The 50588-nt window shown below is 45.6% G+C and overlaps 4 protein-coding genes across 6 annotated transcripts in view; 3 read left to right on the top strand and 1 right to left on the bottom strand.

Moving 5' to 3' along the window:
* Positions 1-15695: 15695 nt before the first annotated feature.
* cidea (cell death inducing DFFA like effector a) lies at positions 15696-22784 on the bottom strand. The gene is made up of 5 exons (XM_040039494.1): positions 22538-22784; positions 22063-22201; positions 18560-18712; positions 18097-18269; positions 15696-16901 (listed from the first exon to the last, which is right to left on the bottom strand). Exons 1-5 carry the CDS (start codon positions 22603-22605, stop codon positions 16799-16801), a joined length of 636 nt encoding a protein of 211 aa, XP_039895428.1. The 5' UTR covers positions 22606-22784; the 3' UTR covers positions 15696-16798.
* Positions 22785-29695: 6911 nt separating this feature from the next.
* Positions 29696-33615, top strand: hus1 (HUS1 checkpoint clamp component). The gene is made up of 8 exons (XM_040039493.1): positions 29696-29995; positions 30606-30733; positions 30843-31019; positions 31443-31550; positions 31630-31704; positions 32680-32779; positions 33000-33134; positions 33229-33615. Exons 1-8 carry the CDS (start codon positions 29944-29946, stop codon positions 33360-33362), a joined length of 909 nt encoding a protein of 302 aa, XP_039895427.1. The 5' UTR covers positions 29696-29943; the 3' UTR covers positions 33363-33615.
* A 1046-nt stretch (positions 33616-34661) lies between these two features.
* On the top strand, positions 34662-40565 carry tubb6 (tubulin, beta 6 class V). Of its 2 annotated transcripts, XM_040039492.1 has the most exons (7): positions 34662-35427; positions 35508-35681; positions 37865-37973; positions 38079-38189; positions 38672-38787; positions 39405-39533; positions 39653-40565. In XM_040039492.1, the coding sequence occupies exons 2-7, from the start codon at positions 35625-35627 to the stop codon at positions 40469-40471; spliced, it is 1341 nt and encodes a 446-aa protein (XP_039895426.1). In that variant the 5' UTR covers positions 34662-35427; positions 35508-35624; the 3' UTR covers positions 40472-40565. The 2 variants fall into 2 exon arrangements, with proteins under 2 accessions (XP_039895426.1, XP_039895425.1); XM_040039491.1 differs by having other exon boundaries at positions 34662-35681.
* Positions 40566-48090: 7525 nt separating this feature from the next.
* dipk1c (divergent protein kinase domain 1C) overlaps positions 48091-50588 on the top strand; it is a 42576-nt gene continuing 40078 nt past the window's right edge. Inside the window, exon 1 of one of the 2 annotated variants that reach the window (XM_040039488.1) lies at positions 48091-48910. The gene's annotated coding sequence lies outside the window, so the exon portion shown is untranslated. The remainder of the gene's footprint in view (positions 48911-50588) is intronic. The other variant, XM_040039489.1, reaches the window with a different exon arrangement.

Here is a 50588-nt window from a genome sequence, read left to right on the forward strand (position 1 = left end):
TAAAAACCAGCAACAAACAACTTAAACATAAACAATTACAAAGAAAGAACAACAGTATCCACATCTGAACCAAAGAGTAAAACAGTGAAATGTGGATTATTAAATATTAGGTCTCTCTCCTCCAAGTCTCTGTTAGTACATGACTTAATAATTGATCAACAAATCGATTTACTCTGCCTTACAGAAACCTGGTTGCAGCAGGATGATTATGTTAGTTTAAATGAATCAACACTCCCGAGTCATTCTAACTACCAGAAACCTCGAAGCACAGGCCGAGGGGGAGGTGTGGCAGCAATTTTTCACACCAGCCTATTAATCAACCAAAGACCCAGACAGACTTTTAATTCATTTGAAATCCTGATGCTTAACATTGTCCACCCCAGCTGTAAACTCAGAAACCAGTCTTACTTGTTATCATCTATCGTCCACCTGGGCCTTACACAGAGTTTCTGTCTGATTTCTCAGACTTTTTATCTGATTTAGTTCTGAGCTCAGATAAAATAATTATTGTGGGTGATTTTAACATCCATGTAGATGCTAAAAATGACAGCCTCAACATGGCATTTAATCTGTTATTAGACTCAATCGACTTCTCTCAAACTGTAAAAGAACCCACCCACCACTTTAATCACACTCTAGATCTTGTTTTAACATATGGCATAGAAACTGAACATTTAACAGTGTTTCCTGAAAACCCTCTCCTGTCTGATCATTTCCTGATAACATTTACATTTACAATAATTGATTACACAGCAGTGGAGAGTAGACTTTATCACAGTAGATGTCTTTCTGAAAGCGCTGTAACTAAGTTTAAGAATATAATCCACCCACTGTTATCATCTTCAATGCCCTGTACCAACACAGAACAGAGCAGCTATCTGAACGCTACCCCAACAGAGGTCGATCATCTTGTTAATAATTTCACCTCCTCACTACGTACGACTCTGGATACTGTAGCTCCTGTGAAAACTAAGGTCTCTAATCAGAAGTACCTGACTCCGTGGTATAATTCTCAAACACGTAGCCTAAAGCAGATGACTCGTAAGCTGGAGAGGAAATGGCGTGTCACAAATTTAGAAGTTCATCATTTAGCCGGGAGAAATAGTGTCATGGTCGGACGGTCCTTCCCGGGCGACCTGCCTGTGTGTCTGTCTCTCTCTCTCCTCCTCCCCACCCTTGTTGTCTCTGTGGTGTAATTGCATTGTACAGTAGATGTTAATGCAGCCGGTCAGTGTAGTTAGGCTGATGGCAGCTAGAGGGCGAGACCGGTGTGTTTTTGTATAGAATGTTATGTTATGTGGGGGCAGAGCAAGAACAAGAAAATAAAGTGTGGTTATCAATCGTACAGTGGACCCGCGTATAATTGAATAACACAACATGGTGTCAGAAGTCCTGTACTGATCCATATAACCTCGACTGAACGAACCTGTGTCTGGCGGAGCTCGCGGAAAAACGAGGGGAGAATATGGCGGATGAGACGGCACAGAGAGCACCGGCGGGGCCGAGCGCGACATTCAGCATCCAGCCACCGGAATCCTTCAACTTTTCAAAACCGCAGGAGTGGTCCAAATGGATACGGAGGTTCAAGAGATTCCGTCTCGCCAGTAATTTGAACAGCAGCTCGGAGGAAAAGCAAGTCAACACGTTGATTTACTGCATGGGAGACGAGGCGGACGATGTGCTTCGTGGTCTGAGTTTAACAGCGGAGCAAAGGACAACGTATGAAGGGGTACGTGATGGTTTCCAGGCTTTTTTCATTGTGAAGAAAAATGTGATCTATGAGCACGCCAAATTCAATATGCGCCGACAGGGAGAAAATGAGACAGTGGATGCTTTTGTGACAGCACTGTATGCGCTAGCAGAACATTGCAACTATGGAGTACTACATGATGAGCTGATACGTGATAGGCTCGTTGTCGGTCTCACGGACAAACGGCTGTCAGAACGCATGCAGCTTGACCCAGATTTGACTTTGCAGAGGGCTATTAACATGGCGAGGCAAAGTGAAGAGGTAAAGCGACAACAATCCTCCTTGCGAGGTGACTCTAGAGCTGAGGCTAGCGATGCTAAGTCAGTAGATAGAGTGCATAAAATCAGTCGTAAGCCTGTTAGAACCAAACTGCTCCAGACTGATAGTTGTCAAGTTAAAACACGTGGATTCCGAGAAGACGGCAAAAAAGGGCCAACCTGTCAGAAATGTGGTGGCGCTCCATCTCATTCAAAGCAGGATTGTCCAGCGAATGAAGTGAAATGCCATGCATGTGGGAAAAAAGGACATTACAGGCATGTATGCAGGGCACCAAAAACAGTGCATGAGGTTGAAGAGGATGAACATGGTTTGTTCCTGGGCAGTGTTAAGTGTGAGGGTGAGCCGTGGACTGTCAACTTAAGCATAAACAACAAAAACGTGTCATTTAAAATTGATACAGGTGCCGATGTGACAGTCCTACCCCTTAAGGTGTTTAAGGAGCTCTACAGACACAACCACCCCCCCAGTCTCCACAAACCAACCAAGGCTCTGCTGGGTCCCGGGAGGAGTCGTTTGGATGTCGTTGGTGTCAGTGAGCTTGCACTGAGGAAGGGAGACAAAGAAATACGTGAGGATGTCTTTGTCATCAGACACCTACACACTGCTTTGCTGGGGAGACCTGCCATTAGCAAGCTGGAGCTTGTGGCTCGTCTGGAGAGCATAACTATAGAGACGCTTAAAAAGTGCTACCCAAAGCTGTGCAGTGGTCTCGGTGAAGTACGTCAGCCGTACGACATCAAACTGAAACCTGGAGCTCAACCTTTTTCCTTGAAGACGCCACGGAGAATCCCGTTGCCTCTGATGGACAAAGTTAAGCAGGAGCTGGCCCGTATGGAAGAACTAGGGGTGATCAGCAGGATTGAGGAGCCAACTGATTGGTGCTCAGGCATGGTGGTGGTACCGAAGAAGACAGAAGATGTACGCATATGTGTCGACCTTACACACCTCAATGAGTCTGTGTGTCGAGAGAAGTATATACTGCCATCGGTGGAGGAAACATTGGGCAGATTGGCTGGTGCCAGCATATTCAGCAAGCTGGATGCTAACATGGGGTTTTGGCAGATACCTCTAACGGAAAACTCAGCCAAATACACCACTTTCATCACACCGTTTGGGCGTTATTATTTCAAGAGACTGCCCTTCGGGATTGCTTCAGCACCGGAGCATTTCCAGAACAGGATGGTCACAGAGGTCACAGATGGTATGGAAGGGGTGGTTTGCCACATGGACGACGTGCTGGTCTGGGGCAGAACGCAGGAGGAGCATGACTCTTGCCTACACGCTGTGCTGGGCAGGATACAAAAAGCTGGCATCACCCTAAACATTAACAAGTGCGACATCGCGAAACAGCAGGTGACGTTTTTAGGGCATGTTCTCTCAGCCAGCGGTATCAGCCCTGACCCAAGCAAGACCCAGGCTGTGAGGGAGATGAAGGAGCCACAAAGTGTGAGTGAGTTAAGGAGCTTTCTGGGAATGGTTAACCAGCTTGGAAAGTTTATTCCACAGCTCGCAGAGAAGGACAAACCTCTAAGAGACTTACTGTCTAAGAAAAACTGCTGGAGATGGGACATTGACCAGGCTAGAGCATTTCAGAACTTGAAAGATGCACTCACATCACCGCCAGTGTTGGCCATGTATGACCCAAGCCGTGACTGCAAGGTGTCAGCGGACGCATCATCGTATGGCTTAGGGGGTGTGTTGCTTCAAAGATGGGATGAGGAGTGGAGACCCGTTGCCTACGCGTCACGCTCCCTCACTGCAACAGAACAGAGATACGCTCAGGTTGAAAAGGAGGCTTTAGGTCTGACCTGGGCTTGTGAGCGGTTCCGCAACTTTCTTATTGGCAAACACTTTCAAATGGAGACAGACCATAAGCCGCTGCTAAGTCTGCTGGGGGCACAAACTCTGGATGCGCTCCCTCCCAGAATTCAACGCTTTAGGATGCGCCTCATGAGATATTCCTACTCGATTTCGCATGTACCAGGCAAACACCTGTGGACAGCTGACACGCTCTCACGATCTCCAGTGAAAGCAAAAGAAACACTTCATGACAAGGAGTTGTTGGAGAGCACAAATATTTACATGGACATGTTGATGGACAATCTGCCAGCTAGCAACAATTTCTTGGAGCAGCTGAGAGAAGAGCTGAAGAGGGACAGCGTATGTGCTCGCGTGATGCAGCTGTGTGAGGAAGGATGGCCCACACATTTCAACAGCGAACCAGCGCTAAGACTGTACTGGGCAGAACGGGCATTCCTCACCGTACATGATGGTCTGCTAATCAAAGGGGACAGGTTGGTTATACCTGCAACTATGAGAAATGATGTGCTCACCAGACTACACGAAGGTCACCAGGGAGTGGTTAAGTGCAGACAGCAAGCACGACAGTCGGTTTGGTGGCCAGGGCTAAGCCAGCAGATAAATGAGCTTGTCCTTAACTGTCGGACATGTTGCCAAGTGAGAGAAAACCACACAGAACCGCTGATGCCATCACAGTATCTGGGGCGGCCGTAGCAAAAGCTAGGAGCCGATCTGTTTATGCTGAGAGGGAAAACCTACCTTCTTGTCGTGGATTATGCCTCAAGATTTGTTGAGATTGCCCCTCTCACACCTTTAAGGTCAGAGGACGCGATCCATCATCTCAAAGGGATTTTTGCACGACATGGGATCCCCGAGCAGCTGGTAACAGATAATGGGCCACAGTTTTCGGGGGCAGCTTTTGAGACATTTGCAAAAGTGTATGGCTTCCGTCACATCACAAGCAGCCCGAAATATCCCCAAAGCAACGGCGAAGCCGAACGAGCAGTTAAGACTGTCAAGAATCTATTGCGGAAAGCTGTTGATCCACACTTGGCTCTGCTCGCTTACAGAGCCACCCCACTGCAGAATGGCTATAGTCCAGCCCAACTCTTGATGGGGAGACGGCTTCGCACCACAGTGCCAATACTGCCATCTCTGCTTGACCCCGCACTTCCTGATAGTGTGGTTGTCGCCGGGAGGGAAAAGGAGAGGAGGACTAAAGAGGCACAGTCATATAACCTTCGTCATCGCGCACGCAGCCTCGATAGGCTCACTCCAGGTCAAGAAGTGTGGATAACAGACCAGAGAGCCAGCGGCACCGTTATTGGCAGCCACTCCACACCACGATCACATCATTAGCAACAGGGATGAGACAGACTACAGAAGTGAGGTGAGACGCCTGGCCACGTGGTGTGCTGACAACAATCTCTCTCTGAATGTGGAGAAGACGAAGGAGATTGTTGTGGACTTCAGGAGAGTGCACACCCAACATGCTCCTCTGACCATTGACGGAGCGTCTGTGGAGAGAGTGAGCAGCACCAAGTTCTTGGGTGTGCACATCACAGAGGATCTCTCCTGGACGTACAACACCACAGCACTGGCCAAGAAATCACAGCAGCGTCTCTTCTTTCTCCGCAAACTAAGAAGAGCAGGAGCACCAGCCCCCATCATGTACACTTTCTACAGAGGCACCATCGAGAGCATCCTGTCGAGCTGCATCACTGTGTGGTTTGGAGCCTGCAATGCGTCCTGTCATAGAACCCTCCAACGCATAGTGAGAGCTGCAGAGAGGATCATTGGTGTCTCTCTCCCCTCCCTCCAGGACATTTACAGCACCCGTCTCACTAAAAAAGCCCTTTGCATAGCGGCTGATCCCACGCACCCAATGCAAAGCTTCTTCAAGCTGCTGCCGTCGGGGAGGAGACTGCGGAGTCTCCAGGCCAGGACCAGCAGACTGAAGGACAGCTTCATCCATCAGGCTGTCAGGAAGCTTAACTCCCTCCCGATTCTGCCCCCTCTCCCCTCTTCTCCTCCATGGTCTCACTGAACTCTGTCACACACACACACACACACACACACACACACACACACACACACACACACACACACACACACACACACTCTCTGACTCACTCACTGGCCTGCACCAGTTACCAGTCACTTTGTGGAGCATTGGACTGCCATTACCTCATAAGACTTTGTTGTTACACTATCTCTTACCGTACATCACTAAATCTCCATTTGCACTATTTGCCTATTTGCACTATGCCTGGTTTACACCCAATGTCATTTACCCATTATATTGTATATTGTATATTGTATAGCTTTCTTGTTATATGTAAAATTGTATTGTATTTATTTATTTAAATTTTTACTTTTTAATTATTTTACCTGCATTTTTTAATCACTCTTATATTTAAATGTTCATTTGCTTTTTTTTATCTAGGGATTGAGAGTAACGTAGTTTCTATTCTCTGTATGTCCTGTACATGTGGCAGAATTGACAATAAAGTTGACTTGACTTGACTTGACTTGACATCTCGTGGAGGGACCTCGTGGGACAATTAGGCGGTATCGTCGGCATCTTGTTCCCATGAAACACTCTCCAGACCAGACTGAGAGCAATAATGGGGAGCCAGAATCTGCAGAAGCCAGAGAGCAGTGCTCCATGGACATGCCAGAGCCAGTTTCTACACCCAGAACCAGATCCGGAAGAGTGGTTGTGAGACCAACCAGATTGGACTTGTGACGGATAAGATGGAAAGGACAGTTTTACACAAGAATACCCCTCTTTCGTAGTATTGTTTGCACAATATGGGTAAAAGTGTAAAAGCTAAAAGGTTGTCATTTTCAAATATGCATGTTCAGAAGTTGGGAAATGCAAGGGGTGTGACGTGTTAGCATGTAAGAATTTGTGTTACTTAACGGGTTAATTAGAGTTAAGATTTTTGTTATATAGTATTCCTTACAGGTAAGCGCAGGACTAGACCTTCCAGCCACAGAGGCAGAATAACCCTCTAAGGTCTGGTGAGTCAATGGTAGTCTACCCATTGATTCTAGAAAGGGGAGATGTGGTGTAATTGCATTGTACAGTAGATGTTAATGCAGCCGGTCAGTGTAGTTAGGCTGATGGCAGCTAGAGGGCGAGACCGGTGTGTTTTTGTATAGAATGTTATGTTAGGTGGGGCAGAGCAAGAACAAGAAAATAAAGTGTGGTTATCAATCGTACAGTGGACCCGCGTATAATTGAATAACATGACAGTCTCCACCCAGCGGCTGACACACCTGCACCTAATTTGCCACCCAGCTCTCACTAATCATCCTTCGTCGTGGGCTGAGGCATTTAACTGTGTGTCCAGACGGCAGTTGACGCTGGATTGTACTTGAAGCTCGGTAGTTAAAAGTGTTTGTTACTTGCAACTTAGCTTTAGCCGGCTAGCCTTCTCACCTGTTGTTGTCGCTCGTTTATACAGGGAGTCCAGAATTATTAGGCAAATGAGTATTTTGTCCACATCATCCTCTTCATGCATGTTTTCTTACTCCAAGCTGTATAGGCTCGAAAGCCTACTACCAATTAAGCATATTAGGTGATGTGCATCTCTGTAATGAGAAGGGGTGTGGTCTAATGACATCAACACCCTATATCAGCTGTGCATAATTATTAGGCAACGTCCTTTCCTTTGGCAAAATGGGTCAAAAGAAGGACTTGACAGGCTCAGAAAAGTCAAAAGTAGTGAGATATCTTGCAGAGGGATGCAGCAGTCTCAAAATTGCAAAGCTTCTGAAGCGTGATCATCGAACAATCAAGCGTTTCATTCAAAATAGTCAACAGGGTCGCAAGAAGCGTGTGGAAAAACCAAGGCGCCAAATAACTGCCCATGAACTGAGAAAAGTCAAGCATGCAGCTGCCAAGATGCCACTTGCCACCAGTTTGGCCATATTTCAGAGCTGCAACATCACTGGAGTGCCCAAAAGCACAAGGTGTGCAATACTCAGAGACATGGCCAAGGTAAGAAAGGCTGAAAGACGACCACCACTGAACAAGACACACAAGCTGAAACGTCAAGACTGGGCCAAGAAATATCTCAAGACTGGTTTTTCTAAGGTTTTATGGACTGATGAAATGAGAGTGAGTCTTGATGGGCCAGATGGATGGGCCCGTGGCTGGATTGGTAAAGGGCAGAGAGCTCCAGTCCCACTCAGACGCCAGCAAGGTGGAGGTGGAGTACTGGTTTGGGCTGGTATCATCAAAGATGAGCTTGTGGGGCCTTTCCGGGTTGAGGATGGAGTCAAGCTCAACTCCCAGTCCTACTGCCAGTTTCTGGAAGAAACCTTCTTCAAGCAGTGGTACAGGAAGAAGTCTGCATCCTTCAAGAAAAACATGATTTTCATGCAGGACAATGCTCCATCACACGCGTCCAAGTACTCCACAGCGTGGCTGGCAAGAAAGGGTATAAAAGAAGAAAAACTAATGACATGGCCACCTTGTTCACCTGATCTGAACCCCATTGAGAACCTGTGGTCCATCATCAAATGTGAGATTTACAAGGAGGGAAAACAGTACACCTCTCTGAACAGTGTCTGGGAGGCTGTGGTTGCTGCTGCACGCAATGTTGATGGTGAACAGATCAAAACACTGACAGAATCCATGGATGGCAGGCTTTTGAGTGTCCTTGCAAAGAAAGGTGGCTATATTGGTCGCTGATTTGTTTTTGTTTTGTTTTTGAATGTCAGAAATGTATATTTGTGAATGTGGAGATGTTATATTGGTTTCACTGGTAAAAATAAATAATTGAAATGGGTATATATTTGTTTTTTGTTAAGTTGCCTAATAATTATGCACAGTAATAGTCACCTGCACACACAGATATCCCCCTAAAATAGCTACAACTAAAAACAAACTAAAAACTACCGTATTTTCACGACCATAAGGCGCACTTAAAAGTCTTAGATTTTCTTCAAAAAGTGTGGCGCGCCCTATAGCGCGGTGCGCCCTGTGTGTTGTAAGGAGGACGTAGTAGAGAACACCATGAGAACGTTAAAGGGTGAAGTGTGGGCGTTGATCGTATATACCGGGACAATCGCACATACCTGTATAAAAGAACAGGTATGTGCATTATGTGGAACATCGTTGTTTTAACAACCCTGAAAATGGCAAAGAGACACGCTTACGAAGCACAGTTTAAACTGAAGGCCATCAGCTACGCGGAGGAACATGGAAATCGAGCAGCGGCGAGAGAATTTAAGATTAACGAATCGATGGTTCGCAAATGGAGGAAGCTGGAAAACAAGCTCCGACAGGTCAAGAAAACGCAGCTGAGTTTCCGCGGACATAAGGCGAGGTGGCCCGAGTTGGAGGAAAGACTCGAGCGGTGGATCATCGAGCAAAGAGCGAGCGGGAGAAGCGTTTCGACGGTCACCATTCGGCTAAAAGCAGTTTAACTAGCTGAAGAGATGAACATTGAACATTTCCAAGGAGGTCCGTCTTGGTGCTTTCGTTTTATGAAACGGTGCCATTTTTCCATCCGGACCAGGACTACGGTAGCGCAGCAACTTCCAGCGGATTATAAGGAAAAGCTGGCCATCTTCCGCTCCTACTGCAGCAAACACATCGGCGACAAAAACATCCAGCCCAGCCACATCACTAACATGGACGAGGTCCCGCTCACTTTTGACATCCCGGTGAGTCACACTGTGGAGAAGAAGGGGACCAACATGGTAGCGATACGCACAACGGGGTATGAAAAGTCTTCTTTTACTGTTGTGCTTGGCTGCCATGCTAATGGACAGAAACTGCCGCCTATGGTGACTTTTAAGCGAAAGACTTTGCCTAAAGAGAAGTTTCCAGCAGGAATCATCATTAAGGCAAATGAAAAGGGCTGGATGGATGAGGAAATGATGAAAGACTGGCTGAGGGAGGTGTATGTAAGGAGACCAGGTGGTTTTTTCCACGCATCACCATCGCTGTTGATCTGTGACTCTATGCGTGCCCACCTCACAGCCGATGTGAAAAAACAAGTGAAACGAATGAACTGTGAGCTTGCTGTCATTCCGGGAGGCCTGACAAAGGAACTCCAACCGCTGGACATCGGTGTGAACCGCCCGTTCAAAGTAAGGCTGCGAGCGGCCTGGGAGCGATGGATGACCGATGGAGACCACAGTTTCACTAAGAGTGGAAGGCAGCGCCGGGCGAGTTACGCCACAATTTGCCAATGGATTGTAGATGCTTGGGCTAACATGTCTGCTGGCACTGTTGTTCGAGCTTTCGCAAAAGCCGGCATCGTTTCCGAGGAGCCGCACGGCACGGAAAGTGACTCTGACGGTGAAGACGGTGAACCTGGCATGTTTGATGGAGATTTAGCGCAGCTGTTCAATTCAGACACAGAGGATGAGGACTTCGATGGGTTTGATTGATGATAAAAATGTGAGTACCAAACTTTGTTTTGCTCCTGCTTTATTTTTAAATATGCACACTTGTATGCTTGTGTGTTGTTGATGATGACGATTACCGGCAATAGAAATGTGAGTAAGGTACCGAATTCAGGTTTGCTCCCGCTTTATTTTTAAATACGCATACGGTACTTGTATGCGCCCTATGGTCCAGTGCGCCTTATGTGTGTGTTAAATACAGTAAGGGCACACATAACTGAGACTGCGCCTTTTAGCACAGTGCGCCTTATGGTCGTGAAAATACGGTACTTCCAAAAACATTCAGCTTTGATATTAATGAGTTTTTTGGGTTCATTGAGAACATGGTTGTTGTTCAATAATAAAATTATTCCTCAAAAATACAACTTGCCTAATAATTCTGCACTCCCTGTAGGAGGAAGAGACACGGAGCAGGAGGTTGGAGAGGAGGAGCCCGCGGAATTAAGCTCTCGGAGGAGGACACGCACTCGGATAATCACTTCGGAAACTCACCTGTGCACCACTGGAAGTTTGGAGAGGATCACTGTTGGATTTTGCACTTCACTTTGTGTTTTGAGACTGTTTTTGGGCACTGTAAATAAACGCACTGTATTTTCCCATTACCCGTGACAGAACAATCTAGCCAGCAATGGACTCAGCGGACTCAACTCCCGTCCAGCACGAGCTCGCGCTTCAAGCTGTACGGTTGGAACAACATGAAAAGATGCTGCAGCATGTTGCCGAGGAGCAGTCCACGCTACTACAGGTGGTATCTGAACTGAAACGTATGTTGCTTGCTACACCTAGAGCACCCGTTCAACCACCAGAGCCCCCTACACAACCACAACCACCAGTAGAGCTTCTAAATGTAGGTACACACATTACCTGTACCTGAAAAATTCAGTGGAGATTTGGACAAAAGCCGGGGATTTTTGACTCAATGCTCTCTGATTTTTAGGCCACAGACTCGAGCTTATGCCTCTGATATTGCCAAAATCACCGGTTGAGCTCATGACTGGACGAGCTCTGCTGTGGGCTCAAGGAGTCCTGAGCGCCCAGCCCTCCATCTCATATAGTGATTTTTTTGAGCAAATTTCGGTGTGTGTTTGACAAAGGATCTAACCCTGACAGCGCTGCTCATCGCATGTTTACTTTAAAGCAGGGCCGGCGGAGCGTGGCAGACTTCTCTGTGGACTTTTTGGGCGACCGTGGCTCAAGGGGTTGGGAAGCGTATCTGTAACCGGAAGGTCGCTGGTTCGATCCCTGGGCTCTCTGTACTGGTCGTTGTGTCCTTGGGCAAGACACTTCACCGCCTACTGGTGTTGGCCTGAGGGGCCGATGGCGCGATATGGCAGCCTTGCTTCTGTCAGTCTGCCCCAGGGCAGCTGTGGCTACAACCGTAGCTGCCTCCACCAGTGTGTGAATGTGAGAGTGAATGAATAGTGGCATTGTAAAGCGCTTTGGGTGCCTTGAAAAGTGCTATATAAATCCAATCCATTATTATTACTTTTGGATCTTGGCCGAGGAGACTGGCTGGGAGGAGAGGGCGCTCCGAGGAGCATTCCTAAACAGCTTAAATGAGAATGTCAAACGTGAGTTGGCCACTAAAGAGCTTCCTAAATTGTTAAGCGCCCTGGTTAACATGTGTATCAGTCTAGATATGACCATATGCGGGAGTTTGGCAGGCGGACTGGAGATGGGCAATAGTCAGTAGGGGGCGTAGGAGTTCTGACTGGACTCCCGTCCCTCGAGTGGAGAGAGGAGGAACCGGACTCACCTGCTGACGAGGAGCAACCCATGCAGCTGGGACGGACTAAATTCACCCGGAGCAGAAGACAACTGGTGGGTGAGTGTTTTGCGTGCGGGAAGAAGGGGCATTTCGCGGACGCCTGTCCCTCACAGCTAAAAGACTCAGCCCGTCAGTAAAGGTGGGGATACTGACGGGTGCGCCGCTTAATACATTCCTCCACCTCAGCTGCCCCGCTAAATTACGGTTTCTTTCCCGCACCTGTTCTTGTGATGCACTAATAGACTCAGGAGCTGAACAAAGTTTTTTGGATGAGGCTTTGCCCACAAAATGGGTTTGCCTGTTGTTCCCCTCCCTGAAGCGCTCCAAGTGTCAGCACTTAATGGCAGACCTTAGCTGCTGTAACTCACCGCACTCAAGAAATCACACTCACTCTCTCCGGCAATCACACTGAGCAGATGTTCCTGTTTCTCTTCAAGGCACCTGACACACCCTTAGTTTTGGGATTCCCCTGGCTCCAGCGACACAATCCACAGATTGATTGGGCCAAGGGATGTATCGTGGGGTGGAGCACCCATTGCCATGAGCAGTGTTTACGCTCTGCAGTGCCGGGTTGCATGTCAGACAATCCTGCGGGGCCGCCCACTCGCCTCGACTTGTCAACCGTGCCAGCCGAATATCATGATCTAGGACAAGTCTTTAGCAAAGACGGGGCCCAATCGCTGCCCCCCCCCCATCGTCCGTACGACTGTGGGATTGATTTGCTCCCAGGCACCCCCTTGCCCACTAGCCGACTCTATAGTATCTCGAAACCTGAGTGCGAGTCTATGGAGCGCTACATTACGGACTCCCTGGCAGCTGGCATCATCCGCCCCTCCACCACTCCCTTGGGTGCAGGCTTCTTTTTTGTTGACAAAAAGGGATAAGACCCTATGCCCCTGCATTGACTATCGGGGACTAAACAAAATCACTATCAAAAACAAATATCCCCTACCTCTGCTCGCCTCAGCTTTTGAACTCCTTCAAGGGGCCACCCATTTCACCAAACTTGATCTCCGCAATGCTTATCACCTGGTCCGCACCCATGAGCGGGACGAGTGGAAGACGGCCTTCAACACCCATCTGGGCCACTTCGAGTACCTGGTAATGCCGTTTGGACTCACTAACGCCCCTGCCGTCTTCCAAGCCCTGGTAAAGAGGGACTCATCCAGACTGGAGAAACTAATCAGGAAGGCTGGCTCTGTGGTCGGCATGAAGCTGGACACTCTGGTGACAGTGGTAGAGAAGAGGACCTTAAAGAAACTGATGGACATTATGAACAATGCCGGGCATCCTCTGCACACGGTCGTAAACAATCAGAGGAGCCTATTCAGTGACAGGTTGCTTCTCCCAAAGTCAAAAACCAACAGACTTAAAAACTCCTTTGTCCCACACGCCATCAGACTGTTTAACTCCTCACTGGAGGGGAGAGGGAGGGGAGACAGGGGGACAAGGGGAACAACTGAGTTGTAGGGGCTTTTCTACACTGTGCAATATTTGCAATATTTGTTTTTTTGTTTTTTGTTTTTTGTTTTGTCTTTTTTCTTTTTTCTTATATTTGACTGTGCAATAATCACTGTGCAATATACTCACTCAAATGAGCAATCCTATTTATCCATATTGTATATTCTGTATCTATATATGTGTATATGTGTATATATGGTGTATTTATGCTTATATCCTTACTCTCATTCCCCTTAATGTATCTGTAACATGCAACTTCTTTCGGTGCTACTGGAAACTGAATTTCCCGGAGGAACCCACCCGAGGGATTAATAAAGTTTCATCTAATCTAATCTCTCTAATCTAAAATGATGTTCTACGAGATTTTTTGAACCACTTCGTGTTTGTTTATCTTGACGACATTCTGATTTTTTGCAGAGCCAGAGCTGAGCATGTTAAGCATGTGAGACTGGTGTTGCGCCACCTGCTGGAGAATCAGCTGTTTTGTAAAGCGGAGAAATGTGAATTTCATGCCTCAACTGTCTCTTTTCTGGGTTTTATCACTGAACAGGGCCGGTTGAGAGCGGACCCGGCTAAGGTCAAAGCTGTGTTGGAGTGGCCTGTGCCCGGCACCCGTAAGAAGTTGCAAAGTTTTCTGGGATTCAGCAACTTCTACAGACGTTTCATCCGGGACTTCAATAAGGTAGCATTGCCTCTCACACAACTCACATTGCCCAAACAGCCGTACCTGTGGTCTCCGGCAGCTCAGCAAGCATTCGACCGTCTCAAGAGCCTGTTCGCCTCAGCCCCCATCCTGGCCCAGGCTGACCTCGCCCTGCCATTTGTGGTGGAAGTGGACGCTTCTGATTCGGGAGTTGGGGCGGTTCTCTCTCAACGCCAGGAAGGTAAATTACACCCCTGTGCCTTTTTCTCCCGTCGTCTCACTCAGGTCGAAAGGAATTATGACGTGGGCGACTGGGAGCTTCTTGCCATCAAGTTGGGGCTGGAGGAGTGGCGGCACTGGTTGGAGGGGAGCGAACATCCTGTTGTCGTGTGGATGGACCACAAGAACCTGGCCTACCTCCAAGCGGCTAAGCGCCTGAACGCCAGACAAGCCAGGTGGGCATTGTTTTTTGCACGGTTTAACCTAACCATTACCTACAGGCCCGGGTCCCGGAACACGAAACCAGACGCCTTGTCACCAATGTTCCCTCTAAACTGCGCACGTCTGCAATTGCGCACTGCTGGCACGGTCTCTGCGCACAGAAAATCTGCGTTGCGCACAAAAAAATATCTAATCTGAATTGAAATTAAAATTAATACTTTAACAATTCTGTTCTGCAGTGTTAGTCAGTGAGTGACTGGCTGCTCCCGTATGGGATCAGAACGATGCCACCTTATCCCATAGTCCAGCCAAAAATGCGATTCACATTCGTATATACGCAGCCAATCAACGTCGTTGACAGGCTATGACAGCGTCCTTATGTGCCGACACCGGTGTTTTAGCTAGCAAAGCAGCTGATGTGGAGTGAAGCCACGTTAATGACAACGTGTACAACCACTGGAGATGTGAGCAGGACAGACGGAACAATTGACGGAAAAAGTGTGGACTTTATACCAGTTTTTAAATTGTGTTGATCGGCCACGAAAAACCAGAGTTATGATTAAAAATATCTGCAATGTTTGGTTTTCTTCCTGAATACTGTCGTTGTTTATATTTACTGCAGGAAGAAACGGTAAAAACAGCGTTTTATAAGAAATAAAGACTCGAAAGCGCTCCCCGTATGTGAGCAAAAACAAACCCCCACCCCCCTCTTCCTTTCCTATTCGTCCAAAAAAGCACCATGTCGCCCAATCAAAAAATGGTATGGCAACGTAGCATCTAGTTGTTAAGAAATGGGGGGAAATTTTAGGAGTGACGGCGTGTTTGAGATGTGAGAGATTTGCAATGTTTAGCGCAAATCTTGTGTAGTTAGTGTGTAGTGTAGTTAATAGTTTTGTTGTGTGTGTCAGAACAATGAGGCAACTTCTGAATGTTACAGGTGTTACAGCAGTGATACATCTCCTATTTGCACCCAGCTTGAATCAGTTAAGCAGAACAAGAGGAGAGAAAAAGAAGGAAAATAAAAAAAAATGTCTCTATTGTCTGTTGCGTACATTGTAGAGGGCGACTCTGCCTCTAAATGGGAACAGGAACTCGGTCTTCTCCCTCCCTGTGAAATACAGCAGTTGGATCTTTAGCTAGGACCAGTTGATTTCATCCAAGAAACGTCTTCAGTTCTAAAATTAAACGGTGGAGCGTCCCAGATATTTAAACTCTAGTGGAGTTGTCCCTTTAGTGATGAGGCACTATACAGAACTCCAGTCTGTGGGGATGAAGTGCTATGGAAAAACACAAACAGGCACAGAGTTGTTGATTTATTAGTCAGATATTTGATTTACAAAAACCAATTTTTTTTCTCATTCAATATAAAAATCTTTCCAGCTGAAATCAGATGAAACATTCTTAAAAAACGCTGATCTGATAGAAAGACTAGAAATGCTCTCAGCTTTCCATGGAAACACACACATAAGTGATCCATATGTAAACAATTCAAACACGATCTTTATTCAGACAGAGGAAATCAAACACAAGTTTTCTCTAGTTTGTCTCAAACACACAAACTGAGGGTCTGATCATTTATTACAGTCAGTCCCACCTCAGCAGAGGGGTGTACTACGAAGCCAGATTAATGTTCTTTTGAGCTATCTGGAGCTCAAAAGTCAGAGTTTCCTGTGTCATGAAATTGGCTCTGTTTTTACCTGGCTAAATCACCATGGTAACTGATGATGAACACGTACCCTGGTTGGGAGCAGGTTATGCTCAGAGCATTGGTTTCAAATTTAGCTGGAAGGCTACATTTTCACTGATTATTTTATTTACATGTTTAAAGTCATTTTAGATTCTGTGCTGGGAAAATATGTTTTGAATATAGCAGGCCTTAGAGATAGGGAGAGGATTTCGGTCATTCTGGGGGGGCTCTGAGTAGAGCTGCTACTTCACCACAAGGAAAGGATCCAATTCAGGTGGTTTGGACATCTCACTAGGAAGCCTCCTGGGCACCTACTAAGTGAGGTATTCCAGGCATGTCCTTCTTGGGGGACATCCCTGAATCTCACCCCAGACTGGAGGCTGGAGAGAGGGATGTCTAGGCTCCTCTGCTTGGGCTGCCCTGCGTCTTGGCCCTAAGATTTGTCGAGGGAGGTAACGCAAAGAAAGCCTGGGCGTGTTAACCACCTTTGTAGTACACCCCCCTGAATGAACAGCTGTTTCAACACAAAGAGACATGGCTTTAGCGGCAGGCATTTCCGGTGAACTGCAGTAGTGAGGAGGATGTGCAGAGCAGCAGTTGTCCGGCTAGTCTGGTCAGAGAGGTGACGCAGCACAACAGCGAGCTGAAGATAGAGACAGAAAAATGTAGTCAAATAAACTGATAATAAGCAATGTTACATGAGGTACTATGGCTGTTTTCCAACGCCTACACTGAATAAAGCTAGCATAAAGTTGGAATTCAGTGACTCTGATCAGCATCATCACCTTAAATTTAAAGTGAGGTCTGCTACCCTTGATGTAACCAAACACTGACCATGATCGCCACAGCTGCTCTGTACCAGTCCAACATTGCTTATTACTGTATATTTTAACACATCACTGCACACTAACCAGTTTACCTTAAAGTAGACTGCACTAAACTATGTAGTACTTACTGAAGTATTTATACTTTCATTTATTTTCAAGACAATATTAAAGATACATTTCCACTTTATTAAATGTCACTGACTGATCAGTCCTTACTTTTGAAAATTAACTCATCTACTTCTCTTTTTTTACATCTTTCTATGAATTGTTGGATTTGAAATTACTCTGTGTATGCTCGGTACTGTGGCACTGGCTACATGCTGAAGTACCATAACCACAGCTTTTTTGACTTCACGCAAGCTGTGTGAAGTCATTATGTTGCTACACAGCAAGTATCTGGAAGCACCGCCAGAGTGCACCACATTAAACATGAACTCCATGCATAGTTACAGTATATGCATGAAACAGATTTATCTGCACTGAAGCTGCCAGAGTGCCATTCTGGATTGTTCCTGAGTGCGTTATTAGTTTAAGTCTATGTACCAGGCATGACCAGCGAGTTAAAAAGAGTCAGGAGGGCCAACAAGCAAAGAAAAAAGAACCATCATCTTCTTTGATCTGCAGCAGCGATGCAGAGGACGTCCACCCCACACAGCAGACCTCCACAGCCACTTGTGGAGGTGGTGCTGACACTAACTGTTCTCCTGTGTTGGAGCTGGATCAGAAGTTCTGCACACCCTAACATTTTCCGTGTCAAATTTTATTTACAAGTACCTCGTAATAACTGGATAGTTTCTGCAAACTGTTCATAAAGTTCTGTGTCAAAATTGGAGAAAAGGTAAGAAATATAAACGTACACAAGAAGTTAACTTAGCCAGTTATGAATTTGAAAGCTTTGAACAATTCAGACTGGAAACTGAAAATATAAACTACATATAACTAGAAAAGACGAAAAAAGTCAGGCTTTGCACAACACTGCTGAGACTGTTACTGTGATCAGGCTCGGCTTACTTGAGGATGCGTTTGATCCTGGTGAATCTGAAGTCGTATGAGAGTGTGTACGTCTCATACACTGTGGCCCTGATGGCGAGGCAGCACAGGAAGTCTTTAGGCTGCAGTTTGTAGAGGTCAAAGGTCACTTTGGCAATCCCACTCTTCTTTGGCTGACGAAAGCATGGAATAATCTGAAACACCAACATGTTCAGAAAATTTTGATTTGGGTAAACGGCTTTTTAACTTTATGTGTTTTTAAAAACAAGCTACATGATTCTGGGCAACAAAACACATATTTAAGAAGAATTATTTATTTAAGTCCTGATCCATTTCCTGTCTGTTTCCTGTCTGTTTCCTGTCTGTTCTTCATGCTGCTGAAGTGTGTGAACTTCCCTCCTGGGCTCAGTGAAGAGAGATCATCTCACTTCATAAATGCACACAGACACTCAGCTGCAGTGATGAACATCATCTCTGCTCTCACCTTGCTCTCTGTCCACATCTCCCCCTTCTCCAGCACCATCAGCAGTGTGCTACTGGGCAGTGACTGGAAGAACTCCTCTGAGTCCACCACAGTCCCGTCCTCCTCCAGGACCAGAGTCAGGAACTGGTAGGACATCATGAACACCCTCACTGCCTGGGACACAAAACAGGAGAATCAATTCAAAGAGTCAGAATCTGATGATTTCTTCGTCTCTTCATAACAACTGTACAGGATGACAATGTTTTTATGATTCACTTGTTCAAATTCAATTAAGGCCTAAAGCTACCATTAGTAGGGTTGTGGCCACTTTGATTAACAGGTGCATGGTGACACATGTCAGGGACAAGGTGCAGGTCAGATGAGTTCGTGAGGCACTTTGTTGAATGATTTCCTGTCTCCAGGAATGCTATGTTCTTCTCTCAGTGTCACTCACTACCTTGCTTGTCCATAAACTTTCTACCTGGTTTTGTTCTTTGGAGGGCTTTATGAATCTGGGTGACCACATCATTCCACATATCTTCTGCTGATTTATTCTTACCCACTTCTATTATAATGACAATGTTTACAAGCTGCTCTTTATACTTCAGTAACTGCCACCACTTAATATGTCTGTGAAGGTCCTCAGTCATCCAGGTCATCGCAGTCTAAGGAGCTTGGAAAGAAAAGCGTCTGAACTTCTTTAAGTTGCTTGAAGATGTTTCACCTCTCATTCCAGAAGCTTCTTCAGCTTCCTCAGTTCAAGCTTCTTCAGAACTGAAGAAGCTTTTCGGATGAGAGGTGAAACGTATTCACACTTTTCTTTCCAAGCTCCTTAGACCACCACTTGATTTGAAAACCCTGGGTCAAGTAGGGTCTTCTCTTCTCTTCCAGATCAAGACACACGTCCATTATGAGAAGGAGATGTTGGAGGCTGGAGGTGTAGGACAGAATCATTTTTTGTGTTACTTGTTCAATCTCCAGACAAGTAAATGGTAAATGGCCTGTATTTGTATAGCTTTACTAGTCCCTAAAGACCCCCAAGCGCTTTACACATCCAGTCATCCACCCATTCACACACTGGTGATGGCAGCTACATTGTAGCCACAGCCACCCTGGGGTGCACTGACAGAGGCGAGGCTGCCGGACACTGGCGCCACCGGGCCCTCTGACCACCACCAGTAGGCAACGGGTGAAGTGTCTCGCCCAAGGACACAACAACCGAGGCTGTCCGAGCCGGGGCTTGAACCGGCAACCTTCCGATTACAAGGCGAACTCCCAAGTAAGTAAACAATCTGCATTGCCATTACGCCACTACAATACATGATAACATGGTAATTTGTCTGAAGGTGTTAGGGTTAGGAGGTTAGGGTAAACAGATCTGTTTAAAGGTTTGGCTGCTCTTAATCTTTATGTTGTTTGCTGTGTGGACATACTGAAGTTTCCCACTGAGAAAAATAAAGTTACCATTGATCATTAGGCTTTCCACTATAATTCCAGTGCCATTTCAACCTGAACTCATGCCTTGTAGTAGAATTTGAAGTCCTCAAAATTCCCTTACCCACCCTCCCACTTTCTCTTTTGGATGCATGGTATGTCATCTCTTTTAGCAATTCACTCATTATACAGATGTTGATGGTATCGCAAAAAATTAAATCTGTTCATCTGGACGTAGCGTTTTTAGTGGGAGAAACGTTTTGTCATCATCAGGTGACGTCTTCAGTCTCAGCTGACTGCAGGTTTCACTCTTATAAACAGGATATTTACATAATGACTGAAACCAGCCCACTGAGGAACAATGGGCTGGGAGGTCAGTTCCTTAATCTTAATTATGCAAATTCTCATGACCACTGATCAACAACCACTGGAGGACGGGGCTGTGGCTCCCCACACCCTCTAGCAGATCATTACATGAAGGAACCTTTTAAAAACAAGCGCGTCCATGCTCACAGGTGTGCACACGGGTGATCACACCCACAAACTACACCCTTTTTGGCTCCTACCTCAAAGCACACTGTGTTCTGTTGATCTTATGTGCTGCACAATAATGTTTAATATTTAGTATTTACTGTCATATTCACATAGATCATCGTGATGTTGTTTATTGTATTGCTCTCGTTTTCTTCTGCTTGTTTTCTTTTTTCATTCTCAACAGGTGAAATTATTAAAGTATCTACTGTTATCTACTGTTAGCTAGTTTATTGTGATGGTGTTGTTTTTATTATGTTGCTCTTTGTTGTTTGTTTTCTCTTCTGGTTTTTTATCTCCATACAGGTGATCCAGGTGTTTTGTTTGGTTTTCGTTTTTTTCTTCCCCCCTTTCTCACCGTCTCTTCTCTCTCCTCTATTTTTCTCCCTCTCCCTCTCTTTCATTCTTTCTCCCTGTCCTATCCCCCAGTCATGTCTGTCCCGTCTTTAAAAAATGAAAATAAAATAAATACATAATTATAATAAAGGTCAATCAAATGGACCAATATGGCCATGATGATCCACTTGGTAAAGTAAATCCACTTGGCATCTTTCTTGGCCTTCAGACACCAATTCTGATGGCTAAAGATCCAAACGGGACAGGCAAAAAAAAAAAAAAGCATGCATCAGGACGATGTTGATGGTACAGATTCATAAATAAGCTGTGAGGTGTTCAAGGGCCTGCTTATTCAAGCCCTTGTATGTAAGAATAATGATTTTAAATTTTATTCTTTAATAAACAGGAAGCCAAAACAGGAGAAATCTGCTCTCTCTTTCTAGTCCCTGTCAGGACTCTTGCTGCAGCATTTTGGATCAGCTGAAGGCTTTTCAGGGAGTTTTTAGGACTTCCTGATAATAATGAATTACAGTCGTCCAGCCTGGAAGTAATAAATGCATGAACTAGTTTTTCAGCGTCACTCTGAGACAGGATATTTCTAACTTTAGAGATGTTGCACAAATGGAAGAAAGCAGTCTTACATATTTGTTTAATATGTGCATTGAAGGACATGTCCTGGTCAACTTCATTGGTGGTCACTGGTGTGTGTTATCTGGCTTCATGGAGAGATAGAGTTGGGTGTCATCTGGATAGCAGTGAGAATGTACACTATGCCTTCTAATAATACTGCCCAAGGGAAGGATGTATAATGTGAACAGAACTGGTCCAAGCGTGTAAGTTAAAAATAACTTTGGTGTTTGAAGAAGATTTTCATGATCAAAGTTATTCAAACACCTTTTAATACCTACAGCCTGTTTAATCTCCGTAGTAAAATATTAAGGTCAATAGTATCGAACGCTGCACTGTTCCTAAAGACTGCTTAAAGAAACTACTAAAAAGGTGACCAAGGGGGTTCAGGTTGTAATGAAGAATAAAGGTAATCATACCAAATATTGAATTTAAAGTGTGTTTAAATTGTACAAACTGTTTTTGCCTTATTTAATATTTTTCCATGTTTGCACCTGTTTCTCCTTTTCTTAACAAAATATGAAGAAATGAGAGCTGGCTCAAGACTTATGCACACTACTGTTTATTGTCTAAGAGAGTTTACAGGTTGTTTTTACCTGCTCCAGGAGCTCATCTAGAGAAGACGCAGTCAAACTTCGCCGCCGCATCCGGCTGTATGTGCACACCCTGAAACAGCGAGGCTGATTTAGGGGCAGCATGTGTCGAGAGATGGTGGTCTGGACTGTGGACACGGACCTGCAGGTCATTCAAAGTTCACTGCATTACAGTTTGAAATCTTATAGTCAAGTCGGAAGTTTTAATAACCTCAGACTTACATCTATAAAAACCCTCTCAGCTGCTTTCACTATTTCAAAGGTTCAGTAATCCTATTTACTGAGTGCTGCCATTGTTCTTCTGCAGTTCTGCACACACACAGCTTCCTCTGCAAAGTCTAAAAATGTCCTGGATACAATTTGACGCACAGCTGGTTTGAGTGAAATTGCCAATATTTGTCTAATCCCCAGATTTACGATAACTAAACTGAATTTATAAAACTCAACTTTAAGTTTTGATAACATTTAACAAACTCACCTCATCAGAGTCTCTGGCAGCAGCGTTTTGGCGTATTTCACTCCGGCCTGGATGGACAGCGGTGCCATCGTGAAGTCAAAGATTCAAACAGTCAGACAGCACGCTGAAGCAAAGCTGCTGCAGCCAGAGGCAGCTGAGAGGAACAATGGAGAATCCATGAAGAATGACAGCCTGTGATTGGTCACCAATAAAGAGCAGAGAGCCAATAGGATGAAGGATCATGTAGGCATCCAATTAAAACGAATGAATGCTGCAAAAATAATTTAAAAAGGGTAAAAAAAAAAAAGAAGATAGACAGAGATGAATAAACAGCAGGGATCAGATGGAATAACTTTATTCTCAAAACAAAACTGATATCAATGAGACAAGAAGGGTTTTAGCTTCACATCTGACCCATAATTACAAACAAAGAACAACATACCAAGGGTATGCAAATCAAGATCAAGTGTGAACGTTACTGTGAAACCTCAGCCACGTTTCAGAGAAGATTTACGTACTTTATGTAGAGTTAGCGGGTTCCTAAACTGGGGCTTGGGCCCCTTAAACGGGTCAAGAGATACGCAAATCATGAATTAAATTATGATCATAAACTCTGAGCAGGGCTGTTTGAGTAACTGACAGAAACTCATCTCAAATGCAAAAAGCAGGTAGAAACACTGGAAGCTGGTTGGCCAACACTTTTTCTAAAATTTTGGAGATAAAAGGAAATTTTTAAATTGGTCTAAAGTGCTGAGGAAGGGACAAGTCGGGGTTAAAGCTTTGTTTTGTTTTTTAAAAAGGGCAAATAGCAACCTGTGTAAAATACGAAGCCAGTTCTTAAATGCAAGTCTGATGGGTTTTCCTCCTATTACGCATCGCTGTCTCTGTTGGCCCTTCAATTGCTGATTCATTTAAACAACATTTGAAGTGAAAATCAGTTGTTTTATTCACACGTCTATGAGATGACCTGAAGTGCTTCTGCCCTCTCAGCGTCTGTGCTCAGAGAAAATCTCCAAACTGACTCCAGTCCAGATCCGTAAGCAGCTTGTAGAGCTGGAATGCTTTTGTTTCACAACAAATGAGCCTGCAGATTACAGGAGATCATTTTAATTTGGTGAGAGAATAAATAAGAATCAAGCCTTTATTTTTCTAACAGAAACAAATGAACTTTGACACAAAGAAAGGTCAGCAAACACACAGGACGGAAGGAAGGAAGTGTGTTTGCAGCCGACTGTGATTGACTGAGGTGTTTTTCAGCTGGTAAAGAGACACAAATATTTTAGTTGCTTATTTTTAGAAACATTCGGTATCGCTACATCGATCACTACGGCCGTCTTCTTCTGTTTGTCTACCACCACTATGTCCGGTTGGTTAGCCACCACCATTTTGTCCGTCTGTATCTGGAAGTCCCACAGGATCTTAGCTCGGTCATTCTCCACCACCCTTGGGGGCATCTCCCATTTTGACCTCGGGACTTCCAGGTTATACTCGGCACAGATGTTCCTGTATACTATGCCGGCCACTTGGTTATGGCGTTCCATGTATGCCTTGCCTGCTAGCATCTTGCACCCTGCTGTTATGTGCTGGATTGTCTCTGGGGCATCTTTACACAGCCTGCACCTGGGGTCTTGCCTGGTGTGATAGACCCCAGCCTCTATGGATCTTGTGCTCAGAGCTTGTTCTTGTGCTGCTATGATTAGTGCCTCTGTGCTGTCTTTCAGTCCAGCTTTGTCCAGCCACTGGTAGGATTTCTGGATATCAGCCACGCCCTCTATCTGCAGGTGGTACATACCGTGAAGGGGCCTGTCCTTCCATGATGGTTCCTCGTCTCCCTCCTCTTTCTTGGGTTTCTGCTGCCTGAGGTATTCACTGAGCACTCGGTCAGTTGGGGCCATCTTCGCAATGTATTCTTGGATGTTCGTTGTCTCATCCTGGACTGTGGTGCTGACACTCACCAGTCCCCGGCCCCCTTCCTTCCGCTTAGCGTACAGCCTCAGGGTGCTGGACTTGGGGTGAAACCCTCCATGCATGGTAAGGAGCTTTCTTGTCTTTATGTCAGTGGCTTCTATCTCCTCCTTTGGCCAGCCTATTACCCCAGCAGGGTACCTGATCACGGGCAGGGCGTAGGTGTTGATGGCCCGGATCTTGTTCTTACCATTCAGCTGACTCCTCAGGACTTGCCTGACCCTCTGCAGGTACTTGGTGGTTGCAGCTTTTCTAGCGGCCTCTTCATGGTTCCCATTCGCCTGCGGGATCCCCAGGTACTTGTAACTGTCCTCTATGTCTGCAATGTTGCCTTCTGGTAGTTCAATCCCCTCAGTTCTGACTACCTTCCCTCTCTTTGTTACCATTCGACTACACTTCTCCAGTCCGAACGACATTCCAATGTCATTGCTGTATAGCCGGGTAGTGTGGATCAGTGAATCGATGTCTCGTTCACTCTTGGCATACAGCTTGATGTCATCCATGTACAGGAGGTGGCTGACAACTGCTCCGTTCCGTAGTCGGTATCCGTAGCCAGTCTTGTTAATGATCTCACTGAGGGGGTTCAGGCCTATGCAGAACAGCAGTGGGGACAGAGCATCTCCTTGGTAGATCCCGCACTTGATGGTGACTTGTGCTATGGGCTTGGAGTTGGCCTCTAGTGTTGTACGCCACATCCCCATTGAGTTCCTGATGAAGGCTCTCAGGGTCCTGTTGATCTTGTACAATTCTAGGCATTCCAGTATCCAGCTGTGGGGAATTGAGTCATAGGCCTTCTTGTAATCAATCCAGGCAGTGCACAGGTTTGTCAGTCAGGTCTTGCAGTCTCGGCTGACTGTTCTGTCTACCAGTAGCTGGTGTTTTGCGCCTCTGGTATTCTTGCCAATCCCTTTCTGTGCCCCACTCATGTATTGACCCATGTGCCTGTTCATCTTAGCCGATATGATGCCTGACAGGAGCTTCCATGTAGTACTGAGGCAGGTTATTGGTCGGTAGTTGGATGGGACCGGTCCCTTCTTGGGGTTCATTTGTTCATTTGTGCTGCCAGACGCTCGTGGAGTGTCTGGCAGCACTCCATATATATATATATATATATATATATATATACATTAGGGGTGCAACGATATTCGTATCGATATTGAACCGTTCGATACAGTGCTTTCGGTTCGGTACGCATATGTATCGAACAATACAACATTTGTAATTTATTTTATCAATTTTCCTTCTGACGATGCTGTCTGTGTTGAGCGCTCAGTGAATCTGTGTTCGACTACTCCGCCTAGGCTGCACTGTCGAGCGCAGATCCACTGAGCGCTCAACACAGACAGCATAGTCAGAAGGAAGAGCGCAGGGCAAGCTAGCGAGACAGAAGTTAAGCTCTACTTGCAACATTCAGATCTGGCGTTTGGAATTATTTTGGTTTTCATGTGACGTATGACCGTGAAGGTAAGCGAGTCATGGACTAAAGTAAAACAGTATGTTGGATGTGCCATGCAATGCTCAATTACATTGGTGTGAACTAGTGTGTTAGCGCAGTTAGCTCGTTAACGTGTTTGCCGTGTAGCCCCATGCACGGAGCGATCGGCGGTAGCTCGTTAATGGAGATTTGCCGTGTTGTGGCGTTAAGGTCATTTCAACGAGATTAACCTGAAAGCACTAGTGGGAACACAACGAATATGACTGCACATTTACGCTGACATCATCCTAGTGCAAAGACAAAAACAACAAGCATGCTACTAACTTTAGCCGAGTCATTTAGACAGCTGTTAGCACATGATTCTCCTTATGCTGCTGAGAATATAGCCCAGAAGAAGCGGATAGTATAGCTTTTATTTTGGAAAGAGCCATTTCTCTGTAATAAACTCTCTTTTCCAAAGATGAGTGATTCCTCAATCAGATACAGGGCTTGCAATATCGCTAGCCCGACGTCCCGGAGCTAGCGATTTTTTCAGTCGGGCTACCAAAATCTATCTCTTCCCTGCCCGTCGGGCTATTGTAGGAAAAATATATGTCAGTGCTTTTGCATTCTTTCAGAAATGTAGCTGGGTAATTATGTCATTGGCATCGGTGAGCCACTGTCAATATGTGACATATTGAAGTCGCGTTTGAATTTGCGCTTGTTTTTTTGCTTTCACTTTGCAATCGTGCGAACTGTGTATAGAGAGCGACAGCACTGATCTGTGAGTGATGATAATTTGTGCACCAATTCCTCTGACATCGTCTTATTAATCGTTAGCTTACTATTAGGGGTGCAACGATACACAAAATTCACGGTTCGGTTCGGTTCGATACTTTGGTGTCACGGTTCGATATTTTTTCGATACAAAAAAATGTTCATGTCTTTTTAATTTGTCATTTATTAAAATTATAAATATATATTTTAACTCAAAAGTACAGTTTTTAAATTTAACCCTAACCCTTGTGCGTGTTTTTTATTTTGACAGCGAATACGCACCTGTGGACCACTTATGTGCAGCCCTGGTTATTTAGCTCGTCATATTGCAGCCACAGAAATTCTTTTGTCCATGAAACCATAAAGCTGCACTTTCTTTTTGCCTTATAGTCTGATTTGTCATAACTTCTCCGTTTTGTGGTAAGCTTTTCTTTGGCTGTCACTTCTTCACCCTGACCTGTCTTATTTGGCTCAGCAGAACTAAAATATATATCCTGCTGCTTTTACACACGCACTCACATAAGCTCAGCGATTCTCTGCGCGATCAACCTCTCACATGTTTAAGCTGCGGGAGATTTCACTTGTCATGTTTGCATAGTAAGCTAACAATTAATAAGACGATGTCAGAGGAATTGGTGCACAAATTATCATCACTCACAGATCAGTACTGTCGCTCTCTATACACAGTTCGCGCGATTGCAAAGTGAAAGCAAAAAAACAAGCGCAAATTCAAACACGATTTCAATATGTCACATATTGACAGTGGCTCACCCAATGACATAATTACCCAGCTACATTTCTGAAAGAATGCAAAAGCATTGACATATATTTTTCCTTCCTACAATAGCCCGACAGGCAGGGCAGAGATAGCCCCGGGACGTTGGGCTAGCGATATTGCAAGCCCTGTATCTGATTGAGGAATCACTCATCTTTGGAAAAGAGAGTTTATTACAGAGAAATGTCTCTTTCCAAAATAAAAGCTATACTATCCGCTTCTTCTGGGCTATATTCTCAGCAGCATATTAAACATATCAGGTCCCCATAAGGAGAATCATGTGCTAACAGCTGTCTAAATGACTCGGCTAAAGTTTGTAGCATGCGTGCTTGTTGTTTTTGTCTTTGCACTAGGATGATGTCGGCGTAAATGTGCAGTCATATTCGTTGTGTTCCCACTAGTGCTTTCAGGTTAATCTCATTGAAATAACCTTAACGCCACAACACGGCAAATCTCCGTTAACGAGCTACCACCGATCGCCCCGTGCATGGGGCTAGACGGCCAACACGTTAACGAGCTAACTGCGCTAACACACTAGCTCCCACCCATGTAATTGAGCATTGCATGGCACATCCAACATACTGTTTTACTTTAGTCCATGACTCGCTTACCTTCAGGGTCATACGTCACATGAAAACCAAAATAATTCCAAACGCCAGATCTGAATGAGGGTGGGGGAGGTCCACTTCTGTCTCGCTAGCTTGCCCTGCGCTCTTCCTTCTGACCATGCTGTCTGTGTTGAGTGCTCAGTGAATCTGCGTTCGACTACTCCGCCTAGGCTGCACTCTCGAGCCTAGGCGGAGTAGTCAAATGCAGATTCACTGAGCGCTCAACACAGACAGCATCGTCAGAAGGAAAGTTGATAAAATAAATTACAAATTTTGTATTGTTCTTTTTTTTATCCCCTTTGGTTTTCTTTCTTTCTCTCCCTCTCTTTCTTTCATTCTTTCCCCCTGTCCTATCCCACAGTCATGTCTGTCCCGTTTGCAACTGAAAATAAAATAAATTCATAATTATAATAAAGGTCAATCAAATGGACCAATATGATGATCCACTTGGTAAAATAAATCCTCTTGGCATCTTTCTTGGCCTCAAGACAGCAATTCTGATGGCTATAGATCCAAACGGGACACATAAAAAAAATAAATAAATAAAAAAAAAAAATTAAATTTTTTTTTTTTTTTTAAATTGTATTGTTCGATACATATGCGTACCGAACCGAAAGCACTGTATCGAACGGTTCAATATCGATACGAATATCGTTGCACCCCTACTTACTATGCAAACATGACAAGTGAAATCTCCCGCAGCAAGCTTAAACATGTGAGAGGTTGATCGCGCAGAGAATCGCTGAGCTTATGTGAGTGAGCGTGTAAAAGCATTTCAGTTCTGCTGAGCCAAATAAGACAGGTCAGGGTGAAGAAGTGACAGCCAAAGAAAAGCTTACCACAAAACGGAGAAGTTATGACAAATCAGACTATAAGGCAAAAAGAAAGTGCAGCTTTATGGTTTCATGGACAAAAGAATTTCTGTGGCTGCAATATGATGAGCTAAATAACCAGGGCTGCACATAAGTGGTCCGCAGGTGCGCATTCGCTGTCAAAATAAAAAACATGCACAAGGGTTAGGGTTAAATTTAAAAACTGTACTTTTGAGTTAAAATATATATTTATAATTTTAATAAATGACAAATTAAAAATGCATGAACATTTTTTTGTATCGAAAAAATATCGAACCGTGACACCAAAGTATCGAACCGAACCGAACCGTGAATTTTGTGTATCGTTGCACCCCTAAAATATATATATATATATATATATATATATATATATATATATATATAATGTTTTTTGGTTTTTTTGGCCCACAATAAGGTTTTTAAAAGTTGTTGACTTTTTTCTCTGGAACCTAAACTTCTAAAGCCTGTGTTTTACAGGATTGTCTGAGTATAATTTTTTGATAAGATCCTAATATTACATCACAAAATAAAAAGGAGCCACAGCATGCACAGGCATGCTGAGGGTTTTTTGTGTTTTATTTGGTCTACAATGAGGGTGTATAAATGTTACATATAATAACCAATAACAAACGAGACATCATATCTTTGTGTGAAAAACATTCTGAAAATTTTCACCAAAAAGCTGAAATTAAGTGAAAGCTGCCAAACATGCCTGTGAAGTTATTTTCTATCTCAGTTACAAAAAGATGATGAACAGCGTAAAATGTCTGATTTCAGTGTGTAAGTAAAAATATAAAGCGCACCAGGAACCGGTGACGCTGCTACAGTTTTCTGCCTCTGTACAGACCATTAAGGGGTCCTTTTCTGGTCGTCGGGCCACTGCTGGTTGTTTTCTCCTTTCGTTGGGCGGAACAATTAACAGCTTCCAGGTGGCTATTGTTTCCGCCGGACCGTAAACACAGACGGACCAAACAAATCAAAAAGTTCCCCGCCTGAAGTCAAAACGGAAGATTAAATTCTGCTGTCGGGACGAAAAAATGAAGTTTCGGGGGAAAATCATTGACATCGCCTGTTTGAACCACTTCACCCGTGAGTGTGAAACATCTGTTTGTGCCGAGAGCCGAAGCTAAGCTGTTAGCTTCCCTCCAAATGCTGCACACAAACTGTAAAAAATAAAATTACATCTAATTAAAAGTTCCCGATGCGGGACTTTGTTCTTTCTTTAGCGTTTCTGACATAATAGGAAAAGTCTGTAGTTCGGCTTACAGCATGTGTTCAAAGAGCCGCAGACTGATTACTGTTATCTAAATTTAACAAAATCTACACGGAGTCTGGTACAGGCCTAATGATTCATGATTAATTACCACAAAAATATCAGCTATATGTTTATGCTGCGTGAGTAATCTGTTATTTACCGGCTCTATAAAAAGCTATCTGCTCTAGTTTTCCACTTCAAGTTTTCAGCTAATTTTTGTTGTTTAAAGTCAGTTTTACTGTTGAAATGTTTAGTTTTACTTAGTTTTCAACAGTTGTAATATTAATTGTAGATTTATTGTTTTTAGTGTGTTTATCGCGATCAAGTTTTTCAGAAGTGCAGATCAGAGATCTGATTGAAGTAAACTATTATTAAAACTAACCGAGTCTGCGTGTGACTGATTAAATATTTCTCCCGATTCACACCTCTGATCTTTCTCACCAGGAGTCGTCACCACCATCTCAAAGCTGACAAAGATGTGCGTCCTGCGGCTGACGCCGGACAACCTGTTCTTTGTTCTGTCCGGTAAAGTGGCCAACGGCGGCGTCAGCATGTGGTGTGAGCTGTCACAGGTGAGAGCCGACGCTTCGGCTTCCAGCTGCTAAGAAAATAAACTCAGGAACGAGTCTGAGATGATCAGGACCGTAATAAATGACCCTGATCCCGTCCTTCCTCGCGCAGGCCAACTTCTTCGACGAGTACCAGATGGAGGGCGTGTCCTCCGAGGACAACGAGATCTGTCTGGAGGTGACTCCGGAGAATCTGTCCAGAGCCCTGAAGACGGTCCAGAACGCCAAGGCGGTCAAAGTCAAACTGACCAAGAAGCACTGCCCCTGCCTCACCATCGCCGCCGAGCTGGTGAGAGCGCCTGAGAACAACTCACAGTCAGCAACAAGTTCACCTGAGACGTCTTTGTCTCTGCCACAGCTCGAATCATACGTTTAATTTTAGCCTATTATTCATAACATCAGGAGATACGCTGCGTCTGGGGATACATTCATCTACGGTCGGGTCTCCGAACCAGAATCCAGCCACAGGTTTATCAAAGTTAGATTCATCATTCAGTCATGAAGAAACGTGGCACTCCAGTGTGAACCAAGGCCAGAAAACAATAAAGCTGAGGTGTCGCCCAAACCCTGAGAGGAAACTAAACACGAGTCAAATATAGAAGCCAAAAGCAGAGCTGAAGACAGCTCATACTGGCTCATCTTTAGCTGCTTTTAAAACTCATTTGAACCTTTAATCTGAGAAACTTAAGCCCTCTTCCTCTGTGCCGCCCAGCCCACCCTGTCCAGCGTCAGTCGAGTCGTCACTCACGACGTCCCCGTTGACGTCATCCCCCGGAGACTGTGGCACGAGTTCAAAGAGCCGAGCATGCCGGACTTTGATGTAAGTGAAGCTGCCGAATACCAAATCATCCTTTTTATGAGAGCTGCCTTTGTTTTTCATCACGGTTGTGTCACTGCAGGTCAGCATCTACCTCCCTCCCCTGAAGACCATGAAGAACATCGTGGACAGGATGAAGAACCTCTCCAACTTCCTGGTAGGAGGTTAAACATGTTCAGATCAAACACGGACTCATGCAGAGAAGAGCTGCAGCTTTATTTCTCTGGATTTGGGTCATTTCAGTCACGTTTGTCGCCGCGTTTGTGTAACAAAGTGCCCGGCATGTTTTTAGCATAACAGTAAACTCCTTTATTTTGAAATACGTGAAAAGGCGTCTTCCTGTATGTCAGCCCTCCGCCCGGCTCGATGTAGGAGGACAAATATTGAACTGAATGTGAACACGATGTTTATGTCATCTTTTCCCGAGAAGCCAAGAAGTCAGATGAAAATAATTACATATTTAAACCTCGTGTTACCTGCGACAGGTGACCACACAGAACCTGAAGCCTTATGTCGCTTTAGATGTTTAGATGAAATATGCTGAAATATTTGGAGCGTTTTCATTTCTTTACCTGCGGTCGGACAGGAAGTGAAGGTGTTAACACGTCACCAGGCGTTACAGTGTTAAATCCTCGCTGTGACCAGTGGGAACTTTTCAAGAAGCATCATTTCAGCTTTCATAAACACCTCCAGCAGTGACTCTGACACTGAGAGTCAACTCCAAGAGGAAAACACCACTGCCACCTAGTGTTTGTGCGCTGAATTAGTGAAATACAGCAGCCCCTCGTTTATCGCGGGAGTTACGATCTAAAAATAACCCGTGATAGGTGAAATCCGTGAAGTAGCAGTGAATTATTATAGATGTTTCACTGCACACTTTATACACTTTTCTCCAGCAGGCATCAACATTTTCTCTCTTGTTTAAACAAAGTTCAAACCTTCATAGAAACCTAAGTCCATTATTATAGAATGAAACCAAATCAATCAGATCTACAGAGTCACTTTCTTTCTTCCAAAACTGGATGACCTTCAAAGACATGAAAAATCTCATTTAAAGAGACCTTAAAGTCTGAATCTTCAGGAGAACCAACGCCTGAACATTATTGTGTGTCTGTGTGTGCGTGCGTGTCAGGTAATCGAAGCCAACCTGAACGGCGAGATGAACCTGAAGATTGAGACCGATCTGGTTTCCGTGACGACTCACTTCAGAGACCTGGGAAACCCTCCGTGGGGTAAAAACACGCTTTAGCTCCACGAGCAGCTCAGACCTGCTGACGGATGAGCTCAGTCATCACGTCACATCCCTGATAACCAGTTAATTTTGGGGGGGCGGGGCCTAAAGTCTCACCCTCCACCTGCTGCTGAGAGCCTCGTTTATATTTAATGATTACTGATTGTCAGTGTATCAGCTGTGGGCCATACTTTTCATACATTGCTCCTCCGTCCCTCCAGGCGATGACGCCTCCCAGGATGGCGGCCCGTCTCAGAGCAGGGACCCGGAGAGCATGGTGGAGGCCAGGGTGGACATCAGGAGGCTGCAGCAGTTCCTCGTGGGGCAGCAGGTCAACCCCAGCAAGGCCATGTGCAGTGAGTCTCCCCTCACATGTTCGCACTCAGGACAAAACCCACCGGGGTCTAATCCACGTCACAGTTTAACACATTTCTCTCTCGTCCTCCTCAGACATCGTCCATCAGAGCGTCCTCCACCTGATTCTGCTGCATGAAGACATGTCGCTGCAAGTACTTTATCCCCGCCGTGGCGTAGACGCTCTGCTCGGCGCTCAGCGCCAGTCTGAGGAAGTAAAGCTGGACTAAACGGTTTCAGGTGTTTCGTCACATGGACACAAAGCTGAGCGCGCCTGTGCTCCGTCTGACGGAGGCTCTCCTCTCTGACCTGTGATGGTGTTGGAGGCGACGCAGGACGGAGGAGCTTTGGACCGCTGAGATAAAGAGTCTGTGTTTGTGAGACGTTTCGACGGTTTTGATTAAAAGTGTTTGAAAATAAAAACGTTTGAATATGTAAGTTCCTTTTTTAAAAGTGACAATAAAATAAAAACTGAAGTATAAACATTTTGTCTGCTGCAGCTGCTGCAGGTCTGGATGTCCTGAAATCCTCTGAAGCTGTGATGGATGGGACGGTTTCTGAAACCACCCTCCATCATTCTGTCACAGTTTGGCTTGGTTTAAGTGTATCAGTGGGTCGAGTCCAGGAGAAATCTGCTGATCAGGTTTGTTCCAAAGTCCACAGAGCCTCGAATCTCACCAGACGCATTTCAGAAGGAGAACTTTACCCTCCACAAAGACTCCGAGGTGATGGTAACACTGGTGAACCTGGTTATCGAGCTGCCACGCCCCTAATAACGCAAACTCCAATTGAAACAGGTGAGTTATTAAAGCATTCGTACTGCACAGGTGTTATAAAGGGGACAGTTTGTGTATCAGGCTGTAAACATGTTTAATTCTGCTGTAAAGTTTTAACGTGGCAGTCTGAGGACTGGCTCACTGCTGCCTCTGCTGGACATCAGAGGAACTCCCGTTTTTGTCTTGGCTTTATGTTCATTTTTACAGCTTTACTTTGGTTTTTTCAGACAGGATGTAGAAAATGTCTCCTGTTGCTAATTCTGCTCCCTGTGTTTCTCCGAGTCTTCCAGCAGGGGGCAGCACACCCAAACCTCTCAGCGCCTCATGTTGGCTGGAGGAGACCTTCAGAGTTGGATGTGTGGAGGCTGTGGTGCAGACACTTTTCTTTGTTTCATATGTGGCTGCAGGTTCCTGAGTGACGTAGGTCACGCCTCCTCTTCCTCCCCGCCACTGTGTCTGAAGGAGGATCAGTCACGGAGCAAAGCTCCTGTTTTACAGCCTTTGCTGTAAACTGACACTGCTGCTGGCCTCAGCAACAGCTGACCGTGCTTCTTCATCATCATCATCCCACTCTGAGGGACGGTCTGCGCATGCTCAATCAGCTTCCAGCTCCGCGGACACCTGTTTACTCATGAGTGTTTGCTTTAACTGTCAAAGCAATTATTTTGAAAAAATGATATATGTTAAGTAAAGTAAGTAAGTAAAATTTTATTTATATAGCACATTTCTAGATAGAAATCACAAAGTGCTTTACAAGACATAACAGATTAAAAAAAACAAACAAGATACAAACAAAGTTAGCAAAAAGCAATTTTAAAAAGATGTGTTTTTAGCTGTTTTTTAAAAGTAATCAATGAATCAGCGGATCGTAAGTCCTGAGGAAGGGAATTCCACAGTCTGGCGGCCACAGTAGCAAAAGCTCCATCACCCCTAGTTTTCAGTCTCGTATACTGAGTGACAAGTAGGCCCTGACTACTCGACCTCAGAGACCTACTAGGGGCATAGGGCTGCAAAAGTTCAATGATATCTGGTGGTGCTTGTTGTTGAAGAGCCTTAAAAGTTAAAACCAAAATCTTAAAACGGACTCTAAATTCGACAGGAAGTTGAACATGTATCAGATTTTCAAAATAATTATACGGTAATTCATCTGCACAGCCGTGTCAGAGTTTCACAATAAAAATAATTTTAAAAATGATTTTAAATGTCAGGATATCCGGATGAAATCATCCACGTACTTCACCGGTGTGATCAGATTGTAGGAGTTACAAAATAAAAGCCGCAGTTTACAGAGATGCGCAAGGATGCGTTAAAGTGTCAGATTTTCAAAATAAATTCCTGCCATTTATTTTGTAGTAAGTTTTAATTCTTTCCCCTCTATCAGCTGTTCTTCTGAACAACCACGAGGAGCCTCCGTCACTCCAGCTGTTCCACGCAGACTGTCCACAGTGATCACAGCCTGCCCGAAAGCGTCCGCGTGTTTTACCTGACAGGTGGTGTTTTAAACGCAGTGGGCTCTGCTGTGAGTGTGAGCTCATTGCTGGACACGGGTTCATGCTGACTGGGACAAACTGGACCGTGACCCCCACTCCTCCCCCCCAGGGCGTGGTGACGTGAACGCGCCTGACAGGAGGAGAAGATGAAGCAGGACGCGCGCTCCCGCTCCGCAGACTCACAGCAGGATCCAGCAGAGCTTCAGCGGACACACGCGGAGGAACCATGAGGGAGATCGTTCACATCCAAGCGGGACAGTGCGGGAACCAGATCGGGACCAAGGTAGGGACCGCGCCACGCTGATTCACAGCTTCGCGTCTGTCGGACATTTCCAACAACGCAAAAGTTCGTTTCAAACACCGAGAGTCCGCTTCGCACCTGCGGGGCGCCATGAAACGACTGTGAACAAACCAATCAGAGACACCGCGAGTGCTTCACGCACATTATCACTACCGTGGGGTCAGAGTTAGAGCGGGAACAGCAGAGGAGACGTGAATCACACTCGTTACTTTTTATTTAAGTAAAATGTTTCAAACGTAGCAGCGAGTGAGATCCGCCTCTGGAACCCGCTGCAGTAGAGTGCAGAGTAGAGTGCAGAGTAGACACAGAGGGAATAATAAAAGCTCATCTAGAGTACATGTGGTGAGGGAGAGAGAAGTGAACTCTGTGAGCCACGCAGAGACTATTCAAGGAATCCACACACACAGACACACACACACAGACACACACACACACTTACACACTCACACACAGACACACTCACTTACACACACAGACACACACACTTACACACACACTTACACACACACACACTCTCGGCTGGAAGTCAGAGATGAACACGCGCAGATTGTTTTTTTGAGTTCGTTAAAACTGTGAAGGGTAAATTGTGCAGTTTTTGTGGTTCTTCCTGGTTGGTTTTGTTCGTTTATTGCAACAAGCCGGTGCCTCCTTCCTGTTAGCACAGACACTGATGTGTAACAGGGTGGTGTTGGTGCAATAACGGAGCAAAGCCTCCACCTCTGTGTGAGCTTACTGACAAGGTGTCCAGGTTAGGTTGTAACTCAAAGAACGGCAGCTTGGTTCATCGAGTCGCAGACGCTAGAACGTGTCTGACGCTTTGAACAAAATAAACTGTCCCAGTTGGATTGGTACCCGGTGGAGTAGAGCAGGATTACAGCACTCTGAACTAGTTTCAATTCAACGATTGCAGCTCTGACAGCAACCTCAGAAAATGTTTCAAAAAGAATCACTGAAAACAACAGATTAAAGGCGTGAGGCTCTCACCTCAGTGCAGCCACTCAACTCTCTAAAATCTCCCAGTTTCCTTAGAATTTACTGGCTTGTTCTTTCATTTTCTCACACTTTCCTTCCCTGTTGCCATCCGAGCTTTTAGCCTCCATCAGAATCTCCATCAGACCCACTAACTCAATCTGAGGGACGAGTTAGTCCCTCAGATTGAGTTAGTGGGTTTTTCTTCTTTCTTTTGTTTTGTTTTGGGTTTTTAGTGCATAGAAAGCAAGCACTAAAAAAACCTACGAAGAACCTCAGACTGCTTAAACAAAGCTCATTAGGTGAGAGGTATCACAGGCTGTGCTCATTTATAAGTAAAGATTTATTTTAATTTTATTTGTAATTTCAAGATTAGGCTTCAAACTTTCCTTTTTGCTAAAGCATATAGTTAGGGCTGGACCAGCTGACCCTGAATCCTCCCTTAGTTATGCTGCAATAGACGTAGGCTGCCGGGGATTCCCATGATGCACTGGGTGTTTCTACCTCACTCACTATGTGTTAACAGACCTCTCTGCATTGAATCATATCTGTTATTAACATCTGTCTCTCTTCCACAGCATGTCTTTATCCTGTCTTCCTTCTCTCACCCCAACCAATCACAGCAGATGGCCCCGCCCCTCCCTGAGCCTGGTTCTGCTGGAGGTTTCTTCCTGTTAAAAGGGAGTTTTTCCTTCCCACTGTCGCCAAAGTGCTGCTCATAGGGGGTCATATGATTGTTGGGTTTTTCTCTGTATGTATTATTGGAGGGTCTACTGTACAATATAAAGCGCCTTGAGGCGACTGTTGTTGTGATTTGGCGCTGTGTAAATTAAATTGAATTGAATTCCTTGACACATCTTTAGCCACCCTCTTCCCATTGAACAGAGCTCTGAGTTAGCTGCGGTGGTTTTCACACGCTGCAGTATGAGGTGTCAGATCAAGTCCGTTTAATTTACAGTAATGGTTAAAATCAGGGGGTGACGCGTGCTGCATTCAGGCTTCAGTAAAATGTGGGAGAGTCTGTTTCTTACAGCTTTTATGTTCTTATAAACTAAACTTTTTGGCCTTCAGGAGGAAGCTGTGAAGGTTTTAGAGCAAACATTTAACCTTGGACATTGGTGAGTCAGTGAACGCACCACAGAGGCAGGAAGTTGCTGAATCACCGATGCTTCTCTCTCTCTCTGTGACTCGCTCAGTTTTGGGAAGTGATCAGTGACGAGCACGGCATCGACCCCGCAGGGAACTATGTGGGTGACTCAAGTCTGCAGCTGGACAGAGTCAACGTCTACTACAACGAGGCCTCCTGTAAGTGCAGAGGAGAGTGAGTCACCTTCCGTTCAGGGTGATGAGATCACTTAGACTCCTGCTCAACTTTGGTGCACAAAGGTAACCACTCCCCTCTGTGTGCAGCGCATAAATACGTCCCCCGGGCCGTGCTGGTCGACCTGGAACCGGGAACCATGGACAGCGTGCGCTCGGGAGCCTTCGGACAACTCTTCAGACCAGATAACTTCATCTTTGGTAACCTCAGCAGACACGATCAGAACACGCCAATCAGCTCTAAACTTATGAAGTAGTTTAGTCTCATCCTTTATCCTGATCCTGCAGAGCTGCGGGTCTTTATTTAGCAGCAGTGTTTGACCCACCTGACGAGGCCGAGCACAGAATTCCTGCTCGGCGAGCTGCAGCGAAACTTTCCAGCATTAAATCGTCCGAGTAAACAGACTGACGCGTCTGCAGCGTCTCTTATATAAACTATGTCTGAGCAGAAGATGAAGCAGAGAGGTTTCAGACACACACACACACACACACACACACACACACACACACACACACACACACACACACACACACACACACACACACACACACACACACACACTCCTACTGTCCACTAGCTGAGAAATGGGTCACCACCAGCAACTGTGTGTGTGTCCATCTGTCACAGTGATCAGTTTACATTTCACAGATGCATTTTCCCCTTTCTGATTGGCTGTCTGCAGGTCAGACAGGTGCAGGGAACAACTGGGCCAAAGGTCACTACACGGAAGGGGCGGAGCTTGTGGACTCTGTCCTGGACATAGTGAGGAAGGAGTGCGAGCACTGCGACTGTCTCCAGGTGAGTCATCTTTATGTGACCGACGCAGCCTTATTGGCTGAGTTTAACCTCAGTGGGTGGAGCTAAACCTTTTCTTCTTCAGCGTTCCTGCTTTAGTTTTTTACGATTCATTGAACAACAAGATGCAGGATCATTAAAGTTTTCTCTAGATTGTGTTTTTCCTCACTGGCAGATTCACGTTTATGATTTGGACTCAAATTTCAGCTGAATTTAGTTCACGTTAGCGCTACATGCTAACAAATCTATTTGGACTCATGTTGTATGATGTTGGAAATATTTTTTCCAGTCTCAGTTCTTCATCATAAATATGATGTATAGACCGTTGGGACGTTATGTTTCGGTCCTTGCGACGCTGCCAGGTCACACCTCAGACTGTGCAGGAGTTCAGCGATGCCCTGATCTGCGAGGACGCCCCCCAGGACACCATCCGTTGTCTCATTAGTGAAATTTTGGTAACGTGGACTGACTTCTGGGGTTGTTCAAGAATGTCAGTTTTCTAGTGATGGTGCCTTCAGGATAAACTGTGAACAGCATGTTTGTTCATGACACTGAGCTCCATCCTTGCACCGGTTGTCTGTCTCCTCACCGTTTACTGTAAGACGAAACTTCTCTTGCAGGGCTTCCAGCTGACTCACTCTCTGGGAGGGGGCACTGGCTCGGGGATGGGCACCCTGCTGATCAGCAAGATCCGGGAGGAGTACCCCGACCGGATCATGAACACCTTCAGCGTCATGCCCTCACCGAAGGTAGGAGGAGGAAATTTTGTCCGTCTGTCCCACATTTCCCAGCGTGTTTGTTCGGATGCTTAATAAACATAAATACCGACTCGCCTCTTCTCACGTCCCGTCTGTCTTTGGTCCGTCAGGTGTCGGACACAGTGGTGGAGCCTTACAACGCCACCCTGTCGGTGCACCAGCTGGTAGAAAACACAGATGAGACCTACTGCATCGACAACGAGGCCCTTTACGACATCTGCTTCCGCACTCTTAAACTCACCACCCCCACCTACGGCGACCTCAACCACCTGGTGTCGGCCACCATGAGCGGCGTGACGACCTCGCTCCGTTTCCCCGGACAGCTCAACGCAGATCTCCGCAAGCTGGCCGTGAACATGGTTCCTTTCCCCAGGCTGCACTTCTTCATGCCGGGGTTTGCTCCTCTGACAGCGCGGGGCAGCCAGCAGTATCGCGCGCTCACTGTTCCCGAGCTCACCCAGCAGATGTTTGACGCCAGGAACATGATGGCGGCTTGCGACCCTCGCCACGGACGCTATCTGACCGTGGCCACCGTCTTCCGGGGGCCCATGTCCATGAAGGAGGTGGACGAGCAGATGCTGAATATCCAGAACAAGAACAGCAGCTACTTCGTGGAGTGGATCCCCAACAACGTGAAGGTGGCCGTCTGCGACATCGCTCCCCGAGGGCTCAAGATGGCCGCCACCTTCATCGGCAACAGCACCGCCATCCAGGAGCTGTTCAAGCGGATCTCTGAGCAGTTCTCGGCCATGTTCCGCCGAAAGGCGTTTCTGCACTGGTTCACCGGCGAGGGCATGGACGAGATGGAGTTCACGGAGGCGGAAAGCAACATGAACGACCTGGTGTCCGAGTACCAGCAGTACCAGGAAGCCACCGCCAACGACGGCGAGGAGAACTTTGAGGACGAGGAGGATGAGATCAACGAGTAAGAGTATGGAGGACCACAAGAGCCACACGTATCGAAATAAAGAAATCTGTGCTTAAATAATGAATTGTACAATAAATTCTGCATTTGTAAATTCATTCATGAATTCATTTTTACATTATTTATTCCAACATTACTAAAGTAATTTCTTATTTAATAATTTTATTTTAAATAAAAACATTATTTTTAAATATATTTTTAAAATGAATTATTAATCCATTAATAAATACTTCAAATTGAAAATGAATTTCACAAAAAAGAATTAAACATTGAAAACCTCGTCTCAAACACCGTTTTTGAATTACATATTAAAAGCAGATGTTTGTTAAAACACGAAAAGAGAAACGAGTTAAATGGTTTCTGGCACTTAAAAGGGCGATTCCACTCATTGTGTTTGTACAAAGGCCGTTCAGCCCCGGGATTTACACTGGGCTCCACGCGGACATGTGAAGAATGAAGGTGCAGTGAAACGTAGAGCTGGACCTCCCAGTGTGCACCTGCCTGACCACCTGTGAAGGTAACGTGCTAACATGGCTAACGCTAGCATCACAGCCTTTAAACTAGCGATTAAAATGCTGACAGTAAACCCGTCAGTCCAGATGTTACCACATTACTCTATGGTACTTAGAGTTAAAACAGCTGAGACAGGCTGACTAAAATAACAGCTGTCCGTTCTCTCATTCCTTATATCAAGACTGGAGATCACACTGCTGGTTTCAGTTCATTTAATATGTGAGTGCACAGATTCATTCAACTGGACATAAACGATGATCAAAGGTTGTTTATATGATGAGTTCATCCAGTCCCAGCCTCTAACACAGCGCGCTGAATCTTAGCTTTGAATGTCCAGCATATTCTAATCAGTGCAATTTCAGCATTCACTGAACCCACAGTATCTACACCTGTGTGGTAAAGATACAGATAATGAAATGTAATTATTAATACAATACACATCATGAGAAACGAAAGCTGAAGTTGATTCAGCTCAGTACTTTTCTCTGTGCGCTGTGATTATAAAGGCCTTAAATTTACACTATTACATTACATCTACACTGCAATCATCGAGTCCATCCTCACCTCCTCCATCACCGTGTGGTACGCTGGAGCCACTATCAGGGACAAACAGAGACTGCAGCGTGTTGTGCGCTCTGCTGAGAAGGTGATTGGCTGCAGACTCCCATCTCTGCAGGACCTGTACACCTCCAGGACACTGAGGCGTGCAGCTCGAATCTCAGCTGCCCCTTCTCACCCTGGACACAGTCTGTTTGACCTGCTCCCCTCAGGCAGGAGGCTCCGGTCCATTCGCACCAGAACCTCTCGCCATAAGAACAGTTTCTTCCCCTCTGCTGTTGGACACATGAACAATAACCGTATGACTATCCCCACCACTAACACATGACCCTACGCTGTGTCACTGCATCATTCCATGTTTGGCACTGATCACCACCTGCACTCATGTATATATCTATCTACTTAGCACTTTTAATTCTTATTCTCATTTTTATTTTCATGTCTATTTAAGCTTAATTTATAACAGTATTTATAACAGTATGTTTGCACTGAAGCACCGCAGCAATTTCCTAATGTTGTAAACCTGCTCAACATTTGGCAATAAAACCCTTTCTGATTCTGAAATTCTGTGATATGTTCTGTAAATGATTTTCACAGAGGTCTTAAAGTACTTAAATCACTGCTGATAGTCTGGTTGTTTATATGTTCACGTTTTTGTGTCTGTAGGGCTGTTTGATGACGGTTTGGACTCCTGGGAGATGAGGCCACACCCACATCTGTTCCATGCTGCAGCCATGGATGGTGTTACAGCTCTGAGGCAGCTTTGGGGCATCAGACGCACACACTGGAAAACCAGCACCTGGACTTCATGCAGGAGAGACGCCTCAGTGATGATGGACTCTGCATCCTCTGCTTTACCTCCTAATCTCTTTGTCTTTAACACACAATTAAAATCACTCCAAAAGAGTGTAAACTTACTGAGGACGTCTAACTTGTGCACATTTGTACTTTTACTTGTTTTGCAAGTTATATTTAAGAAGAGTAAAATTATTCACGTAAAGTTTTTATTCTTCTGTATTTATGTTTTGTATCATGTGCCACAGTCATACTGAACTTTACAGACCTGGTGACAAAGAAAATATAAACACAGTCTGCTGAATTCAGCAGGACACAATCATTCAGCTTCAGCAGTATTTCTATTCATCTTCTGAATCCAGTCTAGTGCCAGTTCACTGTTGACTTCAGTGTTGGTCTTAAACTCCAGAGAGCACCACCGCGCTCAATCTTTTCATCTGATCATTGGCTAAAGGTTCACAGTGGTTTCTTCTGCTGCTGAGGCTGAAACTAAACCCAGAGAAACAACAACTGAAAACAAATGCGGACATAAAGTCTCTTGATGAATAAGCGGCAGAGAGAAATGAGGCAGGCCGAATCTTCTTGTGTTTCACGCATGCGCAGTAGTGGAATGTAAGGTTTCGGTCGTTTCAATGTGGACGCACAACTCTGTGAAAACGACTGAAAACACCAGTGTGGACGCAGAGCGTTTTCAGACGAAAGCGCCGTTTTCATATGTATCCAGGCGAGTGTGGGCGGAGCCTGATGGGTACAATGTTGCTGCTGCTGCTGATGGTGCTGATGGTGCTGATGGTGCTGCAGGGCGGGGCTGTGCTGATCTCAGACTGCAGACATTAAAATAGGAGCTGATTGAACAATAATAAAATGCAAAGATTTGTTGCCTCGTGGTTTCACCAATTTTAAAAACCAAAAACTGCAGGAAATAAACTGGGCTCTGCCCGGGACTCACTCTGTGACTCACTCTGTGACTCACTCTGTGACTCACTCTGTGACTCACTCTGTGCCTCACTCTGTGACTCACCCTGTGCCTCTCCTCCTCCTTCGTCTCCTCATCTCATCTGTCACTCTCCACTTGCTGTCCGTCTGAGAACAAGGCGCAGTTTACTATTGCGTTAAAGTATTATTTAATCATCCACACTTAAAAACTCTTGCACCTAATCCATAATAAAGTTATAAGAGAAAAATGTTATAGAACACTGCAGCTGTGTTGTTGTTATCCTTGAACACCTCTGCAACGCCACAACCTGTGTCACTGAGGCCTGCGCTCTTTTTAATCCAGCCTCACACAGCTCCTGTTTCCTCCTCGTGTCCTTACAGCACAATGTTATATCACGAGTAATCGTTTTGTACCATCTCCAGAATACTGTTTATACTACAGCCACGAGTTTGCATCAGAATACTCCCCGTGTCATGTATTCCTGGTGCTATAATAATAAAGTAATGAGAGTAATGAGAGTAAAGTAATCAATATAAAATGAAGTATTTATGATGATTCAATTTGTTTGATCCACTCTGTGCAGACACAAAGTTTATTAAATGTTTAAACTTTAGAGATACAATAATGTTGCTGCTGTAAAATCAGCATTTTGTCCTATTTGAAATATTTATAAAGCACCAAATCACCATTTTACACGACTTATGTTTAACACTTTACATGAGCGTATTTTTAAATTCTAATAGTTTCAGTGGGTGCACAAAATAAACAGTCAGGAACCACTAGTGAGCCCTTCGTGGGCTCACTAGTGGTTCCAGTTTAATCGAAGACTCCCAAATCCCGTCACTGTTGGCTTCTCTGCTGAAGGTCCTGGATCCAGGAGCAGAGCTGAACCTGAACAGGCCCAGGGGGAAGTGAAGCGTTCAGAGTTTATCTTTTCTCCAAAAAATGACATTTTACACATTTCTACATAAAAATATGAACATTTGTCGATTTAAGAAGTGCAGAACGGCGCCGGTGCCTGTTTTAAAGTGTGTGACTTGTTGTAATGCATCAGCGATGGTTCGCTCAGCTGTTGTTTCCAAAACTGTGCGCGTCGCTGTTTCAGGACCTGAGCGGGCCTCGCCGTGCAGACAAACACCGATGAGCCGCTTAATCTCCGGGGCCGGCGCTCTGTGTGCGAGACTTGATTTCCCAGCACTTCTGTTTGTGCTCGCAGAGCCGCCGCGCCCGTGTGCGCTCGGGCACAAAGAGGCTTCGTGTCTGTGGATCTGCGGCTCTTTGTCTGCACCGGGTTTCAGCAGAGTCGGCGCGTCACCTGAAACATCAGCGTGCTGAGTCCTCAGATCATCCGTGAGCAGTTTTGCACTGAGCCTGGCTCTGCTCATATCATGACATCACCCAGGAGACTGTAGGGACCGCCCTCCTCCACCTACCTGTGCCTGTCCGTGAGGGGGAGGAGCTCCTCGCACCTCCGTGGACTTTGATTTCTGTCATGAACATTTTTAAAGACGTGCCTTTGCATCTGTGTTTGTTTATAATGAGAGTAAATGTAAACGTGATGTGTTGTTTGTGGGTCTTTGACCGTGTGGAATATTTCTGCAGCTGAAATCCAACACTTTAGTTTTTTCTTTCTATTTGTTTAACGTGGAAACTTTAAACGTGGTCACAGGACGTCTCCGGTCCAATAACAGTGCAGGTGTTTGGCAGCAGTGATGAGTCTGACCTTCACCAGCAGAGGGATCTAATAAATAAGAGTGACGCCGGTTTCTTCATCTATAAAAGCTGAGCGGTTTCCTCTGTTACTGCCTGCAGAAGGTAAATGAATGTAAGAGCTGGTTTTGTTTAGTTTTTGTTACTTTTAAATCATGAGGAGGAGGAGGAGGAGGGTTGTTGGGATAAGTTCTCATGATAAGAACAGGCTGTGAGAGCAGCTGACTCACAGTGATGGAGACACCCAGAGTCTGAGCAAACGGATGATCCAGCTAAGAAAAGACATTCATCTGTTTGTATTTTTGTTTTGTAAGGTCAGAATCTTCTAGTATTTTTAGATATTTCAGGTGTTTTTAACCATTTCAGGTTAAAGTTTAGCCTGGTTATAACAGACGTTACAGTGGAGCAGATTTCAGGTCCATCTGCAGGATCCTCCTCCTCCTCTCCAGACGAAGAGCATCCAATCACACCTGAGGAACAAACTGCTGCTCAGGTGACCCAGCACTGGGTGAATCACCGCGTTCAGACTTATCACAGGTTTATTTATTATTAAACAGCATTTTAATTCTGACACTCTCACACAGGGAAAGGTTTCGAGCTCTTTGATGATATTTTTAGGTGAACTGGGAGAATCGTTCTGAATATGGATGCAGACTCCCTGTGACTGTCGTATCTGACCAATAGGAGGTGCTGCAACACAACATCTGTATCTCCAGTAATCAGCAGGCGACCTGTCCAAGGTGTAGATGGAGATGATCTCAGTGATGCATTCAGGGAGCGTTTGAAGGGCGGCTGCAGGAGGTGAAGCCGATTATTCCACGTCCCTCCTGATTTAAACAGCGTGGGTACTTTCTCTTTTTCTTCTCTCCTGCAAAACAAAACCTGAACCTGAAGGTTAAAATGTGCTGAGACATGAACTTTTTGAGGACGTACCTGTGAGTTAAGAAGCTGGGCCTAATGAGCAGGCCTCGGGTAATTGCTGCAGTTAATAAGGAGGCTCAGCTGAGATGGAGTGCCAGAGGCTGCACAGCCTGCAGGTCTAATTGGCAATTAGAGCGACGCGGAGCTCTGCTGGGCTTCACCTGCAGGTTTAGTTGGGACAAAGTTTAGTTTTTGTTTTGTCAGATTTCCTCTGAGCGTGACGAGCTGCACTTTCCACACCTGGCACCAATTTTCAGCTTTCAGCATCGGTTTCTGATAGAAGTGTAGTGAGTTTACACTGCTAGGACCCATTTAAGCCTCCCCTCTGAGTCAGACTGCAGTGAGCCGATCATTCAGTCTGAAATCAGAACGCTTTCTGTGTCCTGATTGGAGGATTTACCTGATATAATGTGTCACCTGGTTTAAATACCTCAGATCTTCCTCACATTCAGATTGCGCCACGCATCAGGAATGATGAAGATCTCAGTAACACTTCAGGTTAGTTTGCAAACTCAGTTCAGGAGATATATGATGGTTCAGTTAAAGGAGCAACAACACAAACATCACAGATTTACTTTGTCACTCGCTGAGAACAGTCGTCGTTTAGGTTTGACAGCATTTCTAGGAGATGATGTCAGATGTTTCCTCCTGCCTGGCAGCTCCATCTTCACCATCCTCCCTCCTCCATCTCAGCCTGTCTGACTCAGAGCTGTCCCTCTGAGTCCATCAGAGGGACAGCTCTGTTAGTGGTGGTTGTGCTTTATAAAAATATGAAACATAAATCACCGGAGCCTCTCGGTGCCGTCTTACAGCAGCTCAGTTTTCTTTATTGTGTGTTTCAGGTTTGCTAATCTCAGATTATTTAACCTTCTTCAGCCTGTATACAGGTGCTGCTGCTCTGCAACCACGTCCACCTCCACCCACCTCCCCTTTAATGCTTTCTGATCTCCTGCTGTTAGTGACGCTCGCTGTGCTCTGAGCGGGGCAGGAAGTGAACCTGGAAAATATGAACAAGTGTAAATGGAATAAAAAGACTATTTAACTTCTACGTCAGCTCTGTCACCAGCTCCTTATGGTGCAGGTGAGAGTTTGATAACCAGTCACAGGGATGATGCTGAGTCTGCTGCAGCTCTGTTAAGTTTATAACAGATAGTTCTGGCCTCTGAACACCAGCAGCCTCCCACGGTCGTGGCCACACATCTTTTGGTTCACTGGATCCACTCCTGCTTCATCACAAAACCCAGATGATCAGTTTGCAGACTTTTCTAATCGCCTTTTAAGGCCTGAGCACAGATTCTCAATGGGATTAAAGACCGGGGAGTTTCCTGGCCTCGGATACAAATTGTTAATTTTCTGATCTCAGAGCCACTTAGTGTTGAGTTTAGCCTCGAGACGCGGCGCTCCATCAGGCTGGAAAATGCACAGACTCCAGAACGCTCCTGGATCTGTGGGAGAGGCTGGTCATCGAGGATGTTTGTGGTGTGGTCAGTGCTTAAAAAAGAGAAACCGCTGACTGATGGAGCTGTGGCATCCCCATCAGTCAGCGGTTGGCTCAGAGGCTGATGTTCAGCATGCACAGACCTGCAGACGTTATAAAGAAGAAAGGTCACCACGTCTCAGCTGAATTTTGAACGTTTTTTCTGAGCTGTCTTTAAACATCGATTATCCTTCAATAAATCACAGAAACATGCAAAGAACTCAAACTAAGTTCTGTGAGGAGCAAACGCTGGGCGTAAAGAGTGAATGCAGCTCAAAGCTGTGTGAAGTCTCTCTTCTATGTTTCACGTTGTATTTTGACATATCTGCATTTTCACACATGTCAGAGGGAATTTGAATAAAGATAATAAAAACCAACACCTGTAATTATCAGACCCGTTTATCCATCAGCATGTTTGGGCTTTTCTGCCCTCTAGTGGCCACAAATAACTAAATGCACCTTTAATTTTGGACCCTGAGGCGTCAAACAAAGCATCGAGCTGCTGCTGCCCTCTTCTTATGTTTGCACAACTTTATTGGCTTTTTTACAAATGAGGCAATTACGAACACGCCGTGAGGCTCTGAGCTGCGCGCCCCAGCAGAGGGAGGGAGGCCGGGACAGAAAAGGAAAGGGAGATAAATGGGGGGAGAGCTTTTAATTTGGCGAGCCTCGGTAGAGCTGCAGAAGAGAGGGAGGGGGAGTATAAGAGTATTTAAGAGAAGGGGGGTGAGGAGGAGGAGGAGCTGCTTTAAAGCTTCATGGGACTTTTTTGTCCCACAACATGAGCAAACACAGCTGAGGAATAAAGAGAGGAAGCAGACTGAAGAGAGGAAGGAAGGGACCGAGGCTGAACGAACAAGCCTGAGTGCGACACACACGCACACACACACACACACACGCACTTACGCACGCACACACACACACACACACACACACAAACACACACTCGCTCTCTCTCTCTCTCTCTCTGGAGCGGCACACTGAGAGAGCGAGGAGGAGCAGGAGGAGGCAGCACTCTGAGGAGAAACCAGCGGCTCTGGAACAGCGGAGGAGTGCCGGAGCGGCGGCTGCCTGTCAGACCGGAGTCAGGGCTCACAGACCCCCTCGTCCCCAGGTGCAGCAGAAACCTGCACCTCCTGCTGCTCTCAGAGACACAGCCGAGAGTTTCTGCTGAAACACAGAAGAGTGGAGGAGCTGCAGACCTCAGGTCTGCTGGGTGGCTTTCATTTCTCTGGACAAACCATCAGTTTTCCTCTGGATCGTTTCAGCAGCTGCTGCACATTTTGGAGTCTCATCAGCTCAGAGGAAAACTTTCAGTCTTTAAAATAAGAAGACAGGGAAAATCATCATCACCTGAGGGGGCGAGAAGAAACACCAGCGGAGGAAAAAAAGAGCAGAAGAAGTGCCAGTGTGCACGTTTGTGCAAAGGTTTAATCATCTGGAAGAAAAGCTTTCATGAGTTGAGCCTGGCTGGAGGCTTTTGTCATGGCAGCCGGCTGCAGCTTCCTGAGCGTCGACACAACAGTTTAACGGTGAGCGGCAAGATTTCATATCGTCTCTGTTTATTTCTCTTTCAGTGTAAATCAAGGTCACTGCATCATTTCAGACTTCAGACACGCCCAGTAAAAGTGCTGTTTATGCCCTGTCACAGACCTGGAGCTGCGCTTTAGTGTTTCAGTGAGAACAACAGGAACGCAAACGCACTGGTATCATCGTGAGAAGTGCAGCGACGCTCGAACAGCTGCTGCTCAAACACGTTTGTGGGAGAAGCTCCAGCAGGCGCTCTGTGAGTGACGATGGTCTGCAGGGCAGCAGAGCTTCAGCACCTGTTGCATCGATGGATGCAGACCTGCTGCGAGCTCCAGGCACGTCCAGCCGAAGCAGAATTGATTTCTTAACGAGTCTGTTGTTTGTATCAGTCATCACTGCTGAAGAAAAAGGAAGATTTCAGCTTAAATGTGTTGCTCAGTTATAAACTTGATCCACACTGTGATGTATCAGCCGCCTCCAGAGTGATGAATGGCTGTGCTCTGCTCCTCGCATCAAAATGAACTTCATGCTTGGTGAACAGTTCTAGCGATGCAACTTCTTCCAGCTTCCTTGGATTTCCTTTGAATATCAATCAGGTACTGGTGTCACCTTCAGCCTTTGTTTAAGCTTTTCAGACTCTGTCTCAAATACATCCAAGAAAAAACGATTAACAATAATCAGGCCTCTCATCTTAATGGCCTCACGGTACCGTATCAGCCTATCAGAGCGCTGCAGGCTCGCTGGTTGTTCCTGGCGATCTGAATCCTCCTCAGTCACGCTGCTTTCTGCTCGTTATGTGTCTCTGCGTCCTTCTGTGGTCCTGAAAGCTTTTTATCATTCAAAGCTTCAAATCTTCTTTTATTTAATTTAAACAAGCCACAGAAATGCTTTGTGGCTGTTGTCGGCCTCTCAACCAGAAACAAGCTGCTGGTTAGTTTTGTCTTCATCTGTTTCCACAGTGATGGACAAACAGTGCATTGTTTGGCTAATGACGTCAGCCTGCTGTGGGACTTCCCATGATGCACTAAGCACTCTTTCTTCACACCCCCACCCCTATTTCCTCTCACCCTTTAACCAGTTATTGCAGATATTGCTCGGCCAGATGTCTCTTCCTGTTAAAATGGCGTTCTTCCTCCCCACAGTCGAGTGACTGCCAGAGGATGCTGTCGTTTGTCACCGCCGGTGGGAATTCTGTGTGTGTCGTAAAGCTGTCGTCGTCGGAGCGTTTCATTTGTCCACAGTTGGAGTCCTTTGCAAACATACAGACACAAGCTGTTCGTGTAGCGTGTGAAATCCGCGCTAACGCAGTGAAGCCAAGTATCGGTAAAATATTTACTGGTAAAAAATGAAGGCGGCCCCTCTGAGGAGGACGTTGCATCTCAGAGCAGATCCGCCCCTGCCGAGCTGTAAAACCTCTGCTGAGAACTGCTGTCGTTTGTTTCCCACCAAGTACGCAGCATCATTAAAGCGCTTCATGATTTATGGAGGTGTTTACGCTCTGGCAGGGTCGGTTTATTTCAGAGACGCTGCCGTCTGCTTTGATTCAGAAAAGTGGCTCGAAGCACATCGATGTTCAAAACCAAACTCCGAGAACTCGAACATCCACCCGCCATCGGAGAGGAGCAGGTATCAGCTGCTCCGTCTGCAGCAGCGTCCTCTCCTCCACCCAGCCTCCCATCA

This window comes from Simochromis diagramma, unplaced genomic scaffold (genome assembly GCF_900408965.1).
Source record: "Simochromis diagramma unplaced genomic scaffold, fSimDia1.1 OVJJ01000567.1, whole genome shotgun sequence".
NCBI classification, from domain to species: domain Eukaryota; kingdom Metazoa; phylum Chordata; class Actinopteri; order Cichliformes; family Cichlidae; genus Simochromis; species Simochromis diagramma.

Excerpts from the sequence above, each read along its gene's own strand:
- tubb6 (XM_040039491.1), top strand. The coding sequence starts at position 35,625 with ATGAGGGAGATCGTTCACATCCAAGCGGGACAGTGCGGGAACCAGATC. Across the intron at positions 38,190-38,671 it reads ACCAGATAACTTCATCTTTG|GTCAGACAGGTGCAGGGAAC; the intron begins GTAACCTCAGCA and ends GGCTGTCTGCAG. Across the intron at positions 39,534-39,652 it reads GCGTCATGCCCTCACCGAAG|GTGTCGGACACAGTGGTGGA; the intron begins GTAGGAGGAGGA and ends TTGGTCCGTCAG.
- hus1 (XM_040039493.1), top strand. The coding sequence starts at position 29,944 with ATGAAGTTTCGGGGGAAAATCATTGACATCGCCTGTTTGAACCACTTC. Across the intron at positions 31,705-32,679 it reads AGAACCTCTCCAACTTCCTG|GTAATCGAAGCCAACCTGAA; the intron begins GTAGGAGGTTAA and ends CGTGCGTGTCAG. Across the intron at positions 32,780-32,999 it reads CCTGGGAAACCCTCCGTGGG|GCGATGACGCCTCCCAGGAT; the intron begins GTAAAAACACGC and ends CCGTCCCTCCAG.
- cidea (XM_040039494.1), bottom strand. The coding sequence starts at position 22,605 with ATGGCACCGCTGTCCATCCAGGCCGGAGTGAAATACGCCAAAACGCTG. Across the intron at positions 18,713-22,062 it reads TAGATGAGCTCCTGGAGCAG|GCAGTGAGGGTGTTCATGAT; the intron begins GTAAAAACAACC and ends TTTGTGTCCCAG. Across the intron at positions 16,902-18,096 it reads AGGATCAAACGCATCCTCAA|CTCGCTGTTGTGCTGCGTCA; the intron begins GTAAGCCGAGCC and ends CTCTATCTTCAG.